Raw genomic sequence first — 72,089 nt, 5'->3', positions numbered from 1 at the left:
ACAGTTGATCATGGGTATATCTTCTAAAAAAGTTCCTTTGTTAAAATAACCATATACAATTATGCATCATGAAGAAATTAAGGTGGGATCCAAAAAATTGGGTTTAGTGTGGGATCCAATATACTGGTCAGAATAATGTAAAATCAATATATATGATTCATACTTTTACTCTAATAATAATAAATACTTAATAAATAATTGCTAATTTTTACATTTTTGAAAAAATATTTTAAAAAAATATAAATTAAATCCATTGACATTTTAGTCATATATGCTTTTACTCTTTTAAGGAAAGAAGAAAATATTTATGTTCTGTTTTAAAGAAAAGATAAAATTTAATTTAAATACTAATACTATTTGTTATTGGTTATTAATTTTGAATTATTAATTTATACATTTAATAGAGTTAAATATTTAACATATATATATAGGAAAAAATATTTTTCCTAACAAAAGATAAAGTTAGGGGTGTAAATAAGCTAGATTTTGCCTTAAATAGGTCAAATCTGTGTAAAAAATATTGGGTCTGGTCTGACCTGTTAGCCTATGTAGGCCCTAAATTATAAATCTAGTCTGATCTATATTTAAAAAATAAAAGCATTGGTCTAGGCTTGTTTAAGCCTATTAAAGATTTAACAATTAAAAGAATAACTAAAATAATATTATTTTATTATTCAAAATTATTAAAATAATAATTTTATTTATTTCATTTAAAATAAATACTATGATATAGGCCGGTTTGTAGACTTATAGGTCCGACATGTACAAAAAAAAGTCTATGGCCTATTTTCTAAATAGGTTTTTCAAAAAGCCTAGACCTATCTTATATAAGCCAAGTCTGGCCTAATATAGGTTAGGTCCTAGGTCTCTGTAGGCCGGCCTAGTCCATTTACACCCCTAGATAAAGTTATCTCTATAAACTTCAAACTACGTCGTTTTGAGGTTAAGAGAATTAATGAAGAATATTTTAGAAATTTTATTTTTTTATTTGTTATGGGGAAGGATATTGTGACAACTAAGTTGTGTTACTACCAAGTGACTACCAATCAATCTCACCGTTAGATCGATTATGTTGATCTAAAGGTTATATTTATTTTCATCTTTGTATGGTCATGATTCTCCAAATTTAAAGTCAAAGCATTAAATATGAAAAATCATAACCGTACAAAGGTGAAAATAAATATAAAGTATTAAATTTGGGGAATCATGACCATACAAAGATGGAAATAAATATAACCGTTGGATCAAACTAAATCGATCTAACGGTGAGATTGATTGGTAGTAACACAACTTAGTTGTCACAATATCCTTCTCCATTTGTTATATGAATTTTATCAAAATATTTTTCATTAATTACCCAAACCCTGAAAATGACATAGTTTTTGGGTTATTAGAGATAAATTTATCTTCACTGGCAGGAAAAATGACATACTCATATATATATTACACAAAAAACAAGATAAAATAATAATATAAAATAATAAAGATTTTAAATGTGAAAATAATATATTTACTATATTTATGTTTTAAATAAATTATAAATTATTTATATTCACAAATAATTTATATTTATAATGATTAAATTGTTTTCTTTTTTAAATTTAATGAGAATAATCAAATTTTCTCTCATCGTTAAAATCAAGTATTCTCTTTCTTGTTAAAGTAAGCCTTCATCAACCTCCTTGTAATTCATTGAATTTGATAATCTTAAGTGACTAAAATAACATTAAAACTAAATTATTTTATAAAATAATAATAATAATAAAATGTGAAAATTGATAACCTTCAGGCACAGGTTAGCTGAGAGTCAAAAGTTGAGATGAGAAACGCCATACACAGCCGCAAGGCATTGTAGTTGAAGGACCTCCACATCTGCCACACGTGACTTAGGTTTAGGCGGCAAAGAAACTAGTAAAGCTTAAGGTCATATTTGAGTTTAACCAGTGATAGTGATAGTGATGCAAAAATTATTTGGTAGGGAAATAAAACTATATTACTTAATATATGCCATAGTGAAAACATTATAAATTCACTCATTACATCCTATTTTAGTTTAAGAGTAAATGATTTATCAGGTCAATAGAGATAAGTTGTCTCTGATTAATTCAAAACGATGTCATTTTAGGACAGAAATCAAGGTATTTTTGTAATTTTAATATATTGCAGAGTTATATAGTATTTATCATTATAATTTTTTTAATTTTATAATCCAAAACGACATCATTTTAAGTTCAATAACTTTATCTCCTATAACTCGAAAAATACTTTTCCTTAATTTAAAATTAACAATATATTGTAACTGGTAATATCAAGTTTTATAGTTCCATGAAAGAAGGTGTCATTTTAATTACTTGAACAGATTATGACTTGTCAAATTAACTTATTGGTTGAGATATGAACAATCGTCTTAATTGATCTTTTCGAAAAAGGTAGATAAATATAGGATTTGTTTTTTCTAATGTTATTTTAGATAACTTTATCTAATGTTCATCAAAACGACGTCGTTTTGGAACAGAAATCATGGTATTTTTATAATTTTAATTTATTTCAGGGTTATAATAGTCTTTATCACTCTAATTTTTTAATTTTTCAACCTCAAAACGATGTCGTTTCGATAAACATTAGATAAAGTTATCTAAAGTAATATCGGAAACTTTTTTCACATAAATAGTAAAGAAAATTAGAGAAGTTTAAGATTGCCATGTGTATCAAAGGATTCAAGGAGGAAAAAACCCTTTCATAACCAGTACAGTGGTCCCGACTTCTAAAACAGACGAAACAACTTTCAAGGAAGAGAGAGATCGAGAATCTAGTTGAGATAAGAGCAACAATGTATATAGGTATTAATTTGATTGTGAACTCAACATTTGCCTTGTCCATTCCCAAAACGGTTTTTAAGAGCCTTTTTCATTGATTAGAATTAAAGAAAAGCAGCTATAATGAGGGATCAATATATAACTTATAACATCGTGTTTATGATTGATTAATGGTTGAATTTGCTTATAATGGTGCAAGATTTCTCACAACTCAAATTTTGATATTAACAAAGGGGAGGATATACTTACCATCAAAAATATTTACCACCTTTACAACCAAGCTAATCACCCGTTGATTTCCGTCAATCTAACGGTTATAATTTATTAATAATTAATAATTAATTAATAAGTACAAATCAATAATTTTCAATAAAGAATAACCGTTAGATTGACGGAAATCAACGATGATTAAGTTGGTTGTAAGGGTGGTAAATATTTTTTGTGGTAAATATATCCTTTCCTATTAAACAAATTATGTTGTTACGGAATTTTTCATAAGAAATGTCAATAAATTATTTAGTATGATATAATATAATTTATTTAAAATAAAAATAAAAATAAAAGCAAATCCCTGTACACAAGGCTCCCAATTTACAAGAGTAAAAATCAAGGTCAATTATTCACAGCTTTATCAAATCCATGACCTTCCAATTACAAATATCACTGCTTCAAGGGTCGCCCTCTTAAAAAAAAAAACAATAACATCCTATGTAACTCTAACATGGCAATATTATTTTAGGAGAAGATAGAGACTTAATTTTTGAACAAGCCAAAGTTGTCGTGTTAGAGAATAATATAAATCATTAAAAAGACTCTCACCTAACACCTTCAAGCCCAAAGGGCTCTTGCGTGAGGGAGTGTGTTAGAGAATAATATAAATCATTAAAAAGACTCTCACCTAACATCTTGATGTTTTGGGTTGAAGTGGTTCTTTATATGTCCAATTATTAATTATGTCTACTCTATTTATTAAGAGAAATGAAAATTTATGGTCAAAAGTTAAAATAAGAAATATAATTCCTACTACCTAGGATACATTTTCGAACTATATTAGGAAATATTGAAATAGATCAACACATATATAATCAAAGAGCTTTCGATTTCCTTTCTATTTTTTAGCGTTTGAAAAAAAAAATCATATGTTGTTATGTTAGTTTTTTTATTAAAAAAAGTATTATCTTATCCATTAGGATTAGTCTAGTGGTGAGGGCTTTAGGTAGGTTGTATTAGGTTATCCGGTTATCAATCCGGCCGAGGTGAGGGGTCACAGGGTCATGGGTTCAACCGGGGTATCACGGGATCATTTCGCTAACCCGATTTTATATATTAAAAAAATATAAATATATATCTTATATGAAAATATAAAAAAACAAATCACCAATCATCAAAGACTCAAAATATGTAATAAGCAATAACAGTAATGTCGCACCTACCTTGTTGGATCAAATAAAGTTAGCTTGTGTGGGTCTTAACACGAAAGCTTCCACCACCATCTCCTATGACTTCTGCGGTTCTGCCTTTTTTGAGAAGGTTCTTGACAAAGGAAAATTTAAAGGAAGTAAGAATGAAATTAAAGAAAGTAAGAATGAGATTTTATTTTCCATCGACAACCGTAAGGATTTCATTTGAATGGGAAAAATTCTTACCTTTTCTAGTCGATCATTGCAGCAATATACCGATCGATTATAAGTTCTTGAAGATTCACGGTAGCGAGGTGAAAATTGAAGACGTTTGGGTCGCAGGGAGAGAATAGAATGATTAGATTCAGGTTTACAAGCATTTTTATTTTATTTTTTTTAAATAAAACGATGTTATTTCATGGAATTTTTTTTTAAAAAAAAAAAAAACATGCAATGACCCCCTTTGATTCCTCTAACCTGTGAGTCACTGAAATTCGGCTAGGTTTTAAGGGTCGTAGGGGTCGATGTGCATATAGGGTCCAACTTGTAACCCCAACCCTCAGAGGGGAGAGGGCGGGGTGGGGTTTTAAACTACTATAATTTTCACTTGTATCTAAAAAAAAATTTATCTTATTACTAATTTATAAAAAAATTCCATTATTGACGGAAATAAAATGTAATATATGTTATGAAATAAAAGGAGAAGAATGAGGGAGAAAGTGAAGAGAGAAGAGACCTTGAACTTGATTGAACACTCCAAAAGAGCTTGTGTTATGTTATCTTGAGAATCAATCAAGAGACGGGATATGATCTCCCAGCAGGAGCATGCCAATAAAATAATATTTCTTTATTATTTCTATGATGATCTTAAAGTCAAATATTTGTGGCAAAAAGATTCATTTAATTCTATATAATTTTGACTAATTTATATGTCTTTCCTTGAAGTGAATGAAATACAATTACATAATCATTGATATGGTCGTGGGCATGTTTGCAGCAATATTTGCAATAGCTCTAGAAGAGTTGATTATTTATTTCGATGAATTAATTTAATGAATTATTCATCTAGTTATATGCCCAAATAATTATTAAACTTAAGTTTACTGGCTCATATGCTTTTAAGCATACTCCCCTCTTGAACTTGTACGTGGTTGTGAATATGATGTCATCTTAAGGTTTGACATTTACGTGACTTTGTAAAACTTAATACAGAATCAAGTACTTGGATCCCTTTACGGGCAAATTGTTTAATACGCAATTCACTTATTAAATATTTAGAGGGACATTTCTCGGCATTGTGGGAGAAAGCCAAAAGATTGATGAGTCCCGAAAAATTATTTTGAATGAAAGACCAAATGAATTATTATGGCCCACGTACAAATATAATTGAACTCGAAGTTCAAAATATGGTTAACTTACAAACTTTAGCAAGACAAATGCCAAAAGGTACTCACTAATCACAAATGAGTGACTTAAAATAATGTGCCACGTGTATTGGAAAATTTAATGAGATATGTTTGAGTCTAGCCAACGCTAGAAGCATGAATGCCCTGCAAGGACTAAAGATGTAACACTTCACATATTTAGAATGCATATTAATAAGTAAATTGTGAGTTATAGGGTATGTTTAATGAAAACTGTAAGTTTTGGGTTAAAATTCACACGAAGCATACAACGGTAAATTGACAAATATGTAACCCTGATATGTAAAATAATAAAAGTAGACAATATTTAAGGAAAATAATACTTGAACGAAATTTGGAGTGAATAGGCAAGTTTCTGGAAAATTGATGAATAGTTATTTTTAACAGATAAAATATTGTTGTGTAAATTCCACCGGGTAAACCAGAAATGAGATTACTAATCTATGATTTGAATATATGTTGAAATATGTATATAGAGTTAAGAAAAATGGTTGTTTGAAATATTTAGTAAATTTTGATGGTTTTTGGGAAAATGTGTCGACGATGCACAACTATGGGTAAAATCGTAATTTTACGCAATCACAATTTAATGGACTTTAGTGAATGTTAAAATTTTGATTAACCGAATGATTTGGGAGTTAATTGAATATTAGTGGTGAGATTGAGTGAGTTTAAGTGATGTGGCACTTGTAGGGACCACCTCACTTAACGAGGATATTAGAACACATGTCCAATTGTGAGAGTGCATCATCTTCCTCCCTTTCTCCTTCAAAAACCCGCAGCCCCTATTGTTGTGCCCTAAGAAAAGCATGAAAACTTCAAATCCTCATATCTTGAGCTATACTCATGGAAATTGAATGATTCCAAAGCCAAACTTATGTAAAATCTTGAGAGGAACATATGGCTACCCTTATTTTTAAGTGGGAAGCATTGTGTGAGGAGTTACTCCTCCTTGAAGGTCATGACCTCATCATGTAAATGGGTAGCTTGGGATCTCATTTGGCTTGAGTAATTGCTTGAAAACCTATCTTAAGATCATTTGAAGACTAAGTATTTCAACTCTTCTTAGATTTTTGTAGAGATCATAAAATTCATGCCCTATGTGTATGTGTATGTTGGTTTGGGTAGTTGGAGACATTGGATGGCCACATGACTTTGATGATTATTGCTTGTATTGGTCTCTAGTATAAGGAAATCAAATAAAATTTTAAGGCATTTGGAATTTTGTAACTTAGGCAAATTTTGGTTGTTGAACATAGGTTACTTGCAAAACAAGTTATTGGAGAATGATGTAAATGAATTATGGATAGCTTGAATCATTAATTATAAGGTTGAATTAGTGTGTAATGCATGTGAATTGGTTGAAAAACCTTTGGACCCCTTGCATGCATACCCACGGCCTAGGCTTGTATTTTTAGGAAAATTATGCAAACCTAGGTTTTAGCTTAATGAGTGGGTGTTGTGAGTGTTGGATTGATTAGGGATGAACCTATTTGAATACCTAGAACCATGGAAAGTAAGAAAAATTCATTGCCCCTTTGTCTTGCATGCTTTCGGCCTAGAGAGAGAAATTGGGGGGAAATGGTGCTAAGTTGAAATGTAGGGTACATAAGGATTTTAATGGTGTTAAGAATGGTTGTTTTAGCCGTGGAAATGGTTGGTTGTGATTAAAACACTATGGGTAGTATTTTGGGCCTTTAGGTCGTGGCATAGTATGGGTGGGAGCTTTTATATTATGTTGTTTGTGTGACTTGTGGGACAAGCTAATTGATGATCATGTGTTTGGGATCATTGTAGGTTGTCTCCCTCGGACCCAATCATAGATGATTAAGCTTTGAAAGCTTCTTGGATTTCCTTTAGTCCTTGACCATAAGTATATTGGTAAGTTAATTAACTTGCTTGAATATGAGTTTGGTTAGATTATAGCCATTGGGGAATAGAATCCTTGATGATTCAATTGTAATTATTAAGTGACTATATGTTATAGGTATTTCTTGTGTAACAAGCAAAGGTTGTGAAATTTCTTGCAGGGCAAGGAAGTGAGACATTGGAGAAACTTTCTACAAGGTAAACTCTTTGTCCGGGGGTTAATCCCCGTGTGTTCTCCACCATGCTCATAGGGGTAGTTGTTGGAATATGTGGATTGCAATGGTATATAATATGACATGCTCATGCATTTTGAAATGATTGTTTGGTATATGTTTTGATATACTTGTATCTCTGGCCAATAGATAGATTTGAGGGGACTTCCACTAGATAGGTCTCTGTAGGGAGTTCCAGTCAGGTTTTGACATAGGGTTGTCTTCATTTTGGGAGCGACACTAGGAATGTCTCGAGATACATTCTTAGATTTAGGCCCAGTTTTGATTGATTGATGTATGCCTTGTTATATGTGTACTATTACTGTTTTGCATTTGAGTGAGTCATTGGGTGGAGTGACCCTTCAGAACCATTGATTTACTGAGCTTGTCAAATCTCACCCCGTGTTATGGGGCTTACATTTCAAGTACCACTAGTGCAGCTGGAGAGACGTTGGGCAAGAGGCCCACTTAGGACTTCATTTGTGGATTTGGAGTTACACCCGCTTTTGGGATTTTGGAGTTGTCTATTTATTGCCTATGTATATTCTCGACTTAGTGTATGAACATATGTCTTGCAAGTGGGTTATTGTCATGCTTGGTTGTTCATGCTTTTGTACTAAGTCATGTAGTTTTCATTTTGGTATGTATTGCATTATGTTGCAAGTAACAAGGAAGTGTAATGGTTGTATTCATTAGTTGTTGTAAATTCTATTGTATCATTGAGGACCTTGCGTAAGTAACATTGATGTATGTGATGAAACGGCAATATGCCTATTCTAGGTAATGATGTGATTTTGATTATGGTAAATGCATGAGAATGGAATATATGATTGAAATGGATAGTAGCTTGGATTATAAATAATTATGGCTAATACCTTGGAGAATAAGTAATGATTTAATTATGGTATATTGTCGGTTGTAAAAGCACAAAGGTTTATTGAGTTTTTGTGTGCCACCCTTTGGTCAATTAGGTATATTTTAAAAAATTGGAACACACTTGTATAAGTGGGATTAGGTAATAAAACAAAAGAGGTGCCGTCGAAATTTCTAGGAAATTGGTCAAATTTTCACCTAACTTTAGGAGACCATATCTCCCTCCACAGATGTACAATTGGGGTGTGCCATACCTCATTTTAAAGCTTAGGGGGTCAGCTATAATGTCTAAAACTTGGTATCATTTCAAGTTGTATAGTGCCCTGTGTGTCAAAATGAGTGGATACTGCCCAAAACTAACCATTTGGACCTACATTCGAGTCTGGACTTCAAAAACTCATGTCTCCCTCATTTCTTATTAAAATTAGGCTTATGATATATCAAATTTAAGGTTTAGGTGTCTACTATGTTGTATGAAATTTGAGAGAAATCTGATCAGTGGATCGTCCATAATCACATAAATTGTGAGAGAGGTCAGTGAACCCATAGAACTGTGTTGACAGATTTAAAGGATTAAATTACGGCGAGCGCATTCGGAGATATAGATCTCCATTTGAGGCGTGTCATACCTCGTTGGAAATCGTGTAGATTCTAGTTTAATATACTAAAAGATAGAAATTATTGATGTGAAGATCACCTCTACTTTTAGTGAAACCGTGACCTACTCTTGTCGAGAAAAATGCCATGTTAGGGATTTTGCTTTGTTGGTTTATGGAAACCACCAAGCAATCTTAGATAGATTATGTATGATAGTTAAGTAATAATATTTATATTTTCGCATTGGTTTTGAGTTAAGATAACAGTTTACAAATTGTTTAATACGAAGATTTTTATAAATGCAAAGTTTATTGAATGTTAATAAAAAAAAGTTTTCTCGTATTTTTAAATGAACTGTTATGGTTGTAACTGCGCTTAATATCATAATTAATGATAACATAATCGGATACATATGAGGTGCTACAAAAGACATAAATCTGCAAAAAATAAAAATAAGTCACTTATCGCGCCTCCTTGAGATGGCAAACCCGGTGAAGCAAATACAACTACTAATTGCAACACTCCCGAGAATACACAACGGCCAAATCTGAATGTCATGGAAAACGACAAAGATTTGGTTGATATTGACATAAAAGTAGCAATAAATTATATTGATAAGGGAGAAAATATGATACTATTACCTATCTCCATTGACATCTTTGCCTTCTCAGTAACTCTTGATGTCTGAAGAGATAATCTGGATCCAGAACCCAAAACTATAAGAATGCCAGAAGCATTCAGATGAGAATGAATGATAGAAGACAATTAAGAATGAACAATAGTTTTCTTAAAAACTCTACATCAATTATGATGTTTATTCTCTCGTAATGAATTATATCATGTTCTGTTACTTGATCAGTAAGGCAACTATGATGCATATTAAGATGCATTTAATGGACGTCGTGACTCAGGGTCATTTGACGATAATATTTATATCCCTGAAGGATTCTCTATAACTTGAATACTCGACAAAGTAAAGCCTATTGGATAAAAATGGGTATTTGACCGAAAATCAATTGAGAAAATGAGGTTGTGAGATATAAAGTCCGACTCATTACCCAAAGGTCTTATATAGACCCGAGATTGATTATGATGAGACATATTCACTTGTGATGGATATGATTGCATTTCATTTTCTAATTTACCTAGTAGTCTCTGAAAGATTGGAAATGCATCTTATGAACGTTTCGACGACATATGGAAAATAATGAAATTCGCAACATGTTTAACATCGAGCTGCAAAGATCATTAAATGATGGTCTCAAACATATTATTGTCTCGTCTTGCAGATCGAACATCGAGCATCTTCTAAAATTGGTTATTTCACCAATATTACTATATAAGTGACCTAATAATGGTCCATTCACTAGAAGTGAATACGGATCCATTTAAACCAAAAGAAAATAATGAGAAAGGATTAGGACGTGAAACTCCTAATATTAAATGTCATAGGAACACTATACTCTGCAAATTGTCATTAGGCCTGATATTGCATTTATAGTGAAATTTTTAGCTACATATATTGTTGCCTTTTATGACATTAGAATCATGTTAATCATATTTTGGTTATCTTCAAGGATCCATCCATGATATGAAGATTGTACATTGGTGAGATATTTTGGTATTGACTATATAATCACATATTAGAGATGCATATCTCTGTAGAAGAACCACAATGTTATGGAAGGCTGTAAAGTTAAGCCTGGTCGCTACTTCCTTGATAGATTATCAGGGGGAGCAAATTAATTATAACTATCCCTGAAGGATGGAGCCTTGAAGGTTTATTACTGTACTCTATTCTTTTGCTAGTTTTTCTGCCAACGGGTTTTTCCTAGCTAAATGTTTTTAATGAGGCAATTTGTGTATTCCTTTGGTCATGCATGTCATGTACTCTTCTTCCTTCGCTATTTTTTTACCATTGGGTTTTTCTAGCAAGGTTTAACGAGGCATAAATATTAGCGCAACAATGTCCATAGGAAATGTTATAAATGAACACAATTACAATTTACTATGTGAGAAGATTACGAGATTGCTATTATGGAAAATTGTAACTGTTATTCCACTGCCTTAGCTTCAGTAGTAGCTATATGGCTTAATTGAGGGGGAGTTATACGCAGTATACTCTTTTTTCCTTTACCAAGTTTTCATCCCACTGGAATTTTTTTTTGGAAAGGTTTTTAATGAGGCAATCTAAGTTAACGTATAACAAAATATTGTATATTGTATTCTTTTTCATTCGCTAAGTTTTTATCCCACTGAGTTTTCTTAGCAAGATTTTAATGAGACATATCCATAGTGTATAGTCATCCAATGGGAAGTGTGGTAAAATATGGATGACTTAAATCATGTTACCGTTATGCAATCATGGGTGACTTAAATCATGTTACCGTTATGTTACCGTTGGCACTAATGGTGCAATTATGGTTCTATTCATGATTCTGTAACCACCACACTAATAGGGCATTACTCCATCATTCATGGTTGTAGTTTTATATATTGACATTGTTTGTATGGGATATCTGTGCTAAATGAGAATCAGAGTTATACTATACTTCTTTTCGACTTCTCTCTTCCCTGTCTCTGTCATCCTTCTCCCTTTATTTCATAACAATATAGTGAATCTAAAGGTATATACAGGCACACAATTTCTATATAGTAACTATAATACATGTTACTACATAAATGATAAAAAAAATCTATTTTCACTAATCTACAAAGAATTTACTATTATTATAAAGCTATTAAAAGGGGTCAATTTTGTTTACCAAAAAAAAGAGAGGGGGATTCAATTTGTCACACTAGGCCTTGGTCTATATGGAATAAGGTTAAAAAGCCTAAAGAATTATAAAGCTCATAATAATAAAGACCTATATGAGGGCAAAAGCTTTGCAAAGACATGTGAGATAAAGTCAATTAAGCCATTTAAAGTTATAAATTAAAAAAAAAAAAAAAATTCTTATCGAATTTAATGTATTCAAAATTATTTTAATAAACAAATATTTAACATTTTCTTCAAATATTTTATACAAAGTATTGATTTTTATAATTTAATTTTTTTAATGAAATAATATTTCAAACAAATATACAATCGAAACGCAAGCAAAATTTTAATTAATTTTCTCAACAATCCTTAAATAGGTTGTTCTATAACAAAACCATCAAAATCATCGTTTCTTGTTATATTATGAAATAACCACCCCTATACGATATTAATTAGGCACATAATATAATATTAAAATTTTAAGCACTTATAGTATATGATTTTAAAGATACACGTGGAAATAATAAAAGATGAAAGTCTAACCCAAATTGATCTTAGGGTCATTTAAATTTTTCCTTACCTTCTCATGACCGATAATTTCATATCTCACCATTCTGTAACAAAAGTATATTCCCTAAAGTTATTATACAATTACATGTTGGTTGCATATGGAAAATAAATTATAAGTGCGTGAATGTGCAAATTTTATTTGCAATAAATTATATATAGAAAATAAATGTTGGCTAATCTACAACTTTGATAGTCCTTATATTTTCAAGGGTAAACATGCATTGCAATTTTTAAACTAAAACTTATTTTCAGTGATGCATATGTGGTGGATGCGCAAATATTATTTGCAATTTGTCTAAACTTCATGAGTTTATTCAATTAATATTATCATGTATATATTATAAACTATAGATAGACATCATTTTTTATGGAAGGGATTTATTCAATTAACGATATTATATATAAATATTAATAAGCAAAATTTATTTAAAAATACAGATTAATTAGCATGAAAGCTTAAAGGTCAAACCTTACAAAATAGGTATGTGACCTAATTTCTAAAGAAATTTTATAATAGATCAAACTATTTTATTTGTTAAACAAGTCAGGCCGAGTCACAGATCCCTAATAAGTTGTCTTACTCATTTACACCCACGATTACCATATAAAATCAATGTGATTTGGCATTTTGGTGCACTGTTTTCCAACGGCTGTCTGCGCATCTTATGCATGGAGCGATGATTAGCTAATGTTGTTCATGTCTACCCCACAATTCAAATTTATTTTTTATTTTAAAAAAAAAAGTAACATAAATGGATCTAAGTGCAAAAAATATTCAGCTCTTACATATTTTCAGTTTGACAACTTATAAATAATTGGCGTTGGTACCATTGTGAGTGGCGTTACTCAAGCTGTGAGCCCATTACCTGGCCCAAGGTGAAAGTGGGTTAAGCTAGGGGAAGTTTTACCTCAAAAAGTATAAGCTTACGACAAAAAAATTTAATTTGGTCTGGCAAAAGTCTAGTACGAGTCTAACTGTTAGCTTGGCTAGACCCGTTTATAAAAAACAAATGGCCTGGCCTAGCCCCTTAGCCTGTTAATTTTTAACTTCCAAGCAGAATCATAAATCAACTTTACAAGATACTCAAATTCTGTTGTTAAACCAAAAATCATAATTTCAACGTCCAAACAGAATCACGAATCAAAGCAAAACTCATACAATCTGATTTTATAAGTCATTTTCAAAAGAAAAATGCTCAAACTAAATAACATATATTTCATCAGATCCAACAAATAAATCCATACTATGTAAATTAAAATAACTACATGAATCCAACAAACACATCATGATGCTTGTAATAAGTATAACCTCTCCCAAAAATCTTTTAATATATTCATATACACAATCTAACATGCTGAGACGTTGGTTCCTCATTCATAAGAAATAAAGTCAGATTTCTATTAAAATATAATCGAATATAATTAAGTTTTAAATAATTGTAATTGATTAAATTTATATCTTTTGTTTTTTCTTCAAGGCATACTTAATCTATTTTATTTTATTTAAAATAAATAGTACAATATAGGCCGGCCCGTAGGCTTATAAGTCAGGCCTTGTGAAAGTGGGCCTATGGCCCTTTTACTAAACAAGCTTTTTCAAGACTCAAGCTGGACTTATTTTACGAAATATACTAGGTCATGTCTGGCCTGACGTAGGCAGAACCGTAGACCTGTGTGGGTCGGCTCAGCCCAGTTTCACCTCTACTTGCCCCCTTTTTTAGCATTATCGTGTAAGCAAATTGGTAATGCAATTTTATTTCTTCTTTATTTTAAATGGATATATGAGTAGAGAATAAATACAGACAACATTTTTAAATAGCTTGTGCAACATAGTAAATGATGATGCTAATACGGCCATTTTAAATGATTTGATATATAATGTGTTTAAATATAAAATAGTGAAATGTATAATGTCTTTATATTTAATATTTGTTCTATTAAATATATTAAAAATGGAAAAATTATTTATATTTTATATAGATTTAATATAATTAAAGTGCATAGTTATATTATATTATCTTACTATACTCTGTAATTTGTGCAATTATTGAGAAAATGATTGAATTTTTTTTATGATCTTGACAAATTGTGTCACAAGAACTATTCATGTTACACAAGAACTATCGCTGTGGGCCGGTTCACATGTGGACCTATCAACTATGTATCATTTTCGTAAACGTGCTCACATGCCCAATGCTTTGTTGATCATTTTAGGTCCAGTTCAGTCGCAATTATATATGTCATATGCCAAAAAAAAAAAAAAAAAAAGCTAGGGATCAACATTAATATGAAAGTTGAGTCTTGCCTATTTAATAGCATTTTACCCTCAAGTACCAAATTAAGAATTGGCCTATGTCTTCGTTAATCTAAATAGAAAACTTGTGATATTATTTTATTTGAATTTGCTGAAAATAGTGTCAGAGTTAGAATATATGTCAATCGATCGAATATATATAAATGGTTTTAAATTTAATGTTTTTACAGTGAACGTAGATAAGCTATCTACATTCGCTCTTAAACGATGTCGTTTTGAGTAGAAAAATTAAAAAATTATAATGAAAAAGATTATTATAACCCTGAAATAAATTATAATTACAAAAATACCTTAATTTCCGTCTCAAAACGATGTCGTTTTGGACTCAATGTAAATAAGTTATCTATATTAACTATAGAAAAATCGAACCCATTTATATATATATATATATATATATATATATATATATATATATATATATATATATATATATATATATATTTTATCTCCTTTGACTTTAAATTAATTTACCATCTAAAGTCTTAACTTAAATATTAATTAATTAAACAGTTGAACTCTCACAAGCCTTTTGATTGGCACTTCTATCCATCTAATTAGTTGAATAGAAATGCTTGTTCAATGATATTTTTTTAAAAGATAATTATTTATTGATAACCATTGGAAAATAAGTGAAATTGAATTTTTTTTTCTAAAAATACAGTAACTAATTAAAGTCAGACAAAAGAAATTAAGAGAAATTATACATTTTTTTTTCATTTAATAGTTTTTTCTTAAAGCACAAAGGTTAGATGATAAACTAAACAAACTATGCTTTTAGTATAAAACAAAAATTTAATGGAGCCTGTTAAGACTCCGAACACCAATTAATATCTACGAAAAAAATAGCAATATCAACATCAACATCAACAATACATTTATCCCAAATTAATTTGTAGATGAACCCAAATGAAAGATACAAAAAGGTTGAAAAAAAGAAACATAAAAGTAAAAATAAAAATAAATAAATACAATAGTAATAATATATATATATATATATATATATATATATATATATATATATATATATAAAATATATAAAAGAAAGGGAAAAGAAGAAGAGGGGAAACGAAGGGGAAAAGGATTAAAAAGGGACCATCTGGAACATAGAAATAACAACGGGTCTAACTCTCCACCATGCTTATAGCTTTTCTCCATTTCGTTCTAAGGCATACCGTCCCCCAATCTATATACCACTCCATTAAATCTTATTTTACTACCTTCCCCCAAGTAAGTCTCGGTCTACCTCTACCTCTTTTTGTGTTGAGCTCTTGGTAACAAACTTTCGTTCTTACGGGAACATCTAGGGGCCTTCTCATTACGTGCCCAAACCACCTCAATCTATGTTCTCTCATCTTCTCAGCCACCGGTAGTACTCCTACCTTTCGTCGAATATCTTCATTTCTTATCTTATCCATCCTCGTATAACCACACATCCACCTTAACATCCTCATCTCTGCTACTCCCATTTTATGCTCATGTTGTCTATGTGCTAGCCAGCATTCAGCTCCATATAGCATTGCCGGTCTTGCTGCTGTTTTATAGAATTTTCCTTTTAACTTAAGGGGGATTTTGCGGTCACACAAAATGCACTGCGCCATTTCATCTACCCTGCTCTGATTCTATGATTTACATCCTCATCAATCTCTCCACCTTTTTGCAAAATGGAGTCCAGGTATTTAAAAGTGACTTTCTTGGGCACCTCTTGATCACTTAGATGCACAGGATCTTGTTCTACATCTCTTACCAGAGAAAACTCACACTTCAGATACTCAATCTTGCTTCGACTTAATGTGAATCCTTTAGATTCCAATGTGCTTCTCCACAATTCAAGTTTTCTATTAACACCATCCTTGCTCTCATTAATAAGCACAATATCGTCTGCAAAAAGCATACACCATGGCATTTCCTTTTGAATATCTTTTGTTAGTTCATCCATAACTAAGGAAAAGAGATAAGGACTTAGAGCTGACCCTTGGTGTACACCTACCGTGATAGGGAAATAACTTGATGTTCCGTTACAAGCTTTCACACATGTAGTAGCCTCATCATACATATCCTTGATTGCCTTTACATACTTTGATGGTACCTTTTTCTTCTCCAGAACCCACCATAAAACTTTCCTTAGAACCCTATCGTATGCTTTCTCAAGGTCTATGAACACCATATGTAAGTCATTCTTCTTTTCTCGATATCTTTCCATTAGTTGTCGCATCAAGAAAATGGCTTCCATGGTACATATTCCTTGCATAAATCTAAATTGATTCACAGAAACCTTGGTATCTCTCCTCAAGCGATGCTCAATAATCCTCTCCCACAACTTCATAGTATTGCTCATTAGCTTAATGCCTCTATAGTTTGAACAATTCTGTATATCTCCCTTGTTTTTGTAGATAGGCACAATCATACTTTTCCTCCATGCATCAGGCATCTTATTTGTCTGGAGAATCTTATTGAAAAGATTGGTCAACCATTTTAATGCCACATCCCCCAGGCCTCTCCACACTTCAATAGGGACCCCATCAGGTCCCAAGGCTTTATTAGTCTTCATCCTCTTTAAAGCCTCCTTAACTTCATGTGTATTAATTCTGTGCATAAATCTTCTATTCAAATCATCATAAGCGCCCTCTAAGTCCACCTCGCTTATATCTCCATCCCTATTAAACAGCTTGTTGAAGTAGTTCATCCATCTTGCATTTACATCTTCATCTCTTACCAAAAGTTTTTGATTTTCATCCTTGATGCATCTAACTTGGGTGAGGTCTTTACTTTTCTTATCCCTTATTTTTGCAAGTTTATATATACCTTTTTCACCATCCTTGTTCCCAAGATTTTTATACAAATCAGCAAAAATCTTGCCTCTAGCTTCTCGCACTGCTTTCTTTGCATTTTTTCTCGCCAATCTAAACTTTTGCAAGTTCTCTTCACTGGGACTTTTATGCAAATATCTAAAGCACTCATTCTTATGTTTAATTGCCTCTTGCACCTCTTCATTCCACCACCATGTTTCCTTTGTATGAAATCCATTAATTATTATTATCCACAAATCATATCAACAAGTGGAGAATATCTTAACAAAGAATAAAAATTACATAATTGGAAAATTTGTTACAATAATAATTTGCAAATTTGTAGATTTGCACATTTATTAAATATAACTACAATTAAGGTGATTTTTACACATGTCATATTGACATATACCCAAACAAATTGTTGAAAATATTATTATTATGATGTTCCATATTTATTAAAATGATCAGATAACAAATTCGAGGGATTAACATTGTACACTTCATTCTTGTTCATTTATTGATTTGGAGTCTCTACAGATTCACCCCCACTTCTTGTCCATCAGAGTATACAGAGGAGAATTCAACAAATATTGGATCACAAACGAAGGAGACTCAAAAATAATATCACAACCTGTCTAGGTAAGACAGCTGAAGATTAATGTTGTTTGTGGGGAATTGTTAAACTTCTATTCCACCTTATCAACACGATAAATGTAATAATCATAATAATTAAATGGCATTAATTAAAAAATTAATGTTTGTATTATAAAAAAATTAATATTTGATTAGACGGTTAATTAGTAAGAAAAGTCTAATTATAAATTAAATCATTTTTTGGGAAATGGGTATATAATAAAAGTGTAGATTAAAAATGAAAATTGTGCAAAGTAAGTGAGACCCAAAATAAATTAAGTAAGTGACACATATCTCTACAAGCCAACTAAACAAAAGAAAATCCAACTAGATAATTAGAATGAGACTATGTAGAAATGGAAGGACAAAGGAGTAAAAACATGCCCTTGATATTTAAAAATATCTAATCATTACCTCATCCCATTCTTTCTCTCTTTCATGCCTCCCATTTCTCTTTTTCTCCAACTCCTCGACGCTTTCTTAAAGGAAGGGAGGAATGAAGCTTTCATCACTCATTCTTCTTGATTAAGGTTGAGAACCAAGACGCCGTACCCTTTTTCACTTCATTCATCTCATTTTCCACCATTAGAGGGACTAAGAAGAATCACCTTCCTCTCTTGTTTGGGTCGCCATTTTCCTAGGGCTAGAAATTTAGGGAAAATCCTCCATTTTTGGAGCTTGAGTTGGGATTCCACTTGTGTTGGGCATTTGAAGGTAAGCCATGAACTTATGATTGGCTTTTGGTTGATTTTCATGATATTGAAGATTAGGGTTCCATTGAGAGTTGGTGGTCTTTGGGCCCAATGTATAGATATAGATTTCGAAATTTTACATAAATTTGGGGCAATTGATGGTTTGATTGTGTTATTACAATGTAGGAATTTTGTGGTGTTGTGTTGAAAGAGGTTTGGACCAACTCTTGGACTTTGGTTGAGTATTTTTGAGAGTTCAAGAAATTATGGTAAGCTTCTAAACCCTTGAATATATTGATGTTAAAGCTTATAGGTTGAGTTTGATATATGTGCATGTATATTGATGAAACCACACACTTTGAATAGGTTGGGTTGGTGGTTTTGTGGAATTGGCTTTGTTGGACCATGAAGAGGCATATATTAAAACCTTGATGAACTCTTAGACCTTGAGGGCTTCCCCCCTTGATGTTCTACCACACCCCATAGGTAGTTGTGGTTTGTATAACATGATTGTGCAGTGGTATTGAAATTGGGTGTTGTTGCTTGAGATTATGGATATATGTGCTATGTGATTGCACTGTTGGATAGATTCTCTGTCCAGTAGAATTTGATTCACACAAGCATTCTGAGGATGGCTAATGGTCCAAAGGGATAGCTTGTGTTGTGAATCATACCAGCATTCCTGGGATGGTTGATGGTCCATAGGGATGTTTGGTTGGTGTTGATACACTTGACATGTGTGTATGCTATTTATTGTGAGATGTTGCATAATGTCATTTTGATACCTGCATATCATGGAAGAAAGCTCAAGGTTAAAGGAGTCTCCAAGGACCCTGAGTTTACTGACATTGTATCTCACCCCGTGTGGGGATTATTTTCAGGTACACTAAGTGGTGGAGAGGATGTTTTTCTTGGTAAAATGCCAACTTGAGGATCAATAACATGACATTATGCATCTCTTTGGACATAGAAGCATGCTAGGACTCTATTTTGAGATGTTTATTGAACAATTGTATCATGAGAAGTTATCTATGTTGGTCATGTATGTACCATTGTCAAAGAAAGTTCCATTAGACCTATTTTATAATCTTGAATTGTATCGAAGCATGATAATGACTTAGATAAGGAACATATGTTTTGATTTATGGCTTATTATCACATTGTGTAAAGAATACTATGTATATGAATTGTAAAGCCAATGGACTCATAATGCAATTGAAAGGCTTGATTGTCTATTTGTAAGTTTTGATATAATTTAAGCTTCAATAATTTGGTATAGGAGATATGGATATATATGTTGTGAATATTCTAAGGATTCAAGATCAATGATATGTGATTAAAACAAAAAAATTGTATAATCTGTGGCAAAACATCATGTAGGATATTACAATTAGCCTGTAGATACCTTTGGGGAGGCTTATGGCTTGGATGAGAGGCCTAATACCTCAAATTAACCTTCCCCTTCCCTGGAGAGGGGAGCTACTAATCTTCCCTGCCCTGGAGACCGCGCTAGAGCGCCCCTGGCACGCTAAAATGTGCTAAGGGACCTGGAAATGTCATTTCTCTCGGGAGATGAGCGCTAAAGCGCTCTAGAGCGCGCTAAAACATACTAAATGCCATTTTTCTTGGAGGAGAATGCTAAAGCGCTCTAAAAATGATGAAAATGAGTTTGAAGAGAGCGCTAAAGCGGGCTACCCGAAATTAGCATGAACATACATTATAAAAATAACCATAACGGGAGCTATAGAACTCTAAATTGAGCGCGATTTGAACCTATGTGAAGCTAATACAATAACCTACAATCCTGAAAAATATTAGGACCATTGGAATTAAGGATTTAACCTGGCACCATTTTGAAGATAATGCCCTATTTTTGGAAGTTCGCTTGGAAACAGCCAACTTATGAGTTGCATAACTCAGACTATACTTAGCGGAATGGTTAAAGTTATAACTTTTCGAAAAGCTCAATATGTCTATTGATGTGCCTCTGGCAGATGTAGTTTTCTAAGCTGAAATTGATAAGGATTAAGTCATAAAAGAGCAATTTATATACATATTTGCTTACTATATTGACTTTTCCATGTCAATGATACTTCTCACATTTTTGTTGTGTTTATATAGGTAGAAGAAGTGAAAACTATAAAATTGTAAAAGGCTACTTGATGCAACTCCACACGGGTGATCCTCAGTACAAATTCCAACAAGTTGGCGCAGACCGGCGCCATATTGGCACAAACCAGCGCCGGATTGGAAAGCACAATACAATGGACAGAGACTTGGCCCAAGTTGGCGCCACACCGGCTCCAACCCGCGCCAGTTTGCGAGGTTTGGAAGACGTATTTTATAAAAGTCACAAAATTGGCGCAGAGTGGCGCCTCAATGGCGCCAACTCGCGCTGTTTTCTGAGTTACTCAGGTTCGTGTTTTGCAAGCATCCAGAAACTTGGCGCAAAGTGGCGCCACAATGGCGCCGACTTGCGCTGTTTTGTGAGAAAAAAAATACTGTGTTCATTAAGGGCAGTTTCGGAAAGACGAGATGGGGATAGAAAAACGACCTTTGTTGACAGAAAGAGGATACTTTTCGACGGCAGAAGGAAAGAAAAACAAGGATTGCAGAAGGAGGAGATGAACGGAGGATTTTTCTTAGTCTTCTTCTTGTAATTACACTCTTTATCTTTATGTTATATTATTTTATGTCAGCCATGACTATGGTTGGCTAGTTTCTTTTTATTGTAGTTAGGGTCACGAACCTTATGTGAACCCTTGTTACAACGGATTGGTTTATAATTCTTCGTTTATATAATTATCTTTATCTATACCTTGTGCGTAATTTATATCTTTTTTATTAGAATTGATCAATCTAATAGTTGATGATAGTTTGAGGGTTAGAACCCTAGATAGGAATATTGGTGTTTTGATCTCGAAAGGGGGTAAGATAACAATTTATATGCATGCTAGGAATAGTTGTATATTTAATTGCAGATGCTTAAATTATTGGGTTCATTGCTTAATGCCATGAGGAACATTGCAAGGAATTGGGGTTCCAATTGGGGTTAAAGGGTTAATATTGCAAGGAATTGAGGGTTAACTACTGAATAATTTTAGATAATAATTTATCTGAGTAATTATATAAATGAATATTGTAAATCAATCCAGAGTAAGAAGTGGGAATCATTTGGTGATTGCACTCTAGCTACAATGCCTTCTCATATTTTTACAAAACCACTCTCTGTTTTATTTCTCATAAACAAAAGCCAAAAATAAGTCTTTACTTTTAGTTCTTATTTTTACTCAAATCAACAACAATTTTCACACAACTATTTGAATTCCTCCCATCTTAAAAGGACAATTATTTGATATTCGATCCCAATCCCTGTGGAGACGATACTTTTCTTATCACTGTATTACTTGTGCGATCGGTATACTTGCCGGAGAGCATCATCTATTTTAATATAGTGAAATATGAGAGTTAATGGTTAAGTCATTTAATTTATAACAAGTAATTAGTAGTGATGGGTTGATGCAAAGACAGAGTAAAGAGCTTATCCTTTTGATGGCTAATCAAATAGAGAACGTTTGAACACCATTTAAACTTGATATATTGATAAGAAAAGAAAAATTTTACTCGCATGTCCGCTTTAATTACTCTGATTTCCTATTACGCTTAATGTCATAATTAATGATAATACACCGGGTGCACACAGGATGTTACAATAAGAAAAAGGGTAACAATATACCTAAAGAAAATACTAACCATTTATTTAATGTCTTTTTTTGGTTATATTTATTTAATGTCTCCTTTTGGCTTCTTTTCCAATCTCCAATCACTATAAACTTGATAACATATTCTATTTTTATTCCGAGAATGAGAATTGCGTTTGATAACACAACAAATAACATAATAAAAAATAATTTCTATTAAATATAAAAAAAATTCGGATCATCACTTTCCTTTCCATATGGTGTTGTTGTGGTGGTGGCGGCGGCGACGGTATGGTAGTGGTGGTGGCAGTGACGTGGTGAAGATAATGGTGGTGGTTGTGACGACAGTGACTGAGACGATGACAGTGGTAATGGAGGTGGTGGAGGTGACGACAGTGGCTGCGACAATGGTGGTGGATATGGTGGTTGGTGGAGGCAACAATGGTAGCAGTGGCATGGTGGTGGTGGTGGTGGTAGTGACTGCGGCGGTGGCGGTAGTGGTAGGTGATAGTGGTGGTGGTGGTGGTGGTGGTGGCAGTAGTGGTAGTGGTAGCGATGGCGTAGTGATGGTAGTGGCAGGGGTGGTGTAATAGTGGCGATGGTGGTGACGGTAATGGCTTTGACGATGGTGGTAGTGGTTGGTGGTGGCGGCGGCGGTGACGACGACGGTGGTGACTGCAACAATGATAGTGGTGGTTGGTGACAGTGGTGGTGATGGTAGTGGTGACGTCGTGGTGGTAGTAGTGATGGCGATGGGGTGGTGGCAATGGCGTGTGATAGCGATGGTGGCAGTGACGGCAGTGGTTGCGATAATAGTGGTGGTGATTGATGGCGGTAGTGGTGATGGTGGTGGTGGCGACGGAGGCGGCGGTAGTTGTGGTGGTGGTGACGATGGCATGGTGGTAGTGATGGGTGGAGGTGGAGGTAATGATGGTAGATGTGGAGAGTGATTGAGAGAGATAAGTGTTTCTCATTTTGTGCCCTGGAACAAAAAAGCAGAAATTTTTTGATTCTTTTTTCTGTGTCCCGGCACAAAAATTAAACCGGTTCATCCCAAGAACAAAAAAATAAACTGGTTTTACCAAACGAGTTTTCTATCCATTTCTGTTCTCGGGAACAGAAATTAAAAAAAAAAATTGATTCCGGGAAGATTGTCATGCGCACCCTCAATCTTTAAGCTAAATAGGCTCTAGATTTCTTGGGCTCTTCTTACACACTAGGCCCAATTGGGCTTTACTGAAAGAGCAAAACACAACAATCTCCAACTTGCTCTTGAGTACAAACTTGAACCCAAAACTTAAGACCATGTAACTCACTAGTCGTCATTAACTGAAAATGCTACATCATTTATCTCGAGCTAACCTGGGGATCTACCAGTTGTTATGAATCAAGGTTCCTAATAATCAACAAATGATTATCTAATTCGGTGCTACTTCACTAAAATCCCGAATTTTGAGATCATTAAGGTCCTAAAATCTGGTCATGATTGGCAGCGTGTGCTTCACACAATCATGATACATGATTGTGGTATGTAAGGGTGTAAATAGGCTAGGCTAAGCTTTTGCTTAAATAGGCTAGGCCTGTATAAAAAAAAAAAAATAGGTATGGCCTGGCCTGTGTAGGCCCAAATTACAAGTCTGGTCTGACCTAAATTTTAAAAATAAAAGCCCTGGCCTAGGCTTGTTAGCCTATTTAAGCCTATTAAACATTTCATAATTAAAAAATAACTAAAATAGTATTGTTGATAAAAAAAGTATTACTTTATTATTCAAAATTATTAAAATAATAATTTTATATATTTTATTTAAAATAAATAATTTGATATAGGTTTATAAATAGGCTTATAGGCTTATAGGCCCGACATGTACAAAAAAGTCCATGACCTGCTTTCTAAATAGGTTTTTTTAAAAACCTAGACTTATTATATTTGACTATTTGTAATAGACTAAGTCTGGCCTAATATAGGCTAGGTCGTAGTCCCGCTAGCCCATTTACACCCGTAATGATATGCAACGTGTGTTTAACACATGACCATTTTAGAAGACCCATAAATTATCGCAAAACAAACAATTATCTTAGAGATTTTTTTGAATTATTTGTCTTGATTTTAATTATCCAAAATTAATTAATTAAATTATTAATCTAGATTTATTAGAAAAAATCATAATAATTATTAATTAAATCATAATAATTATTAATTAATTTTTTAAGGATAATCTAAAAATAAAAGTAATCTCATAATAACTATCATACTAGTCGCTTGATGACATAATAGCTACTATGCCCATATAATTAACAAGTTATACAATAATATGTCACCACTTTTTCTATATGGCATGTTAACACATTGAGGATGTTAACAAAATATATAATTCATCCATTCATAAAAAATAAAGCAATTATAATTAGATTTTAATCCATGGTGTCCTAGAGAAGAATAAAATGAAATTACAAGCCAAAATAATTTATCTTCTGACTTATCATCTCATCTTTCTCTTAAGTCCATAGGGATATGGTTCAAACCCCTTTATGGTAATCATGAGCTTATAGGCCCAAAATACCAAACTTTGGCAAGAAATCCTAATCCCACTTTAAGCAACCCTAGCCGTTATGACTAATACGCCTCCTTAAGGCGTTCGATCGTCACGCAATTTCACAGGTAGGACCACCTTGATGAGAAGAAGCCATGGCCACCGAAATCTCCCCAATAGGACATGGCATGTACCCCCACAAGCCCAAACTCCTCTGGCGCGTGAATCCCACTCGCAAACACTTTCAGTGGAGCATGAGGGAGCGTCTGGCCTTCGTTTTGCGCGATTCAGTCGTCGTCTGACTCGATTTTTTATTCTGAATTTTCTAAGGTCTCAGATCTTCGATCAAAGGTTGGGTTCATCATGATAAAGTACAAAACAGTCGCGAATGTCTTTTTTTTTTTTTTTGCTTCTCTTTTTATCTTCTTTTCGTTACAATTTTGTAATACAACAAAAAAATGTACAAAAATTGAAATAAAAATCAAGAAAGAAACCTAATCATATGGGATTATCCTCTTTGTTACAACCCAAGAAAATACAACGAAATCTCTACCATGGATTAAAGCCAAAAGTCAAATAAAGCATCAATTTTTAATGAAAAAAATTATAAAGATACACATGCAATAGACATACCACTAAACATAGACCCTAGGTGCCATATTTCATGAAGCAAAACTAATTACATGAATGATGAAAATCATAAACTAGATCCATATTCAAACTCGCAACCTGGCTCTGATACCAATTGTAAGCGCGATTGGATCTACGGAAGCGTTTAGACCGTTGCGGTTTTGGATGCGAAAAATCATAATCGTTTTATGTTTACATCTTGTTGCACAGATCCATGCAATATCTCCTCGTATTTGATTCTTTTTCACGAACTGCTCTCATTTGCAGTAACAATCTCCTTGAGTCTGGCTAGTGATAGATCTTCCTGACTATCTCTCAAGAGGGATAGGATTGGTGTGTGGGGACTTTCTCACTATCATGGAGACGACCTTACCTCAACCTTTGCAATCACCAAGTGAAGACTAGGAGGCTCATGACTATAAGTGCAGAATATAGATGAATTCTAAGAAACTCTGGCCCTAAGCTAAATAGACTCGAGATTTTTTGAACTTTTCTTCCACATTAAGCTCAATTGAACTTTATTGAAAGACAAAAATCCAACACTCTTGGTACAAAAGTTAAGAATTGATACCGAAATTTTGAATTTTGGCATACATGCTTAATACTTATGTCACTGCATGATCAGTGTCATGTCATCTTTAATGCCACTAGAGATTAGGATGGAATCCTAGAAGGAGAACCTACAATACGTTTTTCATTTGCGTGGCATTCATATTTCTGCCTGAAGAGCCCACCATGATTTTCACTGAACTAACATCAATAAGGTCAAAGTCATCGGTGGAGAGGATCTTAACAACCCAATCCAATATGCTCATAATAATTATGGATTTAATGGTTTCATTACTCTTGTACAACTTGCATTATGGACACCTGTTAGTTTTCACTTCAAATGTTGTGACCTATTTGAATTTGCTACAGAATCAATTGTTGTTTATGCACTTACACGAAAAGATACTGCTAATCCTTTCCTTGCAGTAGTAGGTGTGCATCTTCTTCTTTTATTTCTTTTTTCTTTTTTTTTTAAAGATATTACACGATTCATCGTTTCGCGACTAAGCTGATTCGAGGCCGGTTCCGAGATTAATGCTTTAAACTCTTCTCAAAGACGATACTGGAGAGGATCAAATACATGTTCTTACCCTCACATGCTCAACTCCCATGTGTCAACTGAACTACCATAATCATCGTTTGATAGGTGTGCATCTTGTTTCTAGCAAGTTGCCTCAATCAGGGGATAAATGTTAGCGTGATGCACATACTGGAGCCTAATGCCATGGAAATTACCATTATTTCCATCACTAATATCCAGGAAATTGCTATTATTACCATTACGACCATTATTAGCATTCAATTACTACCTTTATATATCACCATTAGTATCACACACATGGGTGTTGACAATTATTGCCATTATTACCCATTTAGGAAAATCAGGGGAGGGAAATTAACATCACACAACCGAGATTGGATGTCTTGGCAAGAGGATATTTTGAAGGAAATGTACGTTTATAACTCAGGCACGTGCATAAGCCTACTAAAAATATCATATATGGGCTAGCCCGACACGAGTTAAACATCAGGGCTTACTTGTTATTGAAGACAGTGGGTGATATTACATCATTAAGATATTTGAACCCATGTATAGAACATAAGAGATAATGATCTAAAATATCATACACAGTGCAATTATAAAAAATTAGAACAGACTTACTTGATGTCAGTATAATGGAACAAACACATGAATGTATACAGTATGAGGAATTAAATCCGAACTCACAGAACGTGTCTCCTTAAGACAATTTGTCCCCTCACATATGCCAAAGGCTGATGGACAAGAGTCTCTCAGGATAAAACGGATTTCATCTGAAGAGTGGTGGCACTACCACTCAACAGCCCAAACGAACACAACAATTGCCAGAGGAAGTACACCGGAGGATGAACAGAAATATGCAAACCGGAAGGAAGAAAAATTCCGGCAGAGTTTCAGTGCTGAAAACCAGATAGAATTTATGGGGGGTGAGTGTCTATTTATAGAGACAAGAGTCTCCCAAGATAGAACAGATTTCGTCTGAAGAGTGGTGGCACTACAAGTCAACAGCCTAAACAAACACAACAATTGTCAGAGGAAGTACACCGGAGGATGAACAGAAATATGCAAACCAGAAGGAAGAAAAATTCCGGCAGAGTTTCAGTCCAGAAAATTGGATAGAATTTCTGGGGGGTCAGTGTCTATTTATAGAGACTGACCGGTCACAATGAACCGCCGCCGGTGGCGAACCACCTTGACTGATGGCCGCGAACGGGCACGTCTGGTGACCGGTTTGGTGAACAGGCACAATTGGAGACCAGTTCGCGAAAGGTAAGAACCGATTCAGTTCAAAACGCTCAAAAAATCGGCGGGTATAAACATTTGGTTTTGAAAAAACTGAAGGGAAGTAATTAACACACACGAACCGATTCGGTCCGGTCGGACAGCGGCGTGCGTGTGTGTGGTGGACCTAAGCCCACCTAGCTCCTCCTCCTCCACAGAATGTATAGTGACCCAAGGGCTTCACTCACCTCCTACTAGTTGTCCAATGTGAGACTTCTTAAACTCATGCACTCCTTCAACTTTCCTTTTTTCTCTTTTCTTTCTTAATTCACTTCTTATTCATAATCAAGTCTACACAATTATACATAAATTCCAACAGTACTAACTCAAACTCCTCGTATCTTTTCTTTTGATTATGGCTTTTCTACTAATGCCCGAGCGATCAATAAATGACTATTTTTTTGCAAGCTTGTATTTTACATGTTTTTCAGCGTATCAACTTGTACATTCAACGTTCGTGCACCACCCACCTAGACTCGCTCATACACACTACCCGCAGCCTCGGCTAGCCATCGAGACTTGTAGTGATCCAAGCGATTAAGACTTCATGAATAAATTGTCAAGTTGGCATCTCAATTGAACAAAAAAATAGAAACAAATAAAAGGATAACATTCATATAAGAAGGTTTGACTAGGACACATCAAATGACAACCACTAGAATGCCTTAAGGGGCCGTTTGTTAGAAGGATTTTTTTAGGATTCTCGGGAAACTGAAAGTGGTAATTTTATTTATCCACGTTTGGTACAAGATTTTTAAAATTTTTCTGGGAATCTAATTTTCCCGGAATTTTATTTTGTGTGTAAATTTCTTTGAAAAAACCATCCAGAAATACCATTTAAAAGGTGGTATTTTAGGATTTTTATGACAAGGGAAAATTTAATAGAACTAAACATAGCATCAAGAAAATTAACTCAATATTTTCAGGAATATGTTAGTCTACCAAACAACTTTTTTATAACATTCTTAAAAAACTCATTTTCTCATCATATTCCGGAAAATTGTGATTTCCGGATAAAAAAAATTTTTTCCTCTACTAAACACCCCAAATATGCCCATCGAGCTACCCCTACAACTTGATCAAAGGACAAGGCATTAAGACTTCCAAATCCCCTAAAGAAGGAGCATATCTTGGACCAAGTCAATGTGATCCGGGTAGAAAGCCCAAAAGGCCCTGGGTGTTAGGTCTAGATGCCCAAGTTGGCAACATATATCAGACAAAGACATTTAACCTCGGGCATAGCAGTCCAAGATCTAATATTGCACCTGCAACTTGACATTCGGGAGTGTTTGGTACAGAAAAAAAAAAATTTGTTCTTGATTTTCAAGAATATATTAGAAAAGTAAATTTTCAAAAAATGTCACACAAAAATTATTTGATAGGTTAAAATATTTTTAGAAATATTGACTCAAGTTTTTTGGTTTTATGTTTTTTTGATTGTCAATGATTACTAAAAATATGAGCTGATTTTACAAAATTAATCTTTGATGAATTTTTAAAAAAAGTTTCTAATAAATCACAAAAGGGTCAATAGAGGAACCCAATAAAGACGTCGTGAAAGAGAAAAGAGGAATCCATAATTTTTTGAAGCAGAGTATCACAGCTAGGCTTTAAGAGTATATTTTAGTCATAAAAATATTAAAGCAATTTATTCATGTCCTATAAATTATGCAAAACAAATTCATCCGGTGGGAATTCAAGAATACCACCCACATATTGATATTATTTCATAGGATTCTTATTCACAATTTTAACTCTCAAAAATCTCATTTTCCCAACATGGTTAATTAGGATTGCCAATATAAGTTCCAGAAAATTTAAAATTTATCCCCTCTACCAACTCTCAATTACAACTCATATAAGAAAATAAATCAACCTAGCACGAGAAAAAAATCTTCACAACCTTGATTTGCATGGATGTGTTTGGTAGGAGGTGAAAAAAAATTCAAGAAAAATGGGATGAAAAAAATTATTTGCCTATATTTGGTAGGAAGTGAAGTAAAAATATGGTTGGGAAAAAAAAATTCATTATTTGTTTTTCCCTATAAAATGGTTACAAAAGATTACCATTGATGGGGTGAATTTTTTTTCCCATTGGGCGGGAAAACTAACACATAGCATTATTAAAATTAACCCAATATTCTCGGAAAAAAATTACCCTACCAAATAACTTTTAATAACTTATCCGGGGGGAAAATTTGTCATTATATTCTTAAAAATTATTTTTTTGGGTAAAAAAAATTCTACTCTACCAAACACCCATATTTAAAGTGTCACCATGCCCGATAAAGGAATAACCTGGGCGATAAACAAATATTTTGCCTCCATAACTAGGTCCAATATGTTAGAAATTTTATATGTGGACAATATTAATTAATATTTTTGTATTTTCTAAAATAATCGAGTTAATGGATATTTCAATTTAATCTATTGTGATAAGTCCATTGTGATCATGTTGAGTTGGACTTTCGGCATCTTTTAGTATTAGGCCTAGTTGGACAGCACAGTGTAGGCATTAGTGTTTGATTGGGCTTCTAAGATGGGTGGACCCATCTACACACTGTTGATTAGGTTTTGATAGGTCCCCTCTGTAGCCTATTTATATTGGGTTAAGCCTCCTGAGTCGTCATGCTCCCATCGTTAAAGGCTGCTATTTTGGAATAGGTCATAAAGAGGAAGACTCTAGCCATGAGATCAAAGTTCTTCGCTCAGTAGATAAGATGATTCAATCAGGTACACAAATTTCTCTCAAAATATAATTGATATATGATGTTTTATTTATCATACATGTATCGGTCTTTATGTTGAATTATTGATGATAAAAATTTCTTACACAAATTTCTTACATTTGTTGTATTTTCTTTTCTTATAAATCACAAATTGACGTGACGTGTTTGATTTACGTTAATTGAGTCGAGTAAATTGATTTATTTGATTTACGTGATTTACGTCACTTGAATTATATATATATATAAAGTTTCAATTGTTACACTGTGTATATATATATGTTTTGATTTGAATTGTTCGATTTGAATTGCCGAATATCTTGTGATATTTATTCAATATACAATTCAAGCTGATATTTTATTTTGTGAATATGAGTTATTTAGATTTTATTACATGTTAATTTTAAGCCAAAATTCACAAAAAATTAATTTTCTGATCCTTGGAATATTTGTAAATTATTGGTATATTTTTTGTAATTTTTGCAATTTTTTCCGCTGCATTATATATTTTTATGGCAACATTGTTGGATGTACAAATGCAATATGAATTTTTGAAACACATGTTGTAAGGTGTTTCATGTTGTCGGAAACACATGTTGTTAAATGTTTCATGTAGTTGGGCATTATTGTTGACTCGTTGTTTAAAATTATTGTATGTTAATTACCTGCCCAAAGGAGAATATTATATATAATAATTTGAAAATTGCATGAAGAAATTATTGATGGGAATACGTGATTTAAAAGTATTTATTTGTCAAAAGTGAATAAATTATTTTTAAATTGCATGTGGTATTATGGAGAAATAGGTACAATTTAAAAGTTTGTCTCGTCAAAGGGGATTAATTTTTATAATTGTATGTAATTTTCTCTGTTGTTGAAATCTTCATGTGATGGAAAATATTTGTGTATTATATACCCTGCCCAAAGGGGGTTTATGATATATAAATTATTTTGTTATTGCCCAAAATTAATCTTGTTGCATTGTGTATGTCTAGCAGTTAGCTTTGCCATTAACAACAATCTTGCTTCCATTGAGTTATTGACAGGAACAAATTATATAAAGTGGAAACAAGATGTAAAATTTGTCATGGGGATTGTTGACTTGGACTTGGTCTTATGAGAGGATGAACCTCCCAAGTCAAATGAGGGAAACATTGAAAATGAAAAGACTCATTATGCTAAATGGGAGAAATCAAATCGACTGTGCCTCGTTGCTATGAAGAGGTCTATTTCTGAACATCTCCTTAGTGGTTTGCCTGAAAATTAGAATGCGGAAAATTTTCTAAAAGAGGTTGGTGAAAAATATAAGGTTTCTGATAAGGCTGAAGCAGAGAACCTAGTGAATGAGCTGACTGATTTGAGATATGATGCTTCTATTGGAGTTAGAAAGTTCATTTTAAGGATAACCCATGTCCAGAATAAATTGAAGACTCGTAATATTGTTTTTAATGATGATTTTGTTGTGCATCACATTCTGAATCGTTTACCTGCTGAATTCAGTCAGATAAAGATTGCTTATACGATTCAGAATGAGAATTGGAGCCTAAATGAGTTGATTGTAAAATGTGTGACTGAGGAAGAAAAGTTGAAAAAAGAAAAGAATGTGTATGTTCATCTTACCTTTAATGCTAAGAAATACTCCTGGGGTTGGAAGGCAAAAGGGAAATTTAAGAAGAATTATTCTCCTGCTCCTAAGAAGTTTCAAAATTTCCTTTTTGCCTTCCAAGAGTCTTTCTTAACGTTAAAGGTAGGTAAGATGAACATACTCATTCTTTTATTTTTTCAGCTTTTCTTCATCAGTCACACATTTTACACAATATCCATGGTTTCAATATCATCGGAATCCCCCACAAATAACGTCTACAGTTATCCCCATGATCTTCTCCTATCTCTGCTGTAATCATATCCACGATCTTTGGCAATAGATGATTTCCTTCCTCCTATAAATATTGAGACCAAAGCCCTAAGGTATGTAAGCATTGTGACATTTTACATTGCAACTTTGTTCATATAGTAACTTGAGCGTTAGAGTTTCTATAGGTAGTGTACCATCACCTTTCGCCCACTAGAATGCAAAATGGAATCACATTCAATAAACGTCGGATTGCCAAGAAAAAGACTCGTAAATAACATCACACTTATTTCAATAACGCCAAAACACATTATATCAAAAAAAAAATTGCAATATGTTAGAGTGCCTAAATTGAATGAGTAAAATGTGTCTTTCATTGAGTATAGTATATACACTCTTACAATTAAATTTATTATTGCTATGTAATAATAATGTGAGCCATACTATGAAGTTGTGGGAGAGGGTTATTGAACATCGCTTGAGGAGAGATACCAAGGTTTCTGTAAATCAATTTGGATTTATGCCAGGAAGATGTACCATGGAAGCAATTTTCTTGATGCGACAACTAATGGAAAGATACCGAGAAAAGAAAAAGGACTTGCATATGGTGTTCATAGACCTTGAGAAAGCATACGATAGGGTTCCAAGGAAAGTTTTATGGTGGGTCCTGGAGAAGAAAAAGGTTCCATTAAAGTATGTAAAGGCAATCAAGGATATGTATGATGGGGCTACTACATGTGTAATAGCTTGTAACGGATCATAAAGTTTTTTTCCTATCACGGTAGGTGTACACCAAGGGTCGGCTCTAAGTCCTTACCTTTTTGCCTTAGTTATGGATGAACTAACAAAAGATATTCAAGAGGAAGTGCCATGATGTATGCTTTTTGCAGACGATATTGTGCTTATTGATGAGAGCAAGGAGGGTGTTAATAGAAAGCTTGAATTGTGGAGAAGCACATTGGAATCCAGAGGATTCACATTAAGTCGAAGCAAGACTGAGTATCTGAAGTGTGAGTTTTCTCTGGTACGAGATGAGGACCAAGAACCTGTGCATCTAAATGGTCAAGAGGTACCCAAAAAAGATGCTTTTAAATACTTGGGCTCCATTTTACAAAACGGTGGAGAGATTGATGAGGATGTAAATCACAGAATCAGAGCAGGGTGGATGAAATGGCGCAGTGCATCTGCATTTTTGTGTGACCGCAAAATCCCCCTGAAGTTAAAAGGAAGATTCTATAAAACGACAGTAAGACCGGCAATGCTATATGGAGCAGAATGCTGGCCAGCACATAGGCAACATGAGCATAAGATGGGAGTAGCAGAGATGAGGATGTTAAGGTGGATGTGTGGTTACACAAGGATGGATAAGATAAGAAATGAAGATATTCGACGAAAGGTCGGAGTAGTACCGGTAGCCGAGAAGATGAGAGAACATAGATTGAGGTGGTTTGGGCACGTGATGAGAAGACCCATGGATGCTCCTGTAAGAACAGAAGTTTGTTACCAAGAGCTCAACACAAAAAGAGGCAGAGGTAGGCCGAAGCTTACTTGGGGGAAAGTAGTAAAACAAGATTTAATGGAGTGGGATATAGATTGGTGGACAGTATGTCTTAGAACGGAATGGAGAAAAGCTATAAGTATGGTGGAGGGTTAGACCCGCTGTTATTCCTATGTTCCAGATGGTCCCTTTTTAGTCCTTTTCCCCTTCATTTCCCTCACTTCTTCTTGTCCCTTTCTTTTTTACTTTTATTTATTTATATATACATATATTGTTATTTTATTTTATCTTATTTTATATTTTTATTTTATTTGTTTATTTTTATTTATTTATTTTTGGCTTTTTTACTTTTTTATTTTTTTATTTTTTTATTTTTTATTTTTTTTTATTTTTTTATTTTTAACTTTTTTTCAACCGTTTTGTATCTTTCATGTGGGTTCATCCACCAAAGCACCGATACGTGCAATCTGAGGAAAAATGAGTGTCGGACACGTGTCGGATTCTGACACGTTCCGACACGTAGTTGACTTTTTTCGACACGTTGACTATCCCGACACGCGACTTTGACCGTGTCCGACACGGTCAAAGGGTACAAATGTAATTTTATTGACATTTTTATAAAATTAAAATAATTTTAAAATAAAAAAAAATTAAAATCGAATGTTTTTTTTTTAGCCCTAAATCAAAGCGCTTCAAACTCACTTTCTCACTTCCGTCTTCTCCGTCACTCACCTAGTCGTCTGTCAGTGTTTCCAGGTGTGTTCTTCGTTCTCAACCAATCCCTCAAATTTATTGTTCTCCACTGTAAGTTATCTCCTGGACATAGCTTGGGTCACCATCATCGTAGCTTTGCAGTTTCCAGGTGTGTTCTTCGTCTCTCTTGCAACTAGTTTCTGCAATATTTTGTCTCATGCTCTTCCTTTTGTTCTTTCTTATGATATATGGACAATATTATTTATGATTATCATACTTTTTATTTTTGTCTGCTGAGAGATTCTGAAATGTATGATTTTATTGTTTGAAAAATTTGATGCATACAACCTGTTTGTATTAATGGCTGAGAGTCCTACAAACATGATAAGGTTCTTGCTGTCAATTTGGTCTCTTAATCACATCCCAATTTGTGGGTCTTTTTTACCAATTATAAAAACCAATTATATACTATATACCAACCCGACAACGATTAAGAATGAAATTGTACCCAAAGCAAGGAAGCTAAAAAAAAGAAGCATTGTTTATGTCCAACACATTAGACACTTAACACTCATGTCAAGTTATCAATTTTCCACGACCTTTATAGTGCTTTTAGGAACAAAAATATCAAATTATCACATTTTATACTTATTAGATACTTTCTACATCATAACACCATTTAGGCATACCTGCATAGTTTTGTTTCTTGTATTTAACCAGTTCACCATGTTGCTGCATATGTTTTGTGTCTCTTATACATGTAGTGTAAGTGATGGGGACAACTAATAGCGGCACTCACTTGACAACAGCAAGAGATGAGTGCGAAGCTACTACAAGGGCTGTAACTAAGTTATTTTTTTGAGTATTATATATGAATGAAAATGTTTATTCTTTGTGGATTGAGCTCAAGTAGCCCTGCATATAGATTACAAAATAATAAAATTAGCTGAAGTACTCCTGTAAAAAAAATGATGAATAAATATCATTACTTCTTATTTGTTTAACACATTTATAGGATTACAATATGGATCGTTCAAGTTCTGCCTCTGCCAGTGGCAGTGATAGCGCCACTGCTGCTAGTGTATCTGCTGCCAATGAATTACTGGATAAACCCCTATGGAAATATGTTACCCAATTGGATGCTAGAGTGGAAGCATGAGGGAATTTGTCTTGGAAGTGTAACTTTTGTAAAAAAGATTATAAAAGTTCGTATACTAGAGTGAGGGCTCACTTGTTAAAAATACCAAGCAAAGGAATTGGGAAATGCTTAATGGTGCAAAATAGAGACATGATAGAGATGGAAAAATTGGAACATGAAGCTGAACAGAGAAAGCAATCTAATGCACCTAGAAATGTACCTTTACCCCCTTCTAGCTCTTCCACTGGCCCAAAAAAAAGAAAAACTACGGGTTCTCTTGAGATGGCATTCAATGTTGGGGAACGAGAAGAATTAAATTATCTGATTGCTAGAATGTTTTATTCAGCAGGATTGCCATTCAATTTGGCAAAGAACCCTTACTTCCAAGCTTCATATACTTATGCAGCAAATCATAATATTGGAGGTTATTTGCCACCGGGATATAACGCGTTGCGAACCACTCTGTTGCAAAAAGAGAAAGAAAATATTGATAGGTTGTGTGAACCTATTCGAGAAGCGTGGACTCATAAGGGGGTGAGTATTGTAAGTGATGGGTGGAGCGATTCACAAAGGAGGCCTCTCATTAATTTCATGGCAGTATCTGATGGTAAAGCAATGTTTTTAAAATCAGTTGATTGCTCGGGGGAGATTAAGGATAAAAATTTCATTTTCAGGTTGTTTGTTTGGACTTCTGTAATCTGATTGAGTGTGTTTGTTTGTTTGCTCGAGAATGACTAATGATGAAAATTTCATTTTCAGGTTGCTGAAGGAATTTATTCAAGAAGTAGGAGAGGCGAATGTGGTTCAAGTAATCACAGATAATGCTGCAAATTGTAAGGGAGCAGGGCAACTGATTGAGCAGGAATTCCCATCAATTACCTGGACACCGTGTGTTGTTCACACATTGAATTTGGCTGTGAAAAATATTTGTGCTGCAAAAAATGTGGAGAACAATCAAATAACATATGAGGAATGCAGCTGGATTTCTGATATTATAGGTGATGTTGCTGCAATAAAGCATTTCATTATGAATCATTCTATGAGATTGGCAATCTATAATGAGTTTGTCAGTTTGAAGTTGCTTTCTATTGCTGATACTCGTTTTGCTTCAATGAATGTGATGCTGAAGAGGTTCAAGTTAATAAAGAGCGGTCTCCAAAATATGGTGATAAGTGAAAAATGGAATATTTATAGAGATGATAATCTTGGGAGGGCCAGACTTGTGAAGGAAAAATTATTGGATGATTGTTTTTGGGATTCAGTTGATTACATACTTGCCTTCACTGCTCCTATTTATGATATGATCAGAGCTTGTGACACTGATAGAGCTTGTCTTCACTTGATATATGATATGTGGGATTCAATGATTGTGAAAGTGAAGAAAGCTATATACCATAAAGAGAGGAAGGGGATGGAAGAGAGCTCCTCTTTTTATGATGTGGTGCATCGCATTCTTGTGGATCGTTGGACAAAAAATTCAACTCCACTACATTGTTTGGCACATGCTTTAAATCCCAAGTAAGTTTTTAAATATGATTCAGTTTAAAATTAATACTCCTCTTGATATTATATGACAAGTTGTTGATTTTTTTTTTTTTTTTTGCTTTTCTTTTAGATACTATAGTCAACAATGGCTTCAGGAAGATTCTAGTCGAGTTCCTCCACACATGGATTTAGAGCTTACTCAAGAGCGACAAAAATGTTTAAGGAGATTCTTTCCTGGCATGGAGGACCGAGGCCGGATTAGTTTGGAGTATGCAGGTTTTATTAGCAATAGTGGAACCTTTGGCGATTTTGATGCCATCAATACTCAATACACTATGGATCCGAAATCTTGGTGGCTACTTTATGGTACTTTTACACCGATGCTGCAAAAAATAGCATTGAGACTTGTGCAACAACCCTCCTCTTCATCATGTGCTGAACGCAATTGGAGTACTTATTCTTTTGTGCATTCCATCAAGAGGAATAAAATCACTCCAAAACGTGCTGAAGACTTGGTTTATGTGCATAGCAATCTTCGACTCTTATCAAGAAAGACTCCTAGTTATGCACAAGGAGCAACTCAAATGTGGGATATTGCTGGAGATACATTCGATTCACTTGATGATGTTGGAGATCTTCAATTTGCTAGTCTTTCCCTTGATGAGCCAGAGATAGAGGCTATGATTATTCAAGATGGAGATGAAAATAATTGAACTTGTGAGTGGTCTACACTCTACACTCTTGGGATGTTATATTATTTTTGCTTAATATTTATGTTATGGAATTTGAATATTTGATTAGTTATATGATTTATTATGAGTTGCTATATGTGTTAAATGTAAACTATATTATATATATTACAAATATTATTTAATATCAAAACGTGTCCCAACGTGTCGGAATTTAGCATTTTTTAGAATTAACGTGTCGGAGTGTCGTGTCGTGTCGTGTCCCGTGTCGGTGTCGGTGCATCATTGGGTTCATCTACCACCGACCCCAATTAATTTGGGATAAAGGTGTTGTTGATATTGATGTTGATGTTGATGTAATAAAGAAATTTAATACTAATAAACAAGTTTTATTTATTTTATACATGTGTCAAGACAGAACTAAAACTTGCTTTTTATAATAAATAAAGGGAAAAATATTTATCATTTTAAAGGATGGTCTTTTTAGTTAAAAGTGATATTTTTTATTTAAAATTTAAATTAAAAAATCACATTCTTTCCCCATGATTTTCATTTTCTATATCTTTCTTTCAGTTAAATGACATAATTTAATATCCTTTAACAGAAAAAACACTAATCCCATAAATAAATAGTTTTAATATTTCTCATGTTATAAAAAATAAAATTATATTCTATACACATAAAAATATGTAGAATCATTTTTTTTCTCTAACTGCTCTTCATGTGACTCTATATGTACTTCAATTTATATACTCTTTTATATATATATATATAAGATTAATTTTAATTCCTATTAAACCCTAAATAGTTTAAGGAAAAAGAGAGTGCCAAAACATGTGGAAAGAGGGGAGAAAAAGTAATAAACCGATGTTAGCATAACTTACAATGTTGGGCTATTAAAGGAGAGTGAGTGATATCTGTTTGCATATGTTTTATTGGTATCAATCAAAGAAAAATTGACGTATACTTTTTCTGTCTAATCTCTACCAGACGATTTATCTAGAAGTTAAAATTATGAGTTGAAGATACAGATGTTAACACCTTAGTTGACATCTTATATGTTGTCGGTGAGTTTTTTTTTTTTTTTTTTTAAATATGAGATATGCAGTGGAATTTACTTTTATATATATATATATATATATATATATATATATAAATAAGTAACAGTTATTAAAATTTACGCTCTTAATTTTTCGATCGACGGTTATAATTTTACACTTCATGAAGTGTGAGAACTCACAATCCAGATATATTATTAAGAGTTCAAGGGATATATGACAATTATTCTGTTCCTTGGCAGTGTTACTGAAAAGAAACAATTCTTTTTTATTTCTGTGCTTCGAAACAGTCGTTGAGAAAAAAAATGAATTTAATAACATGTCCTATTTTTATTCTGAAAATAAAAATTATGTTTGATGACACAACAAATAATAGAATAAAAAATATTTCTGTTAAGCATAAAAAATTCTCGGATCATCACTTTCCTTTTCATATGGTGTGGTCGTGGTGGTTGTGACATGGTGGTGGCGGTGATGGCGGTGGTGGTGATGATAGTAGTGGTGGTGGCAATGGCGTGATGAAGATAATGGTGATGGTGATGGCAATGGCTAAGGTGATAGTGGTGATGGTTGGTGACGATGGTGGTGATGGTGGCGGTTGTGACCGTGATGGTCGTGGTGGCGGTGACATCGTCATGGTGGTGATGGTAGTGGTGATACGACGACGACAATAGTGGTAGTTGTTGTGTCGGGATGGTGGTGGTGATGATGATGATGATAGTAGTGAAAAATGATTAAGAAAGACAAGTGTTTCTTATTTTGTACCTGAAAAAAAAATAGAAATTTTGTGATTCTTTTTTTTTTTTAAACATAAAAATTAAACTGATTCATTCTCAGAAACAAAAATGAATTTGATTTTGTTAAATATTTTTTCTATTCATTTCTATTTTTGAAAATATAAATTAAATAAAAAATTGATTCTGAAAAAATTGTGAAACACGAGCACGTCTTTGGTATTACTGATGTATGTACTCTTTTACTAAAAGTAGAAAAGAATGATGATTTAAGGAAAAATAATCATACAAAGAAGAGTAAAATGATAAAAAAATATATATATTATTATTTTAAAGATATATTGAGTCTTCAGTACTCCCCTACTACTAAAGATATTTCCGTCAAACACATCCTAAATATCGATGAAATGTTTAGTAAGAAACACTAAATTTAATTCTATTAATATACTTTGTCGCTTAACCCGTTATTACGTTTGTCCCTCGCATTAAAAGACACCTGATTCCCAGCAAAAGAAATGCCAAGCAAAACTAAAGCCCGAGAAAGACAGAACGAGACTACATAGCAAGAATATCCATGTTTGGAGCACGGCAGGCTTCTTTTCCCAAACACATGAACAGATTCTATTTGCCACTAATGAGATCATAATTGTAAATGGTAAAAATACGTTCCTAAAAACCTATTTCATCTAAACTTAATTTTTTTTTTTTTGTTAATATCAACCGATATTCAAATTTCTAATGGATCCGATTAATTTAATTTTAGTATTGAGTCTCTTTACCTTTATTAAAAATTATGATTTTTAGAAATTAAATTCACTATTCTTTGAACAGATCAAATTCTGGGATCTATCCTGTAATCACCAGACCAATAATTTTTTAGTAAAGTTAAACTTTTTTATTTTTAAAAAAAAATTATATAAATAACTCATATATGAAAATGATATAGGATGTGCTGGACTACTTCTATTTGTTTTAACTTTTTTTTATAAACGACTTGTTCTGTCTGAAAAACAGAGATGTCCAACCGATGGCTGGTATATTTTATGTAGGATCTAGGTGCTCTCTCTCAAGTATCTATGAATGAGATACCTTTGAGGGTAGGCTGATCACTGTGCACAATAATAATCGATATGATCAAGGCGTGGGGTGTGTGCAGAGTGACAAGCTAAGAGAGAGAGTTTAGAGAGTATGTGTACCTTACTGGTTTAACCCTGTATTTATATATGGGTTACCTGAAGGAGTGTAATTCTGGGCCTCTTAGGAATATTGGAGGCCCAAGTCCAACTGCTTAGCTGTCTGGATAGGATTGTCATCAATAGGAGATTCCCTTCCTTTTGTGCTGTTAACACGAGTCATGTAAATATCTTAAAAAATATCTTAAAAAGTTTATATTTAATGATTAACTTTTTTTAAAAGTACAATCAAACGGTTCTATGATTATTTTAATTTATGTGCATGCTTTTTACCAAAAAAAAAAAAAAAAAAAATTATGTGTATGCTGGGACCAGCAAGATATTAAACATGTGAATGATACCACGTTGGCATCTGAAAGAAAATAGTAGCATAGAGTATAGACACATGCATTAAATGACAATAAAGATTTATTAGACAAGTAGGAGTTCCACATAAAGACAAAAATTTTGAACTATTATTGAAAACAAAGAGAAAAAATAAATTGGTGTCTGTGGATGAGGCTCACCACCGCCGAGCATCAACGTCCAACTGTGCTCTCCATTGCAGATGACCATTTATACAGAGAATTTTATGATTTCTTTCACTTTATTACAAATTCTTTTAATTAAAGAGATTTTTTTTGGTTCCTTTTTTCTATGGCATTAATTGGCAGCACGTGTCAATCAATTTAATTTTTATTAGTATAAAAATAAATATCAATAAACAAGTTTAAAGTAAATTATAACCACACAAAAAGTACTTAGTTAAAAATAAATAAAAGTAATATAATTAAATAATTTAATTATTTTTAAGTTTTTTCTTTGCATTTTTAAACGACAATTAATAATAAAAAAAATTAATTGTTTTTTATGTATTTTCTAATGATTAAAAAAAATTAGTATACCTTTATATATATTGTTTTTCATTAGTTGTATTTATTTTTAAATTTTAATATGAGTTATCTTTAAATTTTTATGAGTAATTGAAAATAATAATTTAAAAATGTTAGATAAAAAGTCTCTTTGCGATAAATAGTATAAGTATATAAGACTCTATTTATTTTTTCTGTAAATTGGTTCAATCTAGTATTTATGTTGGAATAAAATAGTCTCAGTTTAATCACATTGACTTTTTCTTTTCTTTTTTTCTTCTTTTTGAATGAGTTGTGGATAAGCATATGCTTTGGCGCTTTTGGCATAACTTGATCTATATGGTTAGAATTGAAATTAAATGTGGCAAAAAGTTGGCGTACGAGGCAAAGGCGGGACCATAACATGTGCGCAATTTGCAAAAGTGTGTCGAGGTAGATTTTAGAAAAGTTTTTATATCGAAGTTTGAACTTCAGACCAAAATATACAATTGCTAATGTGAGGGCCTTCATCTAGGACTTCCATTGTTGGTGGATATGATTTCCCTAATTTTATTTATTTATTTATTTAAATTCTTGATTCAATTTCCATTCATTCTATTGTTGATCAAATTCAGTTAATTTTGTTAAAACTCAATATCATGGCATCTTAACCCTTTAAATATATCAAGAAACTATTATTTCTTAGTCAAACCCCAAATTAAATTTAAACATTAAGAAAAGAGAATTCATAAAGATTGCACAAAGGTGATGTGTATGTCTACGCCGTAGATTACCAAAATTCCAGATCCTATGCAAAATTGTTGCATCTAACATACAATCTTAGGATCAATTTATGCCTCATCAAGCAACGAAAGCATTAAGCATAGAATAAACTACTTAATAAAAAGAAAGAGATATTGAATTAAAAATCAAATAAATTCATAATAATATTTGATTGAATTCCATCTATCCCTAACTTTAAACTAAAAAAACATGGAGAAAGAAGAAACAAAAAGAGATAGTGGCAAACTCAATAGATGATAGTTAGGAAGAGAGTTTAATCTTCATGCTAATCCATTTTGATGTCCTTCTTGACCCTTTTACAGTTGTCGCAAATCTAAAAGAATTAAGAGGTTCCCGTAACTACTTTTTGACATGGAAACCACATTTATAGGCTTTTAAACAAAGTTATTACTTAGGAAGCACCGACATTGCATTCATTTTAAAAATGTTTATCGGACAACGACATGTTTCACACGCGATCAATGGTTTATGACACATTGTCTATCTCGACACACGATTTTTATCGTGTCTAACACGGTCAAGGGGCAAAAATATAATATTTTTGAAATTTTTATAAAATTAAAATAATTCTAAAATAAAACATAAAAAACATATCAAGTGACTATCAAAGGATTTGAAGTAACAAGTTGAATGGAATTTGGGATAATACCATAGACCGCAACGAAGGTTGGCAACAAGAGGGAGCCGGGCCATATATACCAGAGATCTCAACCCATAAAGATGGAGTCTTCATAAATCGATCTCAAAGTGTTACTTCAAATTCTCAATGCGTTACCAGTCAGAAGCCATGGAAGAGGAAGATCAGAGGAATGAACGGAATGGCAGGTGTAATAACTCTAATAATTAAATTACACTTATTAGAGATTATAAGTGTAATTAGATGATTAATGAAATGGAAGAGTCTAAACTAGAATTTAATCACTTTTTGAGGCAAAAGGATAAATAATAAAAGGGTTGGGTTTAAATGTGCAATCTATACAAAGTGGATGAATCCAAAATAAATTAAATAAGTGACACATCTCAATAGACCAACCCAAAAAAGAAACCCAACTAGATAGTTAGGATGGAATAGGGTAATAAGAGTCTAATGTCAAGGGTGAAAGGGTAAATTACTAAATAGATATTTTACTAAACCTCTCTCTCTCTCTCTCTCTCTCTCTTTTTACATTTCATTCTTTCTCTTCTCCCTCAAATCGTCGCCCATCACTCTCTATCTCATCTCCATTGATGCTTTCTGTAACACCCCGTGTATACCCGGTTTGTTAACATATCATCGTATTAAGCTGCGCTTAATTAAAAATGCGAAAAATCTTTTTCTTTTCAATTATGACGTCATTATACTTAGCCAAGTTGATTACTTAATCAATTTCATAAAATATCGCCTCTATGTAAATTGCAATTAGACATCTAACTGAAATACCTCAATATATCAATATAAAGTGAGTATCTAAATCACGGAACTACAACACATAGTCCGGACTATAATCCTGATACATTATTACAACTCGAAATAAAACAAAACATATCAAGTCTATGTGGCATAGACAATCTCCATGCTCACCAAATTAACAACATAACCAACAAAGTCTCAACATAGAAATCCATAAACTGAAGCTAAAAGCATAAGACAGTAAACAGGATCCAGCATCCAATCATAATAGCATATCAGCATAAGCAGCATAAACATGTATCATCTATCAACTAAGCTCTGGCCTCCTGCCACTAGAGGTCTCAACCCCTGGGTTACCTGAACCTGAAATAAGCGTCCCCAAACGTGGGGTGAGATCTCTAAACAAGAAATCTCAGTAAGACAAGGGGTTCTCAAGGATCTTCCACCCCAAGCTCACTTACATGTGCAATATAAGTTCAAAAGCATGTAACAGTATAAGTTCCAAAACTATGCAGTGCAACAGATATTCATGCCATGTGTGTCAAAACTATTCTACTGGCCAGAGAAATGCAAGAATACGTCTATTACCTACAGTTAGTACAAGGAACACCGCATGCATCTCACCCACAGCCTCACCCTATTGTATGTACTACATACTCAGGCTTACCGTATAGGTGGAACACCACATGCATATCATAATGGCACTCGCATATAACAGCTCAACAGCATTTCAACAAATCAATATATCATGAAAACAACTTCATGCATATAACCATACCCCCATGAGACATGGTGGAACCAACAACGGCTAAACCGAGGACACGAAAGCTTACCTTGCAAGCTACCTATCCAAGCCAAGAGTCCACACAAACTCAAAGCCCAAACACAGCAGTATCACAATCTGTTATGGACCAATAATAAATCAACAAACATACTCTACAAGCATACCACATAAAGGCAACGCCTTTCCTTTACGTTTTACGTCTTAAGGATTCTAACAAAGCCACAAGCCCTTAATCACTTGATTTTGACTTAGTTTAATTAATACAGAAGTCTCACTTCCTTAAGTTAGGGTCCACAAACCCCCAATAGCCTACTGTATGAACAGTGCAGCTACTGTTCTTCGAAAACCCAGAATATCCGGATATATATCGGGGACATATCCGGATATCAATATCCCGATATCATATCTGGATATGCATATCCGGATATCCACATTCGGATATCAGAAGACCCATATCCGGATACCCATATCCGGATACCCATATCCAGATATCAATATACGGATATTTACAACCAAATATTCGGATATTTCGCGACAGAACCCAGATTCTGCATTTCGCGAAAATCCAATCCAAAGGTCCAACTTTTACCGATTTCAGAAGCTTAAACATGCATTTCAAAGTGTGTTAAGCATTATCCAACGTTAGGTTATCAACTTAAGCTTATTACATGCATCAAGGTTCCATTTTTAACCACTTATACTCATGATCAAAGGTGAGTATGTTTACCAAGCTTCTTAAAACAGCAACTGGCATGGAAAAGGAGCTTCCAACTCCACTCCACTGAGCAGCAACCAAAGGCCACGAAAATGCACAACAAGAAGACTTTTTTCTTCATAAAGAAAGCTCCTTGAAGATCTACAAGCCAAGAAGACAACTCACACCACCCAAACCAAGAACTCAGCCTCTCAACACCTTACAAGGCAGTGACCAACTCAGAGACGGAGCACTCCTCTCCCTCACAATGCTAACCCACACTCACGCAAGTGTTTAGAAGAAGCTTTCATGAAGAAAATGGTCTCAAAGCTCAAGGATGGAGAAGAAATGCAATGGAACAGTAGAAGGGAGAGCTGACCAGCCACCACACCTACGTAGAAGAGGTGTTATGGCCTAGGGTTTTGTGTTAAGTTAGTATATAAAGCCACTTTAAAATAAAACACACAGTATTAACGTTAATTGCTACGCTTAGCATTTTAATCCCAAACTCAGGATTCTGAACCTACTCAATTTTACAAGATTTATCATATTTTTATTATATTTTTCGCAGCACCTTTCCGGTACGCGCTTTTCCATAGCCAGTATCAATTCTGGCACCAAATCTCATTATTTTAACTTGAAACTCGTTTTACAAGTCCTATATATATTTCTAGGAATATTCATACACTTATTATAATTCTCCGGGATACTTTGTCGGTACACATTTATACCGACTAGCAGAACCGGTATCTGCACTTTTCGTCAGAAAAGCGACTTTCAGCATTCTTAATCACTTACTATATTTATTTAAGCCTCAACATAATTATTAGGATCAATTATGAAATTATTTCCTAATTTCTCATTATTAATTAATTAACTTCCTTAATTAATGGTGCGAGTTCTTACATTTTCTTGTTTCATCAAGGTTGAACCTTGAAATAACCATCCTCATCCTTACTTTGTGAAAGATATAGTAGAGATAACCAAGAAATTAATAGAGAACCCTTAACCCCCTCTTTTAAGCTTCATTTTCGTGGGTCTTTGGAGAGCAAACAAAGGAGGATATTTGGACCCCATTGGAAGCTTAGGAACCCTCAATTGATTGGTTTTTTGGTGGTATTAAGGTATGAAGGAAATTGTTTTTCATGGATTTATAGAATTTCATGAATGGGTATTTAGGGTTTGAGGCAAAAATTGGGGATTTCGAAATTGATGGATTAATAATAGTGTTAATGCTTGAACCATTGTTGTTTAATATAGGAATATTGATCCTATAGTTGATTGCATGTTGAAATCACCACATGAACCTATTAGGAGATAGAGTTTTGCTCTTGGAATTGGAAAACTTATGGGTTGGACAATTGTAATTGGTGATGTTATGAGGATGGTGCCAAGAGGAGCTAAAGGAAAGCTTGAAAGGTAAACTCTTGTGATTTGGGGATTTTACCCCTTGATGTTCCACCACACCCCGTGGGTAGTTGTGGTTTGTATATCATGCATGTACATTGGTGTTTAGATTGGGTGTCCTTGCTTGTGATAAGAACACTTGGATGTGTTTGTTTGGATGCACATTTTGATATGTTCTCTGGCCAGTTGAATTGTTTGAGCATTCCTGGGATAGCTGATGGACTTGAAGGATGGCTCTATTGTGCATTATACTGGCATTCCTAAGATGGCTGATGGACAAGAGGGATGTTCCGGTTGGTGTGGGTACACCTGGCATAGACGTATGCTATTATGATTTGTGGCATGATGCATTCTTTATACCTGTATATCATGGAAGTGAGTTCAAGGTTGGAGAAGTCTCTGAAGTCCTTGAATTTACTGAGATTGTATCTCATCCCGTGTGAGGCTTACTTTTCAGGTACTACTAGTGGCACGATGGACGGATCCTAGGGCAGGAGGCCTGAGTAGGGATATTGGCATGCATATTTTGGAGATTTGCACACATTGATATGAGAGCATGCTAGGATCATTTTGATTATATATTATACTTAGATTTAGAGCTTGTCACGTTTGATTATGTAATGTAGATATTTATCTTGGAGATATGTATGTGTGAGTATTATATTGTAATGACTTGATGTCAATGATATGTATGTAATTGTAAGGCCTGTATGTCGAAGGTTTAATTTGAAGACTTGAGCATGAATAAGTATATGAGAGGCTACACACAGAAAATTGGCTTCAGAATGTAGTTGAGGTACGTTTAATGGAAAAAGATGCATCAAATCATGAGTTATAAAATGAGACGGAAAACAATGTAAGAACTGTGTATATTAATAAAAGATATTTTATCTATACTGAAAATAAATGGAGAGGTTCTAATGAGGATCAAGTTTGCCCCAGGTGAATGCGTGAAATAGAACAAAAATCTCTGCCTTTGGGCGCTTAAGTGCCCTATAGGATGCTCAAGCACATTGAAAACCTAAAGATGGCCAAAATTCTCTACCTCTGGGCGCTCAAACGCGCAATCGAGCGAAAAATGTGTTCGAAGAGAGCGCTTCAGAGCTCTTAGTGCATTACCTGATTTTAGAACAAACGTAGTTTAGTAAAAGTGGCATAACTAGAGCTATAGAGCACCAAATTGGGTGAAGTTTGAACCTATGTGAAGCTAACACATAGAAATACAACCATACAAAATTTTAGAACCATTGGAATTTTATATAAACACTGGTATCATTTTGAAGTTGATGTTCTATTTCTAGAAGTATGGTTTGGAACGACGAATTTTCAAGTTGCATAACCCAGGCTATACTTAACTTATTGGTTAATGTTATACCTTTTTGGAAAGCCCAAAATGTATACTTTAATATGGTAAAATATGAGGGCTAACAGTTAGGTCATCTAAATTACAATGTGTAAATAGTAATGACTGTTTGGTACAAAGAGTGAATGATGAACTTATTCCTTTAGTCATTAGTCAAATAGAGAACATGTTGGCCCCGCTTAAAGCTGATATATTGATAAGAAAAGAAAAATTTTACTTGCATATCCTCTTTAATTACTCTAATTTTCTTTTATGCTTAATGCCATAATTAATGATAATACACTGGGTACACACAGGGTGTTACAACAGGCGCATCTTAATTTTCTCCTGCTACCATCTTATAATAAGAAACCAGAATCAAAACATTGAACAATCTCTTGAATTGGTTCTTAAGAAAAGAAAAGGCTTTATATATAGTTCAGAAAAGCAAAAACAGTGTCGAAGATCCTAACAGGGAAAGGAAAAGTAAAGTAATTTTACCACACACTAAACTAACCATAGTTACAATCAGTAAAGACAAACTAGCTAACTAAAGTTACAACTAACTGTAGTTCATACTAAGAAATTAATTAAATAACAATATGCTTATTATGTAAATTTATTAATTCATGAAAATGATTGAATAATTATGTCATTCAATTTAGGGTTTGATATTAGTCTCATATTTCTATGGTTTTTTTCTACATAATTATAGGGATACATGGAAACCACTGACCCCAGATAGGTAATTAGAATTATGAAATAAAAATTAGTAAAACTCTCATATTAGTCTATGGATATTTTATAATTTTTGCTTTATATTTATGTTATGGAATTTGAATATTTGATTAGTTATATAATTTATTATGGGCTGCCATATGTGTTAAATATAAACTATATTATGTATATTAAAAATATTATTTAATGTCAAAACGTGTCAATTTGAGTAATTAACCTAATATCAAGTGGATATGAATCAGGTTGAAATGTATGTCAATTTGAGTAAGTATTTGAAAAGGAAAAAAATGCATAAAATGCATGATTTTGATGGTGTTCATTTCGGCCATAATGAATTAAATATCATGGCACGTTGATTAAAATTAATTAAAGGTTGTGTGATGTTTGTATTATGAAATCAAGTAAGTTTCACGTGGTGTTAAGATAGTTTAAGCCTTAATTAAGTGATAAGTACTTACTTGGGTTAGTAATTAACTAACTGGAATTGTGGGTCCTAGGTTAAAGTATGTTGTTTGGTTAAGACTTGTGATGGTATGGTATGAACTGTTAATTGAAAAGTCAATTGGAAGCTAATGAAAAAGAAGATTAAAATGATTACGAAGTGGGTAATTAAGTTAATGTGTAAATGGTATTTGATTGTGTGTATAGTGTTATGTATTTTTTATTGATGATTGATTGTATTTTATCAGAGTTTAAATGAACACAGTAGGTGGACATAAAGAGTTTAGGTTATTTGGACAAAAATTTATAAATAGGAAGCTGAGCAAGTAAATTCTCGATTTAGGAGCTTTCTCTGTCTTAATGTTCCACCGTAATCAGATGGATGTTTATGGTTTCTGTATGAAATATCTGCAAGAAATGTTAATACTTGCATGGATTGCATTCATATAGGATCAACAATTATAAATGATTGGTAGGAAATAATTAATAAGATTTAAATACATTGATTCTATATGAAATGATTTAATTAACTGTAAATAATTATGTTATGCTTGATGGATGAAATGATGTGAAATTGTATGATTTGTTATGCTTAACATGTTAAATGATTGATGCATTAATAAGATGTGCATTATGTATGATTGTTGTGAATATAGATGTTTTACTGTCTTCACTTAATGAATGATGTTGAACCTGAATTTATAAATAACATGTTGTAGTGATTTATGCAAATTAATGGACGTGATAGCTAACATGATTTGTGTGATTTAAATGCTTTGTTATTATGTTCAGTTAATTATGTTTGTATTTGGAATTTTGTGTGTGAGGTGCTGTAAGTATTGTGAAGATTCTGTTATCAACAAAAAACTGTTGTGTTGTGAGGAGTCTTTTAATTGATTTAAGAATGGTGTATAAATATGGTACCCTGATATAAAAGATTTTAAATTGAAATAATAGTGTTGCGATATATATATATATATATATATATATATATATATATATATATATATATATATATATATATATATATATGAGAATTTCAGTACAGAGATATTTAATAATTTGGTCGTACAAGTGGAGATTTTCTGTAAAAAGGATAGCTCTGGTGGAATTTTTGAGAATAAATATGATCATGAAAGTATATGATTTTCAATTGGTTCTGATATGTTCTAGTAAGCTCTGATGTGTTTTGATATGTTCTAATATATTCTGATAAGCTCTGATGTGTTCTGATATGTTCTGATAAGCTCTGACATGTTCTGATATGTTCTGGTATGTTTTGATAAGTTCTGATATGTTTTGGTATGTTCTGATAAGCTCTGACATGTTCTGGTATGTTTTGATAAGTTCTGATATGTTTTGGTATGTTCTGATGTAAGTTTTGATTTCTGAAGTAGGGTATGTCTATGTGAAAAAGGTAAATTCTAGTTTAATATAATTGCTAGAATGGAGTTATGAAGAATATGTTGTGAAAGCTTTGTTTGTGAAGGAATTATAATTTGTATGATTTTATGTATTAATCAAAAAAAGAATGAATTTAAAATACTTAATTGTATTATCTGAAAATATATGACGTCTGTCTGTGCTTAGAAATTAACATGTAATGCAGAAAGTGAACTCGTGGGTGGAGACTTCTCCATAAACTCCGAGCTTATTGAGTTTATCTCACCCCATGTTATGGAGATATATTTCAGGTACTTCTAGTGGGAAAGATAAAGATAAGGGTAAGAGACCAATGGAAGGAGATTAAAGTTATGTTTGGAGCTGCTAGTTGCTTGGATGTATATTTTTATGAGATCTTTCTATTTATGTTTTGATGTGATAACTAGTAGAAACAGTTTTGAGAGGCCTACGTGGCCTATGTAAATATTTTGTAAAGATTAACAGACACATGTAAATATGGTTTGGTAGTTTAAAGTAAATGGCACGGAGCCATCTTTTGATGTGATTTGAAAGGAATGAATATTGTGTCAATAAGGTTATGTTGATAAGAGGAATTGAGAAATTCCTATATGTTGGAAAAACAGTGGAGATGATGTCAAAATTTATAAGAAAATGTAAGTGTTGTACGTATGACTTTGGTAAGTCATATCTCACTCAATTCTTTGTCAGTTGAGATGTGTGAGCTGTCATTTTGAAACTTAGGATGTGAACTTTAATGCTCTAAAATATGGGACAGAAAGGAGTGTAAAAACATGGTGCAGTTTGTTGTTTTGTTCGCTGCCCATGTAGTGAAGTTGACGGTAAAAGTTGATAACTTAGAAAATTCATAACTCCTCCGTTTCTTATTGAAACAAGGATTATAATATGCCAAATTGAAGGTCTAGATCTCAACCATAACATATTAAAAATTAAGAGAAAATAGGTTAGTGGTTTTACTGCAGTTTGCAACACTGTAAAGCAGTGCATTCTCGCTGTTGATGTATGTTGACAGTTTTGAGCAGTAAACTTATGGTAAAGATATCTGGAGTTATAGAAGTACAAATTAAGCTCATGATACCTCATTGGAAAGCTTATAATGTCTAGTTTAACATACTGGAAGATGTAAATTTAATAAAATAAATATCAAGTGAAGTTTTCACAAAATCGAACATATATAAGGTTGGTACGTTGCGTAAAAATGTATCGTTGCTTCATTGAACCACTTAGCATTCTTTGTATGTGATATTTAAGCAGTAGAACTTGTATTCCGCAAATGTTTTGGGTTATGATCATTTTAAGGAAATTGTTCTGAATATGGTGGTTTTAAAATGAAAATGTAATGTTTTAAAGAAAAAAGTTTACTGTATTTTAATTCAATTACCGTGATTATAACTAAGCTTAATATCATAAGTGTGTCAATGCATGAGTTTATGCTTCTAAATGCAGTCTAGAGAGATATGACTCAATAAACTCAACTTCATACATCCTAAGACTCAATAAACTCAACTTCATATATCCTATGACTCAAAAAGAATATGTGTCATGTTCTTCAATTATTTTCAAGTGTCTTCATTCTTTAAGTTTTCTAGTTCCTTCATTCATATTGAAACTTTGACTTTGATGTTGACTTTGCACATTTGAATTACTTTTTTACTTTTGCATGTTGTCTTGATCTTCTAACTTCATTTAGGACTTGTTGCACTACCTTCTAATTTGTGCATTAATATTGAACTTGTTGGTGTTTTGTAATCATCTAAACTTCAAATATATAAGCTTGAAAACCAAAGGTTCAACAATCTCCTCCTTTTAAATGATGACAAACACTAAACACTTCATTGAGAAATAAGGTTAGTAGCACAAGAAATCAGAATTAAACTCCCCCTAACTATATGCTCCCCCTTAATAAAATACTTGGTAAAAACGTTTACAATCCCCATAAAAAGTAAAATTTCTCCTCCTTTGAAAAACAATAAAGGAAACATAGAATTTCTGAATATATAATACAAATACAAATGAAGTAATACAAATACAAATGAAAATAGTAAAATACAAATAACTAAGTTTTTTCAATATATAAATATAATTTTCTTAAAGTATATTAAATGTAAGTTTAAATTAATTCATTAAAATATAATAAATGTTCAAATAATTTCATAAAACACACTTAAATATAAGTTTGACTTTTGAATATTAGTATAAATTAAGTGTCAATAGTATAATATATGTGTGTAATAAAAATTAATACAATTCAATTTAATTGATTTTTTTATTTCTAGCAACGTAGCTAAATCATCAATATTTTAGGTTTTGATTTCAGCTATTTGCAAAATAATAATTATCTATAATTTTCAGAGTACAACATGCTACTTTTGAAAGTTTGTAGGCTTGATAGGACAGATCAAAACTTGTAGATTATATTGTATAAGGTTTGAAATATTTTACATAGGTAACTCATTTACAACTATAATTAAATATTATCGCCTTCATAATATGAGACATATGAATAATCAAAGGCGGTCCACATATACAAAATTAATATTTTGTAACTGAGAATTTTTCTTTTGAATTTTTATTTTCGTAAATTTCTTTCTTTTATACTTTTTTCTTTTATAAAAATGAATAGGATATTCTGACACCCAAGTTATGTTACACCCATGTGACACCCAGTCAATCTCACCGTTAGACCGTTTATGTTGATCCAACAGTTATATTTATTTCCATATTTGTATGGTCATGATTTCCCAAATTTAATATTTAATATTTATTTCTACCTTTGTATGGTTATGATTTCCCATATTTAATGCTTTCACTTTAAATTTGGGAAATCATGACCATACAAAGATGGAAATAAATATAACCGTTGGATCAACATAAGCGATCTAACGGTGAAATTGACTAGGTGTCATATGGATGTAACATAACTTAGGTGTCACAATATCCTATCCCTTATAAAAAAAACTTAAAATTTTTCTCATTCTAAATTTAAGAGAGCATGCTCCAGGGGTGATTTGTCTTTTCATCAAATGAAAGGCGGAAACAAGGACGGAGTTTGACTCATAAAGTGAAGACATTGAGGGAGGGAGAAAGTAAGACAACATAGGCAAATACGATGTCAAGAAACTCACGTGGTTACCACGTGAGGTGAAGGGACTGAAAAGTTTTTTTTTATGAGAAACATAAAACAAAGTCACGAGTACTGTTGGCTAAGAGTTTGGTCCATATTTCTTAAGGTGTGGGTTCAAACTCTGCTGGCTGATGTGAGAATTTTATTGGTGGGTGATATGTAATCCCTCTCAGAAATTCTTAAAGAGGTTGGAGGATCTTCCCTGATCCTAATGAAATATCAGTGTCTAACTCCACTTAAATTTTTTTATTAAAAAAAAAAAAAAACATAAAATAACAGTTGATTAGTATCACTTATCCGTCAATGAATTACTGACATGGTAAAACAGTATCATAAAAGTTATGTATATTTATAAAAATAAATTTCATTTTAATATTATTAATACTCAATTATGTATATTTGACTCTTGTATTAAATAAAAGAAATCCTATTTTAATAAATTGTAATATTTAATTTAGTAATATTATAATTTATATATTAACGAAGTATTAATTTAAATTATTAAAAAATATGGTCACAAGTCAATAATAATAAATTCCAGTCATAAATAGCGTTTATTTAAAAAGTCCTCACTGAAGTTAAAATAATGTTTCTTATACTTTACTAATAAATACATCCCCTTACATTACAGTAAAAAAATAAAAATATAAATATATAAAAAATAAAATAAAGTTGTGTGATGTGACATACATATAAGATTTGAGAAAAATAAGTAAAAGTAAGCTAAAAGTGAAATTTATAATTTGGAAATTATATTAAGAAAATATAAAATTTGAAAGATAAAGAAAAAACGAGGATTTTTTTTTTTTTGCAAAAAAAGAAGATTAAACTTAAAAGGAATTATTTATTATGTATTCAATAGAAAAAATAGTAAAATAAAATATGTTCACCAAAAAAAAAGTAAAACAAAATATCACATCACTTTCAAAGGAAATTTTCATTTTGTGATATAAAGGTGGATATATAATATTATTCCTTTTTTGGGTACAGATGTATAATATTATTCTAAAACATATTAGACACGTGTATCATGTTGCAACCATATTCATATAAAAAATCAGGATAGTTATTCTATCTATTTTTTTATATCTATATTTAATATTATTAAATCAGAATATATACTAACATTTATTATTTCTCTATTTTTTTTAATTTCGATGTAAGGAGATTAATAGGTATAATAGAAGGGTTATATTTATCTTATTTTACCTGAAATAACTAAATTATCTACCCACAAATGATAAATGAGTCCTTTTTTTTCTCTCTCTTCTTGTCTACGAGTTTTACTTACAATCTTATTTATATAACGTAAATAACGTTAAAAAATTATTTCCCATAATAGAATAACTCATCTCTAAAATTGAATACTAAAAATAAAAAACTAAAATACAAAGTCAAGAACTAAAGTCTTACAGAAGCTATGAAATTATGAACATAGAAACAAGTACCGACAACACTTCAAACTTTTTTTTTTTCAGTACAAACAACAGTTCAACCTTAACACGCGGCGAAAAGAACTCTCTTTCCCTCGCCACCGCGACGCACCACCGCATCGCTTCCCTCCTCCACCTTCTTCTTCTTCTCCTTTCTCTTTCAAAACACTCTCTCTCTCTCTCTCTGTGTGTCACCCCAAAACAAGAAAATCTCAAAGTCCGTTTCTTTATACCTGCAATTAATAGAGTAACTGATTAAGCTCTCTCTCTCCCTCTCTCTCTCTCGCTCTCTTCAAAACAACATATCAGTTACATTTTTTCTCTCTCTCTTTCTTTATTTCTACCCTTCTCTTCTTCTTCAACTCCCAACTTCTTCATATTGGGTCTTCAAAAAATCTTCCACCTTTAATAAATTCTAGCATTTATAAAACCCAGAGAAGACAATAAATTTTAAATTTTTTTATTTTCATTTGTCAAAGCTTAAAATTTCCAGTGTGTGCAATTTGTCTATTTTCTTTCTCCCTTTGTTAAATGGTCCCTTATTTCTCTCCTATGTAATTATTACCATTTCCTTCCCCTTTTTATTTTAATTGATTCTCTTCTTCATATCACCACTCTATCAAATTGATTATGGCATAATGCAAATCTCTCCCCAGAAGGAAAGTGGTAAATCTCTCTCTCTCTCTCTCTCCAAAAATACTTGATTAAATTATCCTTAGTCTAATCACAAAAAAATAAAATAAAAAATTATCCTTATATGACACCCTCCCTTTGTTGATGCTAGATAATGAGTGAGACTTGAGAGCTTCCTAGATATCCAAAAACCACTCTGTCTCAGAAAAAAGAGTGTTTGAGAAAGACCCATTTCCTCATTCATCTAAAATTTCTCAGTGGTTTGGTGTTGTAGGGGGTTTTGAGGATTTTCTGTCACTTTACCGGGAAAATCTCTGATCGATCGCCGAGAAAATGTCCTCCACAACCTCCTCTGTGTCCTGTTGCTCCGGAAATTCTCCCTCGAACCTGGAACGCTTTCTTCAGTGTGTCACTCCTCTTGTTCCTTCACAGACTCTACCTCAGGTATTTTTTTATTTTATTTATTTTTTCCCATTTTTATTTTTCAGCTTTTTCTTTTCTTTTTTCGGTTTTGGGTCAGCGTTTCACGCTCAAGGTGCTAATCTTTCTCTTCTTCCTTTTCTTTGTTCCGTCAATTCATCGGACGGTGCATTTGTTTGTTTGATTGTGTTTCTTTATTTAATTTTTTATTCTCACTTCTTCACCCAATATATATATATATATATAGATATATAGATAGAAAGATTGGAGTATTTGTTATTTTAAATGACATAATTTTATAATTTTCTTTCATAAAAAGTGAGATCCATACTTTTATTTTTGTGTTTACTCTTTCTCTCTTTATTTATATCTTTATTTCATTAAAAATGACATAACTTTACGTCTTTTAAAATGATATATATCTTTTTCATATATATATATATATAGTTTAATCTTCGTTTTTATCCATCTAGATTCTTTATCCTGTTTATGTATATATTTTTTAATTATGTGATTAATATTATTCGTATTATAAATTTTTTCTTTTATTGTGTGGTTTATGTTTTTTTTTTTTCTTTTTACATGAATCTCACGTAATATATGTGTGGGAGATAAAATTCAATATTTTTAAGAGATATATATTTCTAAGAAATATATATCTTAGAACATTAATCTCTTAAAATAAATATATATTTTTAAGAGAAGGAGTAGGTTAAATTCGATATAAAATTAAGAAGTTTTTACTTTTCATAGATTTTTGTCCTTAATTTATTTGTTTATAATTTATTTAAAATTAATAATTAATTAATTGATATAATTTAATTAATTCAAATTATTAAATGTACGTATGGAAATTTACTGATGATATAGCTAAATGGAAGTAAAACTTTATACCTCTTAATTTTTTTTTAAAATTTTTTGATTAAAACTTATTTTTATCTCTAAAATAGCTAAATTAAAACCTACCTTATTTTTATCTCTAAAATAGCTAAATTCAAACCTGTCTTTAATCTGTATAGGGAAGGACGGAAAGTGGATATAAAAAATTAAAAGATGGACTCATGTTGATTTATATGTTTCTTTAGTACAATTTAATATGAAAAATATTTGTGATTTTAAATGATGAATTTTTTTTAGTTAAAAATAGTTTTTTTTTTATTTAAAATTTAAATTAAAAAATATCTCTTAAACTTTCTTTCATAATTTTCGTTATCTATCTTTTTTTCTTAATTAAAATAATATAATTTTATGTCATTTTAAAAGATAAACATTAATCTCATTTAATATAGGTTTTAATATTTCTAAAGTGAATGTAGATAAATTATTTACATTTGTTCTCAAAACGACGTCATTTTGGGTTAAAAGATTATAATAATAAAGATTATTATAATCCTAAAATAAATTATAATTTCAAAAATATCTTATTTTCGTCTCAAAACGACATCGTTTTGGGCTCAACGTAGATTGACGGTAGAAAAATGGAACCCTTTAATATATTATCAGTTCTCATGTAATAAATGTCAATATCGTTACCTGTTTTGTTAATTTTTTTTCCTTGTATGTTTAAGATTTAATTTTAGATATTATGAAATTATTAACTCTCTAGAATTTTCTTTTGTCCTATCCTATTTACCACAAGATTTTTCAAATATTAAATTATTAGTAAAGAAAAATATTAAATTAAAAAATGGATGCATTTAATTTTTTGATAACATAAAAAGCATATAACCTTTTTCTTATTTATTAATAAAGAGAATTCTTAAAATCATTAAGAATTGTTTTATTCAAGCATTATGAAGTCAGTTGTTAATGTATAATTTATTATTTGAGCTGTTGATAAACATTTAATAATTCATTAAGTAGTTTACAGATAATGTTACAACATTAACTATCATTAAACAATTAGACATTAATGAAAATGTGCTAATGTATGATTACATGTTAATGTCAATTGAGTTATGGTTCTGATTATCTGTTTTATTTTTTATTTTATTTATTTGGCACTCCCTTTCTCTTTCTGGGACTGTGTTGTGGGTGTGGGGTCGGAGGAGTTTATCACCATTCACCAGTCGGAGCAGACTTTTATATATTAATAATGGAGAGTGGTCTGAACGGTGTCGTAAAGTAACAAAGCTTTTGTTCTGTGTAGGGAATATTCGTTTGATGCCTCTTGAAAAATCTTCCTCCACGTGTCTTTTTTTCAATTTTATTGGTACATGTGGGAAATGTCATTGTTGATGTTAACACAAAAGTTAGCTTATTAGTGGAAATGGCAATTGTTATTTATTTTTTTGGATTTTGTTATTTACACACAAAATTGATATACTTTTTCACATACTTCCATATGGTCCTTTCTGTCTTCTTTTTTATTTATGTTCTCTTATTTATTTTTCTCAACCTTTTCTTGTTTTTTATTTGAGTTCATAAACCAGTGTTCTCTGCTACTTTAAGATAAAATGATGTTGATGTTCTTTGTTTGGAAAAATAAGAACAAGAAGAGCGCACACTGAAATATATGCTTTTGATTTTATCATTGAAAAAGAGAGTGATATAAATATATTAAAAGTAATGCACAAATTTCATTGTAAGATTAATCCTTTGTGTGGATGAGACATTACCCTTAATCTTTTCCTCAATTTAATGTGAGAAAAGAAAGTTAATGACCAATTAACTGAATCTGAAGCACTTTTCTTGTAAGCCTTGAATTTGATAACATCTACAATAATCCTTCTTTGGTTGACAATATACAAATCTTCTGGAATAGGTAGTGAGACCTTTTTTTTTTTTTTTTTTTAATTTCAATAATATTTGACTTAGTGATTATCAGTCAGAAACCTGGTTCCTGAGATGGAGAAAAAAAAAATCTCATAAAATCTTTGTGATTACTTTCTTTGAGGAGAATCTGCGGGTTTGTGTTCTATTAAGGCATAAATAATTTTTTTTAGTCAAAAGTGATTTTCTGTAGAAAGTTATGGTACTTGATTTGATTAGGAGAGACACCAAAGGTTTCTTCTCCTATTGGGCTTGTGGGATGTGACATAGGCCAACCTTTGAAGATAAACCTTAAATTTTCTTTAAGGAGATAAGAGTGCATTTGTTTCTGGGGGCTCCACATTGATCATTCCATCTATGGGACCAATGCCACTGGTTTTTATTAGTGATCCAGTGAGAAATGATGTTTCTAGTACTAGTATTATTCATTTATTGTGGCAACCTATTATTGAAAAAAGATGTTTCCACTGGGAATTCCCATTTACTTTTTCTAACTTACACATTACAATGTTATTATGCAGTTTTCTATCAAACTCAACAGTTGTAGAGAATCGCTAGATGCTTTTTTCTATTCTAAAGGGGACAAATGTGGAGGGTGGTGTTATTGAATATACTAGGCTAGCAGCATTGCTTTTTAGTTGTTACTGCTTATAGTGGTTAATGACTTCATTGGCAATTGCTCCTATTTTTAGTATATCTCTTAACTCTTACTACTTGGTAGTCAAAACATGGTTGTGGATTCAGGATTGTGTGTCTCGCATTTTATGCATCCACACTTGGTTTCCTACAAGTAACTTCTTTTGCAATATTTGACACAATGTAGTACTCCTATAAATGTCTCATTTTTTGCATAGATAGCATTGAATTGTTGGTCCTCTTGTAATAAACTATGTTATTTCTAGTCAGATATAGAGTGGAAGTAAAGTTGTGTTGGTGTTGTCTATGATTTAATTTGCCTCTTTTTCCTGCTTTTAGTTAAAAGTTAGAAATATTGCTATTCATTCTATTGTAAAGGCAGAAGGAACATTCACATGCTGATTTGCTTCCTTAATTTTCATTGCTTTTATCATAATTTGCAGAGCTGCCATAATGATCTAAATAGCCTCTGGCAACCACTCGGTAAGGATACAATCGAATACTTCACTCTGAAAGATCTCTGGGACTGCTATTATGAATGGAGTGCATATGGTGCTGGTGCACCTTTGATGTTAGAGAGTGGTGATACTGCGATTCAGTTCTATGTTCCTTATCTTTCTGCTATCCAAATCTACAGCAATAAATCTGTTGCAGCTTCTCGGTACGTAGAAGACAATGCTGTATATGCTTGTATACTAAATGTGTCAACAAAATGGTACAAGTCATCTTCCTCTTTTCTCTTTTCTAGGAATCGGAGAGAGGATAGCGATGGAGTTGAATTTGAAAGTGATTCGTGGAGTGATGATAGCGGAAGTGATAACTTATCGAGATCATTAAGCAACAATTCCAGCAAATCTTGGGATGCTGTTTCTGAGGATTCAAGCTGTGATCAGGAGGGGTCATGGCTAACAAGGGAAAAGCTTGGCTACCTTTACTTGCACTATACTGAGATGTCTTCACCTTACTCCAGGGTTCCGCTTATGGAGAAGGTAGCCTTTTCTTGTCAAGTAGTATTCACTCTTCACTACCTTATATCAGTGGCAATATAGACTTATTGATTTGTATGTTACACAAATCACAACACATCACTTTTGATTGTTTTTTGTTACAGATACCTGAGCTAGCTAGAACCCACCCGGCATTGATGACGTTGAAGAGCGTGGATCTTTCCCCGGCAAGTTGGATGGCTGTTTCTTGGTGAGCATAATCTGTTGTTCTTGTTATATACAACTCTATTTGTAAATTTCACGATGCCCATTTTAGTCCCTAGCAAATAAAAAGGCTATTCGTGATCCCTAAGAAATTCAAAATGGCCCCATTTTAGTTCTTTTGAGGGACTAATGTGAGTCTTTTTTGAATTTATGAGGGACTACGATTTCAACTAAATAGGTCCATTTTGAATTTCTTAGGGACCACGAATAGCCTTTTTATTTGCTAAGGATTAAAACGGGCATCGTGAAATTTGATGAAGACCAAAAAGGATATTTACTCTTATTTTAATTAAAGACAAAATTGATATGTTTTGGTGATTCAGTAGACAAGATGAAGTCTATAGCAACAATGATATAAACTGGAGTTGGGAGAGGACTCTTCTCTTGCTCAACTTTTAGTTCTCTCACTACATAGGATTAGGAATACTGTTATCATTTTGTAATTCTAATTTCCGTATTTTTTTATTTATATAACTTTCTGTAAGATGTCTAGTCTCTGTTGGTTTCCATGGTTGAATGATGTACTCTTCATCATTGAATAGGTACCCAATTTATACCATCCCAAGTCGCAAAAATGACAAGGACTTGGAAGCATGCTTCCTCACTTATCATACATTGTCATCATCTTTCCAAGGTATCTTGATGTAATTTTTTTCTAATCAATGTTGTCTTTTTCTTGTTTCTGAACATACTATGCTTTATTTTCCCATAATTTTCTGTATTGTTGCATGTTTCAACGATATCTATGGGTCCTCTGCATCATATCCGTTTGAGGTTTCCTGGTGTTTCTCATTATTCCAAAAATGCATAGGCTTAACCTTCTTTGTGGTAAATGTAATGTGTTCTTTGTGCTTCCGAAGGAGTTAAGCGCTGTCCCATTAAATTGTGGAGTGCTAGGAGTTGATAGCGTCATCCTTGAAGTAATTAAAGTTATAATTGACGTCCAAATTTTAATTGAATTCATGATATGGTATGACATTAATGGATTTTCAATCTAATATCATGCAGTCTGTTTATGCGCATGTGTGAGTTATAAGTGTGATTAGATGAGCATGCATAAGAGTTAAAACAAAATTGTTGTAAACCTGGCTTTTGATCTCATTTCTGCTGAAAATTTTGTTATTTTTCATGTGTGTATGCAGATTGTGCAATGGAGTGTGATGAAATGGACATAGGAAACGATATATGTTATTCCAGCTGGTGGGGAAGTATTGTAGGAGAAAAATGCAAGAAAAAGCAGAGTGGGTGCATATCTGTCCCTCCTTTTGGGCTAGCTACTTACAAAATGCAAGGTGACCTTTGGTTAGACCAAGAGCCTTATGTTAATGAAAGGGTGTCCTATCTGTACAGTGCTGCAGACTCATGGTTAAAACAGCTCAATGTGAATCACCATGACTTCAACTTTTTCACATCAAACTCTACCATGTAAATTAGTTGGTGTGAGTGTCCATCAACCTTAACAGTTGACTTGGCCTTTATTTAGCTTTGAACTCTGACACCGGCAGAAAAAGAAAAAAAAAGAGAGTTCCCCTTGGTGCAATTCTGAAAACATTCAGAAACTGAGGAGTTATATCTCAAAAGAGTGTATAACCCTTAAGCTATGTACAAATTTTGTTAATGGGGGATGAGTTTTTTTAACTACCATTTTGGTTTTTTTTATGCTACTTTTCCTAGAAACCGTATAACAGTTTGTTTTAGGTAACTGAACTATATTTTGTATTATAGTCTTTTCTGTTTTTACAAACATGTTCTTACTTGAATTTTGTATATATATTTTCGCTTTCTTTTAATCTTGATTCAGGGCAGAAGCAACTAGTATCAATGTTATCGGTCATTGACCCGATCGAGGTATTGGGTTATTGGTTCAACCGCATGACCCGATAATTATATGCAATTTCATAATTTATATTAAAAAATTATAAACATACTCAAATATCTAAAAAATAATAATAAATTTTTTAAATATTTTAATATAAAAATAATAAATTACATATTATTATCTAATAAAGGATCAAACAAAAATATAATGATCGTGATACGAGACTTTAGGTTCAGAAGATATCTCTTATTATAAATCAATTCAAAATTTTCTGCATAGTGCATAATTGAGATAATATTAGTGTTGCAGATACATAACTTATGTAAGTCAGTAAGCAAAAAAATATTTAAATATGTCCATTATGATTTTTTTTGACAAAAAAACAATTTTGGATTTTTTTTTTTTGGGACCGGGTCTGGTCATTGGTTAATCGGGTCGCCGATTTTCATGAAAATCAGTCGGGTTGCACCGGTTCTGATGCATGGCTGGTCCGTTACTTCAACCAGACCGGTTATATGATCGGTTTACCGGTTCCCGGGTCAGTCAGATTTTATCAAACACTGACTAGTATTGTGTAGTATAAATAAACAATTAAGGGAGCCAATTTAATCTTGGTTGTTTAAGAAGATTTTCTTGACAAATATAATTTTCTATACTCGGAGAGTGTATATTCAACAAATAGTGTTTTAAAAAAATAGCACCACTAGGATTAACCTAGTGGTGTTGGGTGTGTGTAGTGTGTATTAAGTTGCAAGTTCGATTCCTGTAATATTCAAAAATAAAATAAAATAATGTGCATTTAATGCTAATAATAAGTATTTAATAAAAACTATTTTAGAGAAAATATATTTTTTATTTTTGTCAATTTGTATTTTCGAATAATTGATTTGTTATTTTGAATAAAAAAATTAATTTTATTAAATATTATTTCTAACCATTTTTTTTCTACTAAAAAAAGGAATGGCATGAAGCACATCATTTGTTTCGGAAAAACGCAGATAACACAATTAATACTCTTCTATGTGAATTCATGGTATCAAGTATCAACCACTCTATAAAATGTTTGCTTGAGATGTAAAAATTGTTGATAATTTGTGACGTGAAGTGCCGCACTTGCTAGTTTTAAAGAAGAACAATTTTTGTTTACCAAAAAAAAATAATAACAATTTTTTAGTTTATTTTTCAAATTTCATTCTCTTAACTTTGTTCCAATAGCAATCATTCTTAAACTTGAAAAAAAGAAAAAGAAAAAGTCACCATTCGTACATGACATTGGGGTAAAAAATTTCTAATGCTTAACGCTGTTCCTAATTGTCTATTAAAAACAACGTTTTTGCATGTAAAATTTTTGCTATATGTGTGAAATATAGCAAGTGCGTACACTAAATTATTACTGGAATTAAGAGAAGTTGATTTAAAGATCACGTAATCATTTAAAAAAAAAAAAAACCTATATGACATTTTTTTGGGTTTATAAAAGGTTTAGGAAAATAAAATTTATTTTCATTATAAATAATAATTTAAATATCAAATTAGATATTAAAATGGGGAGATCTTTATGTCAAAATTTTGATTACTTTAACTAGTTAAATGATATTTAAATTAGAGAGATAATCACTTTATAATCCAATCAATTAATTCAAATTAGAGTTGGGTGAGCTCATCCCGGACTTGATAAGCTTTTAACCTAACAAAAAAAGAAAATAAGACGCAATATTGATCCATTTTTTTAAATATGATTGAAAAATACCCATCTATATCCTTTTATGGTGAGATTAATTGGCAAAAAAATTAATTAAGTATAAGTTAAAAAAAAAATTATGAATTTATTGCCTTTTTGAAACTATTTACACATGTATTGCAGTATGTCACGCCCTGATTGGGTATCACCAATCACGCCTAAAGGAGGCGTTAATGCCACATAGGTGACACCTCATTTAGGCGTCACCTATCGTGCTCAAACCAGACGTGATATGTGGGGCCTATATAAACCCAATTTTTTTCACTTTTACCATTTCACTCTCTCTCTAACTTCTCTCTAGACGTTGTTGCTCTCCCCTTCGCGAAAAATTGGTTAGCGAAGCTCGTGAAGTAAGTTTTTAATATCTATTTTCTATATGTTTAAATTACAATAATAGATTAGGAATATGTTAGTGATTTGGGAATTTATTAATGACTTAGGAAACTGTTAGTGACCTAGAAATATCAAGTGACGTAGAAATTGTGTAGTAACTTAGGAAAGTTTTAGTTACTCAGGAATTAATGTTATTGACCTACGAATTAATTAGTGGCTTAGGAATTTTATAGTTGTTTAGAATTTTTTGTGTGCTTTATAAAATTGATATTGACTTAGGTAATGAATATTGACCTAGAACAAGTAATTGGAATTATCATATATTATAATTTAATTTAGACGATAATCTTGTACGAGACATATACATTATTTATAAATAAAATAATTTTAAATCTTGTAATTAGTTGTAAATTAAATTATTTTAAATGTTGTATTACACATGTATATATAATTAGAATATAAATTAATGGTAACAATAAATTTATTATTTTTTATAGTATTTTATCATGGGTGATTCGTCATCATCTGGGGGGCTCTGCATCTGATCATGAGCCAGAGCCTACTGATCTCAGTATGTATATCATACCTAGACCGTATAGGTGGGAGGTCTTCAGGAAGAGGACGCAGAGTGCACACATTTCACAACACGTGTGGAATACTTAGCATGTTCATCAGCTGAAGACCCGACGCGATAAGATGCAGGGAGGCCACCTCCCAACGATATTCTTCACGTGGTCGCAATTAGCTCACCCAGGCAGGATTTATACATGTCAAACGCATGCGACATATTCAGGTATGCACTTTAGGATGTAATATATTATATTGTTATTCAATATGATCATTTAAATAATGACATATGGTGTGATAATTGTATTATGTACTTAAGATTGATGCTGCCCTGATTAGTGCTTTGGTCGAGAGGTGAAGACCAGAGACACGTTCATTTCATATGACACAAGGTGAGATGACTATCACCTTGCAGGATGTGGCCGTTATATTGGGATTGCTTACTGATGGGCAAGTAATGGAACGTAATAGAATTCATTTCGGGAGAATCCTCATAATTGTTGTTGGTTCTCTGCGAAAACCCTTGTTCATTCTTAATTGCATCCTTTCGTTCATTCCAATATGAATACTTCTAGCATTCTTGAATGGTTTTAGGTTCTGGATCCAGATTATCTCTTGAGACAACAAGAGCTACTGAGAAGGCAATGGTGTCACCAATGACAGATAATAGTGTCATATTTTCCTCCCATAACACTATAGTGTATTACAACTTTTATATTAACACCAACCAAATCTTTCTTGTTTCCCATGACATTCAGATTTGGTTGTTCCGTATTCCTGGGATTGTTGCAATTAGCAGCTAGATTTATTTCACCGGGTTCTCTTTCTTCAAGATAAACGTCTTCAGGAGATGCGATGAGTGACTTATTTTTATTTTTCCGTAGATATATGTCTTTTGCCCTTGTAGGTTATTAACGCTTTTAGCGTTGACTAGACTCAGACATATTTTATAGCATTAAATTTTCCACTACAGTTGAATCATTTTATGTATAGATATGGGACTTAATCACTCATTTGTGATTAGAAATATTTGGCTTTTCTCTTGTTAAAATTTGCAAGTTAACGATATTTTGAAGACTAATAAAGCCTTGGGACCTGAAGGGGTCCCTATTGAAGTGTGGAGAGGCTTGGGGGATGTGGCAATAAAATGGTTGACCAATCTTTTCAATAAGATTCTCCAGACAAATAAGATGCCTGATGCATAGAGGAAAAGTATGATTGTGCCTATCTACAAAAACAAGGGAGATATATAGAATTGTTCAAACTATAGAGGCATTAAGCTAATGAGCCATACTATGAAGTTATGGGAGAGGGTTATTGAGCATCGCTTGAGGAGAGATACCAAGGTTTCTGTAAATAAATTTGGATTTATGCCATGAAGATGTACCATGGAAGCCATTTTCTTGATGCGACAACTAATGGAAAGATATCGAGAAAAGAAGAAGGACTTACATATGATGTTCATAGACCTTGAGAAAGCATACGATAGGGTTCCAAGGAAAGTTTTATGGTGGGTTCTGGAGAAGAAAAAGGTACCATCAAAGTATGTAAAGGCAATCAAGGATATGTATGACGGGGCTACTACATGTGTGAAAGCTTGTAACGGAACATCAAGTTATTTCCCTATCACGGTAGGTGTACACCAAGGCTCAGCTCTAAGTCCTTATCTCTTTGCCTTAGTTATGGATGAACTAACAAAAGATATTCAAGAGGAAGTGCCATGGTGTATGCTTTTTGCAGACGATATTGTGCTTATTGATGAGAGCAAGGATGGTGTTAATAGAAAACTTCAATTGTGGAGAAGCACATTGGAATCTAAAGAATTCACATTAAGTCAAAGCAAGACTGAGTATCTGAAGTGTGAGTTTTCTCTGGTAAGAGATGTAGACCAAGATCCCGCGCATCTAAGTGATCAAGAGGTACCCAAGAAAGACGCTTTTAAATACCTGGGCTCTATTTTGCAAAAAGGTGGAGAGATTGAAGATTGATGAGGATGTAAACCGTAGAATCAGAGCAGGGTGGATGAAATGGCGCAGTGCATCTGGATTTTTGTGTGACCGCAAAATCCCCCTTAAGTTAAAAGAAAAATTCTGTAAAACAGCAGTAAGACCCGCAATGCTATATAGAGCTGAATGCTGGCCAGCACATAGGCAGCGTGAGCATAAAATGGGAGTAGCAGAGATGAGGAAGTTAAGGTGGATGTGTGGTTATACGAGGATGGATAAGATAAGAAATGAAGATATTCGACGAAAGGTAGGAGTACTACCGGTGGCTGAGAAGATGAGAGAACATAGATTGAGGTGGTTTTGGCATGTAATGAGAAGGCCCCTGGATGCACCCGTAAGAACAAAAATTTGTTACCAAGAGCTCAACACAAAAAGAGGTAAAGGTAGACCGAAACTTACTTGGGGGAAGGTAGTAAAACAAGATTTAATGGAGTGGGATATAGATTGGCGGACGGAATACCTTAGAACGGAATGGAGAAAAGCTATAAGCATGGTGGAGGGTTAGACCCGTTGTTATTCCTATGTTCCAGATGGTCCTTTTTTAGTCTTTTTCCCATTCGTTTCCCCTCTTCTTCTTTTTCCTTTCTTTTTTTACTTTTACTTTTATATTTATATATATATTATTACTACTCTATTTATTTATTTTTATTTTTACTTTTATGTTTCTTTTTTCAACCTTTTTGTATCTTTCTTATGGGTTCATCTACCACCGTCCCCAATTAATTTGGGATAAAGGTGTTGTTGATGTTGATGTTGAACGATATTTTGAACTTCAAGTTCAATTATACTTGTACGTGGACCAAAATAATTCATTTGGTTTTCTCTTTCAAAATAATTTCCTGAGATTCATCAAGCTTATGGCTTTCTCCCCCTAATGTTGAGAAATGTCTTTCATTAAATATTTAATCAATTAATTGTGTATTAAACAAAATACTTGATTATGTATTGAGTATCAAAAACTCATGTAAACGTCAAACCTTCAGATGACATAAGGACATATATAATGTAACCAAAAATACGCAGATGGGAAACATCATGTTCAAATCCACGTACAAGTTCAAGAGGGGAGTATACTTAAAAGCGTATGAGCTATTGAACTCCAGGTTCATGATCATAATGATATATGCACAAATATGACATATACACAAACATTACTTGGTTGGCCTCTTCAAGAGTGTCACTTTGAGGTTTCATTCCTCAAAGTACAAAATTATTTGTGTGATTTAAATCTATTAGTCATTATATTCATATGATGTCCTTAAGGGACTTCAATGACAATCAGTCACGTAATAATATTTGTAATTGTTTACAATATTCTGCAAATTAATTATTGTTTGAACTTCAATTTCATAATCATTTGGGCATATAACTAGATGAGTTTTCTTTCTACACAAAGCTTCTAGGTCGAAAATGATAGGTGAGTTTCACTTTCTATGGGAGGTTTAGCAGATGGATGAAGTAAGAGTAGTCATTTCTTGGTGCTTGGTCGAATGGGTGCTTCAAGAAAACAAAGGGAGGGGTTTGGCCATGGAGAAGGAAGAAAGAAGGAGACTCTCGTGTGAGGGGAGAGAGAAAAGAGAAATGTGACCCTTTTGGTGTATTTGACCTTTTTAACTTAAAATTCTCTCCTAAATAAGACTTTCATCCTTTAATTCCTACACAGTCACTTTAATCCACTAGATATTAATTTTAGACTTACAAATTATCATAGAATGAGTTTCATTAAATTATTTCTAACCTTTTGGTAATTTGTTCTTAATTGTACTTTTTTACTTCAAAACTTTCACTATTTTGCATTTTTATCCCGAAAAATGATTACTTAAAATTTAAATTTTCATCTAATCAATCTCTTTTAATTATTAAATAATTTCCAATTATTTAATTTAATTATTCAGATTATTATAGGTAATAACATGGATGAGATACAATGGGTGAAATCTTACCTTTATGATCATTTTAAAATCAAGGACTTAGGCAAGCTTCAATTTTTTCTTGGGCTAGAAGTATCACGTTCTTCTTCTGGTATTTTGCTAAACCAACAGAAATATACTAGAGTTCTTGTCTAACGTCGGGCTCTTAGCATCTAAACTAACGTCAACACTACGAGCGCTTTTTCAATGCAACAGACGCACCTAAGTCTTCCATTCAGTTTTTGACATTTGGATTATTTTATTCTTTTAACTTCTTGTCCGTATAATTTACTTCCTCTCTCTCCTATTTTAATTGGTGGGTCGCACCCAATGAATGGTGCGACCGTAGCACAATAAAAATTTCCCAACACTACGTCGTTCTCTAGGCAAGCCTCTTGATGATATTTCTTCCTAATAAGGGCTTATTGGACGACTTCTTTATTTGACCACTACCCGTTCATGGGTCTTTTGCACTTATATGGTCATCACTTGGTCTAGGTCTAGCCAATGTGGTACTTCATTACAACTCATACTTGAATACTTCCAACACTCTCCACTATATATATGTACGCATAGACTCTCTGATGTAACTATTTTTCAATGTATTTTTCTGATATGATAATCAAGTCTTTCTTCTTCATTGTTCTTTTCTCTCTTCAATGGAGTTCTTGTTTCATAAGACCCCAACATTCATTAGTGCCTAAAGAAATGCCAAAATAGATACAGAAAGAATAGCTTGTCCTTTGTTTTGTGATATCTGATTTTGCACATTTTCTGATATTTTCATTATTTCACAGTACTCAGAGTTCCTCGTACATATAACACATATTTTAGGTTTACATATATTTTGGTTTTTAACACCATTTCGATAACATCCCATTCAAAGCTCAATCCTTGATCGTGTTATCATCCCATTAGGAGATTTAAACTTTAAAGCCCATATCCTTTTTAGAAATCAACTTATCAAACTCGGACCGAGTTCAACGTTATGTAATTAGGCCCAAATACTCCTGGTTTGATTAGAAAGAGTAACGAACTTGCATAAGAATCCAAATAACCAGAAGCATGCACAGCACGCACAAGCTTGTCAAATTCAACCACTGGAGACTCTGCCTGCTTAAAGAAAATGAAAATAATGTTGAAAAGCAAGCTCAAAAGAACACGTAGAACATGAAAAATTGAAAATGTTGGAACTATGTCTAAAATGAAATTAATGTGTAATAAAGCTTTTGAAGAAAAAAAATTAACATATCATTTCCGACAATATGGCTCTGATTGCTTACTAAAAGATAGATTAAGCATAAGGGGTTGGTTCACTAGTAATGATTGAAATGCTTCGCTTAAATTAAGGGAGTTGGTTCATGTAATAAGAATTGTACTTTTATTTAAAACATGTAAATTCAATTTTTGTTGTCAGCATTCTTTTTGATTAACAAGTTGTGATTTCTTTCTTTTACTCTTGATCTGAGTCTCCCTGAATGCAAGTGCGAGGGTTTCCATCTATTAAGCACCTATACATAATTTTTTTCTTCAACGTATCGGAAACACTTCCAGTATTAGAGCTATCCAAACGGATCAGTTTGGCCTATTTTGTTGGGTATGGTTCATACTTCATATGATGATGTTGGCCCTAATTGTCGGGGTTAGCAGAAAGGCAACTGGGGTCCCGCTCCCAGGTGAGCGGGCGGGGGTCCGGGGGGCAGCGCCCCCTGGCCCGTAGAGGCTAGGTAATGTTTAGGCCTCTGTTTCTATTGTAATTTTCTTAGCAGTTTGGGCTTGGGCCCATGAATAGCTGCTGTTAGGGTTTCTTGTAATCCTATTTATATTTGCCTTGTAAACCGAGAGATTTGTAACGAGTGGCGGTGAGGTGAATATAGTACAGACAAGCTGGACGTAGCCTATATTGGGTGAACCAGGGTAAATCATCGTGTCAATCTCTCTACTCTTATCTCTTTTTCTGTTTTCTCGATTCTGTGTGATTGTCGATTTCCAACAATTGGTATCAAGAGCTTTGGTTCTGCGACCAGGGTTCCTGTGACAGATTGGGGTTTCGCGATTTAGGGTTTTTTTTTTCTTGGCATAGATAAAACTGTGAAATTGATCTGGAGAGGATGTCGACTGGCCAATCACGGGTCGAGGTTGAAAAGTTCGGAGGAAAAGGGTTCGAGTTATGGAAGCTGAAGACGGAGGCTCTGCTCGTTGACAGGGACGTGTGGTACGTGATCGAAGATGATAAACCGGCCGTACCAACAAAACCTGTCGGTGAAGAAACGTCAGGTGATGGCGAGTCGAAGGAGTTGAAGGCGTGGACCAGAGACGATCGAAAGGCGCGAAGCCTGATCTGGTTATGCCTGGCTGATAACGTTCTGGTGAACGTAACTTC

General features: G+C 32.8%; 2 protein-coding genes across 4 annotated transcripts; both read left to right on the top strand.

Moving 5' to 3' along the window:
- Positions 1–36,240: 36,240 nt before the first annotated feature.
- Positions 36,241–38,288, top strand: LOC133289113 (uncharacterized). The gene is made up of 3 exons (XM_061486986.1): positions 36,241–36,764; positions 36,850–37,608; positions 37,706–38,288. Exons 1-3 carry the CDS (start codon positions 36,241–36,243, stop codon positions 38,286–38,288), a joined length of 1,866 nt encoding a protein of 621 aa, XP_061342970.1.
- A 17,420-nt stretch (positions 38,289–55,708) lies between these two features.
- LOC133289101 (uncharacterized) lies at positions 55,709–63,022 on the top strand. 3 transcript variants are annotated; one of them, XM_061486973.1, is made up of 7 exons: positions 55,709–56,324; positions 56,566–56,735; positions 60,563–60,780; positions 60,868–61,108; positions 61,231–61,316; positions 61,873–61,964; positions 62,473–63,022. In XM_061486973.1, the coding sequence occupies exons 2-7, from the start codon at positions 56,625–56,627 to the stop codon at positions 62,757–62,759; spliced, it is 1,035 nt and encodes a 344-aa protein (XP_061342957.1). In that variant the 5' UTR covers positions 55,709–56,324; positions 56,566–56,624; the 3' UTR covers positions 62,760–63,022. The 3 variants fall into 3 exon arrangements, with proteins under 3 accessions (XP_061342957.1, XP_061342959.1, XP_061342958.1); XM_061486975.1 differs by having other exon boundaries at positions 56,550–56,735; XM_061486974.1 differs by lacking the exon at positions 55,709–56,324 and having other exon boundaries at positions 56,444–56,735.
- The last annotated feature ends 9,067 nt before the right edge of the window (positions 63,023–72,089 follow it).

Source organism: Gastrolobium bilobum, unplaced genomic scaffold (genome assembly GCF_033153095.1).
Source record: "Gastrolobium bilobum isolate Gb01-03AN ecotype WA unplaced genomic scaffold, APGP_CSIRO_Gbil_v1 utg4504, whole genome shotgun sequence".
NCBI lineage: Eukaryota > Viridiplantae > Streptophyta > Magnoliopsida > Fabales > Fabaceae > Gastrolobium > Gastrolobium bilobum.
The sequence above is the reverse complement of the archived record's forward strand: the minus strand, read 5'-3'. Positions and strand labels throughout refer to the sequence as shown.

Excerpts from the sequence above, each read along its gene's own strand:
- LOC133289113 (XM_061486986.1), top strand. The coding sequence starts at position 36,241 with ATGATAGAGATGGAAAAATTGGAACATGAAGCTGAACAGAGAAAGCAA. Across the intron at positions 36,765-36,849 it reads GATAAAAATTTCATTTTCAG|GTTGCTGAAGGAATTTATTC; the intron begins GTTGTTTGTTTG and ends TTTCATTTTCAG. Across the intron at positions 37,609-37,705 it reads GCACATGCTTTAAATCCCAA|ATACTATAGTCAACAATGGC; the intron begins GTAAGTTTTTAA and ends CTTTTCTTTTAG.
- LOC133289101 (XM_061486973.1), top strand. The coding sequence starts at position 56,625 with ATGTCCTCCACAACCTCCTCTGTGTCCTGTTGCTCCGGAAATTCTCCC. Across the intron at positions 60,781-60,867 it reads AAATCTGTTGCAGCTTCTCG|GAATCGGAGAGAGGATAGCG; the intron begins GTACGTAGAAGA and ends TCTCTTTTCTAG. Across the intron at positions 61,317-61,872 it reads AGTTGGATGGCTGTTTCTTG|GTACCCAATTTATACCATCC; the intron begins GTGAGCATAATC and ends ATCATTGAATAG.